At 47.8% G+C, this 69,433-nt stretch overlaps 1 protein-coding gene across 1 annotated transcript; it reads left to right on the top strand.

Moving 5' to 3' along the window:
* Nucleotides 1–27,626: 27,626 nt before the first annotated feature.
* On the top strand, nt 27,627–62,376 carry gabarapl2 (GABA(A) receptor-associated protein like 2). Its single transcript, XM_072517970.1, has 4 exons — nt 27,627–27,797; nt 44,590–44,645; nt 46,099–46,271; nt 61,946–62,376. The coding sequence occupies exons 1-4, from the start codon at nt 27,764–27,766 to the stop codon at nt 62,034–62,036; spliced, it is 354 nt and encodes a 117-aa protein (XP_072374071.1). The 5' UTR covers nt 27,627–27,763; the 3' UTR covers nt 62,037–62,376.
* Nucleotides 62,377–69,433: the final 7,057 nt, after the last annotated feature.

Below are 69,433 nucleotides of genomic sequence, written 5' to 3'. Positions count from 1 at the left end.
AACATATAGGAGCAGGTCGCCTGCGTATAGCGAGACTCTGTGTTCCACTCCCCTGCGGACCAGCCCCTTCCAGCCCCTTGAGGCTCTCAGCGCAATTGCCAGCGGCTCTGTGGCCAGCACAAACAGCACTGGGGAGAGGGGGCATCCCTGTCTCGTCCCCCGGTGCAGCCTGAAATAGTCCGATGTTGACCTGTTCATCCGTACACTCGCAACAGGAGCCTGATACAGCAGCCCGACCCAGTCAATAAGGCCCCGCCCAAATCCAAACTGCACCAGTACCTCCCACAGATATTCCCATTCCACCCGATCAAATGCCTCCTCTGCGTCCATTGCGACCACTACCTGCACGTCCCTACCTTCTGGGGGCATCATCATCACATTTAGAAACCTTCTTACGTTGGCCGCCAACTGCCTACCCTTAACGAATCCAGTCTGGTCCTCCCCAATCACGTCCGGAACGCAGTCTTCAATCCTAGAGGACAAGATTTTGGCCAACCGTTTGGCGTTTACATTTAGTAGGGATATCGGCCTACTGGACCCTCATAGCTCCGGATCCTTATCCCGCTTCAGGATAAATGAGATAGTGGCCTGTGACATCGTCGGGGGAAGCACCCCATGCTCCCTTGCCTCATTGAATGTCCTCATCAACAGCGACCCCAATTTCCCAGAGAACGTTGTATAAAACTGCACTGGGCACCAGTCCGGCCCCGGGGCTTTACCCGACTGCATGGCCTTCAGACCCTCTGCTATTTCCTCCAACCCGATCGGGACCCCCAGCCCTTCTACCAACCCCCCGTCCACCTTCGGGAACTTCAGCCCCCCTAAAAAGTGCCTCATCCCCACCAGCCCAGCTGGGGGTTCCGACTCATACAATCTGCTGTAAAACTCCTTGAACACCTTATTAACCCCTGCTGAATCTCCGACCAGGTTCCCATCCAGTCCTTTACTTTACCTATCTCCCTGGCTCCCTACCTCTTTCTAAGCTGCTGCGCGAGCATTCTGCTGGCCTTCTCTCCATATTCATAAATTGCCACCCTCGCCTTCCTCAGCTGCTCCACCGCCTTCCCTGTAGTTAACAAGCCAAACTCCACCTGCAGCCTCCGTCGCTCCCTTAGAAGCCCTGCCTCTGGGGTCTCCGCATACCTCCTGTATCACCTTTATCAGTCGGTCCGTCTCTGCTCTGTCTGCCTTCTCCCTGTGGGCCCGTATCGAGATCAGCTCCCCTCTCACCACCACCTTCAATGCCTCCCAGACCACCGCCGCCGAAACTTCACCCATGTCGTTAACTTCCAGGTAGTTCTGAATACATTTCCTCAGCCGCCCACACACCTCCTCATCCGCTTAAAGTCCCACGTCCAGCCTCCAGTGCGGGCGCTGGCTATTCTCCTTGCTAACCTGTAGGTCAACCCAGTGCGGGGCATGATCCGAGATTGTGATCGCCGAATACCCCATATCCACTACCCCCGCAAGTAAAGAAGGGGATGCTGGAGCGGAGGGGAGGGCGGGCTGGCGCTGCCGAACTTTAGTAATTATTATTGTGTGGGGAATATAGCCATGGTTAGGAAGTGGGTGGGGGGTGCGGTTGGTGTGGGAGCGAGCAGAGGCAGCATCATGCAAGTGCACTAGTTTGGGGGCATTGGTAATGGGGCCTCTGCCGTTCCCGCCGGCACGCTACTCCATGAGCTCTGTGGTGGTAGTGGCCCTGAGGGTCTGGGAGCAATGGAGGAGACATGTTGGAGCGGAGGGAGCATCGGTCTGGTCTCCAATCTGCAATAATCACCGTTTTGCCCCGGGGAGGCTGAATGGAGGGTTCCAGAGATGGCAGAGAGCAGGGATTGAGAGGATGAGAGATATGTTTATAGAGGGGAGCTTTTCCAGCCTGAGGGAGTTGGAGGAGAAATTTGAATTAACGGGAGGGAATGAGTTTAGGCACCTATAGGTGCGGGACTTCCTACGCAGGCAGGTCTCAACCTTCCCGCTCCTACCAACAAGAGGGGATACAGGACAGGGTAGTTTCTAGAATGTGGGTGGGCGAGAGGAAGGTTTTGGACATTTATAAAGAACTCATGGGGTCAGAGGAAACGCAGGCTGAGGGGCTGAAACACAAATGGGAAGCGGAGTTAGCAGGAGAGATAGAGGATGGTCTCTGGGCGGATGCGTTGAGTAGAGTGAATGCGTCCACAACATGTGCCAGGCTCAGCCTGATACAATTTAACTTCGTTCACCGGGCCCACATGACAGTGGCCCAGATGAGCAGGTTCTTTGGGGTAGAAGATAGGTGCGCAAGGTGTGCGGGAGGGCCAGTGAACCATGTCCATATGTTCTGGGCATGCCCGAAGCTTAGGGGATTTTGGCAGGGGTTTGCGGATGTCATGTCCAAGGTGTTAAAAACAAGGGTCGCACCGAGTTCAGAGGTGGCAATTTTCAGAGTGTCGGAAGACCCGGAATCCAGGAGGAGAAAGATGCAGACGTTCTGGTCTTTGCTTCCCTGGTAGCCCGGAGACGGATATTATTAGCTTGGAGGGACTCAAAGCCCACTAAGTCAGAGACCTGGCTCACTGATATGGCTAGCTTTCTCTGTCTGGAGAAAATCAAGTTCGCCCTGAGAGGGTCAATATTAGGGTTCGTCCGGAGATGGCAGCCGTTCGTCGACTTCTTTGGGGAAAATTAACTGTCAGCAGAAAGGGCGGGGGGGGGGGGGGCTGGGCTTTAGTTTAGTTTAGAGTAGTGTGTTAGAAAAGGTGGGACCCGTGAGGGAGGAAGACGGCTTTTGCACTATGTTTATATTTGTATGTACATCGTTTCTTCTGTTGCTGTTATAAAACCATAAATACCTCAATAAAATGTTTATTAAAAAAAAATTAAGGACCCTGTGGAGTGTGCGTCATTTGATTGTGTGGAGTGGAATTATTTGTTTGACGTGTTGGAGCGGTTTGGGATTGGTCCTAAATTTGTGGCATGGGTCAAATTCTTGTACAAGGAACCAACGGCGAATGTATGTACAAATGAGGTGAACTTGGGAGATTTTCAGCTGCATAGAGGAACGAGGCGGGGGTGTCCCATATCACCCCTTTTGTTTGCATTGGTGATAGAGCCCTTGGCTATTGCGTTGAAATGTAAAATGTAAATGTAAATCGCTTATTGTCACAAATAAGCTTCAAATGAAGTTACTGTGAAAAGCCCCTAGTTGCCGCATTCCAGCGCCTGTTCGGGGAGGCTGGTACGGGAATTGAACTGTGCTGCTGGCTCGCCTTGGTCTGCTTTCAAAGCCAGCGATTTAGCCCTGTGCTAAACCAGCCCCTGTGAGCTATCCAAGCTGAAGAGCTTGGATAAATGGAGGGGGACAGTGAGGGGGGTGGGGGTGAAGCATAGGGTGTCCCTATATGACGACAATCTTTTGCTGTATATTTCCAACCCGGTTCCCATGATGGGGGAAACAATGGGGCTTCTTAAGTGGTTTGGGACTTTTTGGGATATAAATGAAATTTGGAGAAGAGCGAGTGCATTTTGGTCTCCCTGCCGAGGACAAGAGCTGGCTTGGGGGGATTGCCGTTTCATGTGGTGACTACTCATTTCAGGTATGTGGGGGTGCAGGTGGCTCAGGACTGGGCCTGGCTCTGTTAATTGAATTGAATTTTACAAGCCTGGTGGGCATGGTCAAGGCGGATTTGTTGAGATGGGATAACCTCCCCGTATCTTTGGCAGGACAAGTGCAGGCAGTGAAGATGAATGTTTTGCCGTGTTTTTTGTATTAATTGCAGTGTTCACAAGTCTTCTTGCCAAAAGCGTTTTTTATGGGGTGGAACGGTTGATTTTGTTGTTTGTCTGGGCAGGTAAGGTGGCGAGGATTTGGAAAACGGTGCTTCAGAGTGGGTGACATGGTCGGCACGGGCTTGGAGGGCCGAAGGGCCTGTTCCTGTGCTGTACTTTTCTTTGTTCTTTGTTCTTTGACAGTCAGAGGGTTTGGCTCTGCCGAATCTGCTGTATTATTATTGGACAGCGAACATCGAGAAGGTGCGAGGCTAGGGTAGGGAGCCAGAGGCTATGTGGGCGAGGATTGAGGCAGCCTCTAATAGGGGGATTTGGATTGTGGGCGCTGGCAATGGTGCCACTCCCATTTGCCCTCGGGAAATATTCGGGTAGTCCGGTGGTGGTGGCTACGCTGAAGATATTGAGGCAATTTTGGCAACATTTAAGTTGGGGGTGGGGTCAAGGCTGATGCCGATCTTAGACAATCGTGTGTTTGAGCTGTCGAGATTGGATGCTAGGTTTTGGGGTTGGGATGAGCGGGGGAGGTGGTGGAAATGAAGGACTTATTCTTAGAACGGCGGTTTTCGAGTTTCGAAGAGTTGATAGAGAAGTTTAGGATTCAATGGGGGACGCCTTTAGGTACATGCAGCTGCGGGAATTTGCAATGAAGGTTTTCCCAACTTTCCAGTGACACCGCTCTCCTCATTGTTGGAGGGGTTGATGTCGGTGATGGAGATTGGGGGGGGGTACATCTCGGCGATTTATGGGTGGATTCTGCAGGAGGATACGGTGTTGTTGGAGGGGATTAAGGCCAACTGGGAGGAGGAGCTGGGGTGGCACTGGGGAGGGGTTGTGGTGTGAGGTGTTGCAGAAGGTGAATTTTTGTGTGCGAGACTGTGGTTTAAAAGTGCTGCACCAGGGCACACATTTTTAAAATATTTTTTATTCTCCTCCTTTTTCACATTATATCCCAAATTTACACCCAACAATAAATAATAATCAGTAACAAATGTAATGTCAATCCCCATATCAATAACAACGATCCCATCCTCCCACCAAACCCCAGACATTAGCCCGCATGTTAACATAAACAAATGACAAAAAGGAATCAGGAATCACCCATAGTCACCATTAACACACACAGTATCTCTCCCCCCAACCCTCCCAGTCCCACCCCCCCTAGTGTTCGATGTGATCCAATTCTCGAAAGTGCATAATGAATAACGCCCATGAATTGTAGAACCCCTTCATCCTTCCCCTCAGTTCAAATTAGACCTTTTCAAGCGTTAAGAATTCCAGCAGGTCCCCCCGCCATGCCAGGGCACAGGGTGGAGAGATTGATCTCCACCCTAACAGGACCCACCTTCGGGCGATCAACCAGGCGAAGGCTGCAACATCTGCCTCCGCGTCCGTTTCCAACCCCGGCTGGTCCGACACCCCGAATATGGCCTCCCAAGGGCCTGGGTCCAGTTTCACGTGCACCACTTTAGAGATTACCCTAAAAACCTCCTTCCAGTAATCCTCCAGCTTTGGACAGGACCAAAACATATGAACGTCGTTTGCGGAGCCTCCCCCGCAATGTCCACACACATCTTCTACCCCCTCAAAGAGCCAGCTCATCCTCACCCTTGTAAAGTGCACTCTGTTCACCACCTTCAGCTGTATTAGCCCCAACCTCACACACGAGGTGGAGGTGTTCACCCTCCATAGCACCTCACACCAGAATCTCTCCTCCATACCCTCTCCCAACTTTTCCTCCCACTTTGCCTTGATCGCTTCTAGTGGCGCCTTCTCCTCTTCCAAAATAGCCCGATACTACCCACTTCTTCAGTCCCCCTGTCGTCAGCACCTCCTCCAGCAATGTGGAAGCCGGCTCTACTGGGAAGCTCTGTATCTCCTTTCTGGCAAAGTCTCGAACCTGCATGTATCGAAATATTTCCCCCTGTTCCTGCCCATACTTCGCTCCCAGTTCCTTCAATCCTGCAAAACGATCCCCAAGAAATAAATCTTTTAGCGTTCTAATTCCTTTCTCCTCCCATCTCCGAAAATTTCCACCCCACTTCCCTGGCTCAAATCTATGGTTCCCCTGAATCTGCATTTGCACAAGGCACACTTGACGAGGTCAAGGATGAGCTGGTTGTTTGAAGGGGTGGAGGATACTTGCGAGCGGTGTGGGAGGGGCCCGACAACCATGCAGGTTCTGGTCCTGCCCAAAGTTGGAAAAATTTTGGAAGTCATTTTTCAGCACCATGTCAGCGATCTGGCACTTGGATTTGGAGCTCAAACCCTGGGGCCATATTTGGGGTGTCGGGCCTGCCAGAGCTGCAGACGGAGTTAGGGGCAGATGTTTTAACCTTTGCCTCACTGATTGCTCGCAGGCAGGTCCTTTTGGGTGTAGGTCAGCCCCTCCGCCCTGTACCTCAGTGTGGCTGGGGGACCTGATGGAGTTCCTGTATCTTGAGACGGTCGAGTGCACCTTGAGGGGGGCAATTGAAGGGTTTCATAAGAGATGGGGTCTACTTATTCTTCACTTTAAAGAGTTGGTTACTGTAAACTGCTTAAGGGGGGGTTGGGATCGGTGGGGTTATTCTTCGAGTTATATTGGGATTGGTTGGTAGGGAGGGTTTCTTTTGTTATTCTTTTCATTGGGGATTGTTTTGTTTCATGTATAAAATGTTAAAAAACTAATAAAAATATTTTTTAAAACTCATTAAATTCAGGCTAAAACTTACAAGTAAGATAAATGAATGGAATATGAAAGCCGCAGAAAGAAATTTGTAATACATTACTTAATAGAGTCATACCTCACACAAGGAAGGTGGTTGTGGTTATTGACGGCCAATTCTCTAGGACATCACTGCTGGAGTTCCTAGGCCAAACCATCTTCAGCTGCTTCATCAATTACCTTCCCTCCATTGTAAGGTCAGAGGTTGGGATGTTCGCTGATGATTGCAACATTCGTAACTCCTCAGGTACTGAAGCAGTCTGTGTCCATATTCAACAAGACCTGGATAATATTCAGGCTTGGGCTGCTAAGTGACAAGTAGCAATTGTGCTACACAAGTGCCAGGCCATGGCCATCTCCAACAACAGAGAATCCTACCCTCAGCCATGACATTCAATGGCATTACCATCACTGAATTACTTGCCATCAACAGTCTGGGGGTTGGTCAGAAACTGTACTGGAATTGCCATATATATATTGTGGCTCCAAGAACAGGCCTGAAGCTTGGAATTCTGCGGCGAATAACTCACCTCCTAACTGCCCAAAGCCTGTCTGTTGGAGTCTACCGTGCGGTTTATGTGTAGTCTCGTATACACTTTAAACTCAGTAGAATTTAAGTTACACTTCTTGGATGCAAAATAAGAATCTTTTATTGTATCTATTGATTATAATTGAGAGTCTAAGATCTTCTTACGGTTACAAATCAAATGTTCCCAAAACAGCCCTTGCCAGCAATGGACTTTAAGAGAAATAATTGGTTTAGGGTTTACAATAGATTTAACTTTCAAAAATACAGTAACAATTCTTTGCTTAAGCAAAACAGCTTGCGCAGACTTCAAAAGTTTTAGAAGGGAAAATATGAAAATAAGGATAGCGAATAGTCAAGTAAAAGTATAGATTCATCCGGATAGAAAATGGCTGTCCGAACTCTCATGTTTAAGGAAAATGTTATCAGTCTGGGGCCATCTGTCCCTACCTCTATGTCGTCCTGATTGGTTTGGGTGAGTTTCAAATACATTTGATTGGATAGTTAACTGTCAATCCTCAATGTGCAACATAAGTTTTAAATGTTTCATGTTTGAATTTTTGTGTGTGCTATGGAATGTGATTTTGTGCTGTAATTGAGTCTGGTTCTTACTGGTTTTCTGCTGACTCACATTCTATCCATATTCTGAACAATGGTGGATTCATTTTGCTACGGTGCTCATTCCGACCTTGCTCTGATTACTGGTACAGCTCATTTTCAGTATGAAACTAATTTTGAATTCTGTTAATTAGAACAATAGTCCGTTCATATTGTCAGTAGAAATGTTGCATTTATCTCCAGCTAGTTTGTGGATGTGTCAAGTTCTGTACTGTCAAGATATTCAGATAAACATCATGGTGCAAACACACATACACACTGATGGATAGATCAACGGACCAATCAACACACACACAACATCACAGCCAATCACAAGCAAGAGCACACGCACTAGAAAATGGGGAACACCACAGTTCCCGCTCATTCCAGCAGGAGACAGCTCAGGGCACAGAGCTCACAGCAAGCCACTCAGACATACACCATTTTCTGAGTGCCTCTCTAAGATAGTGTTAGGGCTGGGTCCACAGGTTAAAGGGTAAAGAACGAACCACAGTCATAAGTTTACAGATGTTGTTATTGATAGTAATAAAACATAGTTGTACCATCTGCAACCGTGGTTGGTTCGTCTGTATAGCGGAACACCCAACATGACATAGTACCAGGATTGGAACCCAGCAACTGTGAGACCTACCTACACATCTTCAGGAATCCGCCATCCTGCACCATGGACACCATCAGCCTGCCGCAGCCACTCCAAATCGCTGGAAACCTCGGCGTCAACTGGAAGCTGTTTAAACAGCGCTTCCAGTTCTTCCTAGAAGCCACAGAAAGGGAGAATGCTTCCGACACCCAAAAAAAATCGCCCTCCTCCTCTCCACGGCAGGGCAACATGCCATCCACACCTACAACTCCCTGGTGTTTGCGGACGGTGAGGACAAGACGAAGTACAAGACGGTCCTTCTTAAACTCGAGCAGCACTTCAGCGTCGAGGTGAACAAGAGCTTCGAGAGGTACCTCTTCCAGCAGCACCTGCAGGGTAAGGATGAGCCTTTTCAATCTTTCCTGACACACCTCTGTATCCTCGTGCAGTCCTGCAGTTATGAGGCCACCTCCGATTCCATGATTCGGGACCAGATAGTTTTTGGGGTCACTTCGGGCACCCTATGCCAGCAGCTCCTCAAAATTAAGAGCCTCACCTTAGCCATCGCCATCGAAGCCTGCGTCCTCCATGAAAACGCGACCAGCCGGTACTCCCAATTCCAGGCGGCCGAATCGGCACGGCAGGTGTCCTACGAGGCCGACCGGGTCCAGTTGATTGAGTTCCTCCCGGCCCGCGGCCCGGACAAGGGTGGCCATTTTGCGCGCTTTCCGCGGCCTCCCGCACTTGTACGCGCCAAAAGAGACGTCGACGCAGAGGGACGCGACGCGCAGGCGCGCTCTACGCAGGACCGAACTGCGCATTCGCGATGGCGCAACGAACACCATGACGCAACGAACGCCATGGCGTCACGACGTGTGGCAACTGTGGATCCACACATTTAAAGCGGCAATGTCCAGCAAAGAATCGACAATGCCTCCGCTGTGGCAAGATAGGCCACTACGCTGCCTGCTGTCGTGCAGCTCAGCCTGCCAACGCTCCCCAATTCAGCCAGCCTCGCAGGGACGTGTGGGTCATTCAGCGTCCATACACCGAGTCATACCCTGACGATGTACAGACCGCTGATACCGACGACCGGGAAGCCTTCCGCGTCACGGTCATTGACAGGAACCGGATGTCCCCAAGCAGGACCCACCAGCCGATGCCAGTGAACAGCGTTAATCCGAGTGATGAATGGTGTGCCACCCTAACAGTCAACCCGAATTCGTCGCCCACATATCAGCGTCAAGATTGTTATTTCCCAGCCTGTCTTGCCTGACCTACCAACTCAGGCCGCAAAAGATTTGAGTAGTGCAGCTAGTTCCCAGGGCCTCAGGTCATAGGCAGCTCAGTCAAAGGCAAGGAGATCACCCCCCCCCCCTTTTTTTTACTGCACTAGTTTTTTAAAATATAATTTTATTCAAGGCCCTTTCATACATGCAAACAGAATAAGAAGAACAACCAAACAATTCAGTAAACAACCAACAACCAGTCCCCCCCTGCTCCCCTGTCGGCAACTCCTCCTCACAACCTGCCTTCACCATTTTAACCCCCTCCCGCCCTGCTGACTTCACAAACCTCCTGAAAGAAATCAATTAACGGCTTCCACCTCCAAGTGAACCCATCCACCGACCCCTTCAAGGTGAACTTGACCTTCTCCAGCCTCAGGAATTCTGCCAGGTCACTCACCCGCTCCCCCGCTTTCGGGGCTCTGAGTCCCTCCACCCAAGTAAGATCCGTCTCCGGGCTATCAGGGACGCAAAGGACAAAACAACAACCTCTCTTGCCCTCTGGACTCCCGGGTCTTCCAACACTCCAAATATCAGCCCGTCTGGACATGGAACCACCTCCACACGTCCGAGAATCCTGCTAGAACTCCCTCAGTCTTGGACATGCCCTGAACATGTGAAAGTGATTCGCTCGCCCTCCCCGCGCACCGCCCACACCTATCCTCTAACCCCTCCACCCAATGAAACAGCTTTGCCGCATCCATCATCACCACTACCTCCACCTCCTGCCCCTTCAAAGGTATCAGAATTACATTTAGTAGCCTTCTCACATTCACTGACAGCTACATCTCCTTCACAAAACCCATTTGATCTTCGCCTATCATCCCCAGGACACAATTCTCAATTCGCGAAGCCAACACCTTCACCAATAACCTGCCGTCCACATTGAACAAAGAACAAAGAAAAGTACAGCACAGGAACAGGCCCTTCGGCCCTCCAAGCCCGTGCCGACCATGCTGCCCGACTAAACTACAATCTTCTACACTTCCTGGGTCCGTATCCCTCTATTCCCATCCTATTCATGTATTTGTCAAGATGCCCCTTAAATGTCACTATCGTCCCTGCTTCCACCACCTCCTCCGGCAGCGGGTTCCAGGCACCCACTACCCTCTGTGTAAAAAGCTTGCCTCGTACATCTACTCTAAACCTTGCCCCTCGCACCTCGAGGCTGTTTGGCACAGGGCTAAATTGCTGGCTTTGAAAGCAGACCAATGGCAAGCCAGCAGCACGGTTCAATTTCCGTACCAGCCTCCCCGAACAGGCACCGGAATGTGGCGACTAGGGGCTTTTCACAGTAACTTCATTTGAAGCCTACTTGTGACAATAAGCGATTTTCATTTCATTTCATTTCTATGCCCCCGAGTAATTGACCCCTCTACCCTGGGGAAAAGCCTCTGACTATCCACTCTGTCTATGCCCCTCATAATTTTGTAGACCTCTATAAGGTCGCCCCTCAACCTCCGTCGTTCCAGTGAGAACAAACCAAGTTAATTCAACCGCTCCTCATAGCTAATGCCCTCCATAGCAGGCAACATCCTGGTAAATCTCTTCTGCACCCTCTCTAAAGCCTCCACATCCTTCTGGTAGTGTGAAGACCAGAATTGAACACTATACTCCAAGTGTGGCCTAACTAAGATTCTATACAGCTGCAACATGACTTGCCAATTCTTATACTCAATGCCCCGGCCAATGAAGGCAAGCATGCCGTATGCCTTCTTGACTACCTTTTCCACCTGTGTTGCCACTTTCAGTGACCTGTGGACTTGTACACCTTGATCTCTCCGACTTTCAATACTCTTGAGGGTTCTACCATTCACTGTATATTCCCTACCTGCATTGGACCTTCCAAAATGCATTACCTCACATTTGTCCGGATTAAACTCCATCTGCCATCTCGCCGCCCAAGTCTCCAAACGATCTAAATCCTGCTGTATCCTCTGACAGTCCTCATCGCTATCCGCAATTCCACCAACCTTTGTGTCGTCTGCAAACTTACTAATCAGACCAGTTACATTTTCCTCCAAATCATTTATATATACTACAAACAGCAAAGGTCCCAGCACTGATCCCTGTGGAACACCACTAGTCACAGCCCTTAAATCAGAAAAGCACCCTTCCATTGCTACTCTCTGCCTTCTATGACCTAGAATCCACCTTGCCAGCTCACCCCTGATCCCGTGTGACTTCACCTTTTGTACCAGTCTACCATGAGGGACCTTGTCAAAGGCCTTACTGAAGTCCATATAGACAACATCCACTGCCCTACCTGCATCAATCATCTTTGTGACCTCTTCAAAAAACTCTATCAAGTTAGTGAGACACGACCTCCCCTTCACAAAACCATGCTGCCTCTCACTAATATGTCCATTTGCTTCCAAATGGGAGTAGATCCTGTCTCGAAGAATTCTCTCCAGTAATTTCCCTACCACTGACGTAAGGCTCACTGGCCTGTAGTTCCCTGGATTATCCTTGCTACCCTTCTTAAACAAAAGAACAACATTGGCTATTCTCCAGTCCTCCGGGACATTACCTGAAGACAGTGAGAATCCAAAGATTTCTGTCAAGGCCTCAGCAATTTCCTCTCTAGCCTCCTTCAGTATTCTGGGGTAGATCACATCAGGCCCTGGGGACTTATCTGCCTTAATATTTTTCAAGACGCCCAACACCTCGTCTTTTTGGATCTCAATGTGACCCAGGCTATCTACACACCCTTCTCCAGACTCAACATCTTCCAATTCCTTCTCTTTGGTGAATACTGATGCAAAGTATTCATTTAGTACCTCACCCATTTCCTCCGGCTCCACACATAGATTCCCTTGCCTATCCTTCAGTGGGCCAACCCTTTCCCTGGCTACCCTCTTGCTTTTTACGTACGTGTAAAAAGCCTTGGGATTTTCCTTAACCCTATTTGCCAATGACTTTTTGTGACCCCTTCTAGCCCTCCTGACTCCTTGCTTAAGTTCCTTCCTACATTCCTTATATTCCACACATGCTTTGTCTGTTCCCAGCCTTCTAGCCCTGACAAATGCCTCCTTTTTCTTTTTGACGAGGCCTACAATATCTCTCGTTATCCAAGGTTCCTGAATTTGCCGTATTTATCCTTCTTCCTCACAGGAACATGCCGGTCCTGACACTTGAAAGCCTCCCACATGTCAGATGTTGATTTACCCTCAAACATCTGCCCCCAATCTAGGTTCTTCAGTTCCCGCCTAATATTGTTATAATTAGCCTTCCCCCAATTTAGCACATTCACCCTAGGACCACTCTTATCCTTGTCCACCAGCACTTTAAAACTTACTGAATTGTGGTCACTGTTCCCGAAATGCTCCCCTACTGAAACTTCTACCACCTGGCCGGGCTCATTCCCCAATACCAGGTGCAGAACAGCCCCTTCCCTAGTTGGACTGTCTACATATTGTTTAAAGAAGCCCTCCTGGATACTCCTTACAACTCTGCCCCGTCTAAGCCCCGAGCACTAAGTGAGTCCCAGTCAATATTGGGGAAGTTGAAGTGTCCCATCACAACAACCCTGTTGTTTTTACTCTTTTCCAAAATCTGTCTACCTATCTGCTCCTCTATCTCCCGCTGGCTGTTGGGAGGCCTGTAGTATACCCCCAACATTGTGACTGCACCCTTGTTATTCCTGATCTCTACCCATATAGCCTCATTGCCCTCTGAGGTGTCCTCCCGCAGTACAGCTGTGATATTCTCCCTAACCAGTCGCGCAACTCTGCCACCCCTTTTACATCCCCCTCTATCGGGCCTGAAACATCTAAATCCTGGAACGTTTATCTGCCAATCCTGTCCTTCCCTCAACCAGGTCTCTGTAATGGCAACAACATCATAGTTCCAAGTACTAATCCAAGCTCTAAGTTCATCTACCTTATCCATAATACTTCTTGCATTAAAACATATGCACTTCAGGCCACCAGACCAACATCTCCCTGTCTGCTCTTCCTCAGAGCCATACTGGCCCTATTCGCTAGTTCTCCCTCAATGCTTTCACCTTCTGACCTATTGCTCCGGTGCCCACCCCCCTGCCATACTAGTTTAAACCCTCCCGTGTGACACTAGCAAACCTCGCGGCCAGGATATTTATGCCTCTCCAGTTTAGATGCAACCCGTCCTTCTTAAACGGGTCACACCTGCTCTGGAAGAGCTCCCAGTGGTCCAGATAATGGCAACCCTCCCTCCTAACCTGCTGTTTTGCCACGTGTTTAGCTGCTCTATCTTCCTATTTGTAGCCTGACTGGCCGTGGCACAGGGAGTAATCCCGAGATTACAACCCTAGAGGTCCTGTCTTTTAACTTTCTGCCTAGCTCCTTGAACTTCTGCTGCAGGACCTCATGCCCCTTCCTGCCTATGTCATTAGTACCAATATGTACAACGTCCTCTGCCTGTTTGCCCTCTCCCTTCAAGATGCCCGCTACCCGTTCGGAGACATCCTGGACCCTGGCACCAGGGAGGCAACATACCATCCTGGAGTCTCTTTCACGTCCACAGAAGCACTTTTTGAGCCCCTAACTATAGAGTCCCCTATGACTATTGCTCTTCTGCGCTTTGACCCTCCCTTCTGGACATCAGAGCCAGCCGTGGTGCCACTGCTCTGGCTGCTGCTGTTTTCGCCTGATAGGCTATCCCCCCCGACAGTATCCAAAGGGGTATATCTGTTCGGGAGGGGGACAACCACAGGAGTTTCCTGCACTGACTGCCTGCCCTTTCTGGTGGTCACCCATTTCTCTGCCTGCACCTTGGGTGTGACCACATTTATATAACTGCTATCTATGACGCTTTCTGCCACCTGCATGCTCCTAAGTGCATCCAACTGCTGCTCCAACCGAACTATGCGGTCTGTGAGGAGCTCCAGTTGGGTGCACTTTCTGCAGATGAAGCCATCCGGGACGCTGGAAGCCTCCCGTACCTGCCACATCTCACAGTCAGAGCACTGCACCCCTCTAATTGACATTGCGTCAATTAATTAGTAAATTAAATTTAAAAGTTTTTTAAAAAGTTACTGTTAACTATATGTTTCCTAGCACTAGATTTCTACTATAAATGTGAAAGCTAAATACAGTACTCTCCGATCTCTGGCGGCATGGTGGCACAGTGGTTAGCACTGCTGCCTCACAGCTCCGGGGTCCTGGGTTCAAATCCGGGTGACTGTCTGTGTGGAGTTTGCTACAAACATTTTATAAAACTCTACTGGGAATCCATATGGCCCCGGGGCCTTCCCTGCCTGCATTGTCCCCATACTATCCATCACCTCCCTCAGCCCAATTGGAGCCCCCAGTTCCTGAACCATCCTCTCCGCATCCCCTCCTCCTCGACTGAGGTCTCCGACTTGTAGAGCCTCCTACATAATGCCTCAAACACACCATTCACCCCCTCCGGGTCCATCACCACCTTGCCCTTATCACCCCTAACTCTGCCGCTCTCCCTCGCCGCCTCTTGCTTTCTCAACTGGTGTGCAAAATGCTGCTCACCTTCTCCCCTCTGGCGCTCCACAGCTACTCCACCGCCTTCCCTGTAGAAACTAGCCCAAACTCCATCTGGAGCCTCTGCTTCTCCTTCAACAACCCTGCCTACGGCGCCTCTGAATATCTCCTGTCCACCCTCAAAATCTTGTCCACCAATCTAGTCCTCTCCTCCTGCTCCGTTTTCTCCCTTTGCACCTGAATTGATACAAACTCCCCCCTGACTACCGCCTTGAGTGCCTCCCACAGCGTGTTGGGCTGTGACATTCCCATGTCGTTTAGCTCATGTAGCCTTGAATGGCTGCCCTCACCCGCATCCACCAGCAACCCCACATCCAGCAACCCCACCCCCCACCCCCTCTACCATCAACCTTGACGACTTAGAACTCGACCGGTCCAAGTTCAGACCTATGACCATATTAAAATAACCCCTCCCCCGAAGAATCAACCGATATGAGTCCAAATCCGGAATCTTCCCAACACCTGTTCATAAAGACCACATCATCCCAATTCAGCAGAACCACTGGCATCCCCTCCAGATTCCCACTAACCGTCACAAATCTCCCCCACCCCCCGAATGGCCACAATACTCCCTACCTTGAACACTACCCACTTATTGACCAACACCGCCACCCCCCTTAGGTTTCAGAGAGAGACTCTAATACACTTTCTGGTTGTGACTGCAGCAATGCAGCTCTGAAAACAAAACTAAAACACACCCTGCAGCAAACAGCCTAAAACAAAAGTAAAAAGCTGACAGACAGCCCAGATCCACCCACTCTCTGACATCACCGCAGTAGTAAATACCCATTTCTTAAAGGTACTCTCACTACAGATATTTATATACATACCCATTTATAAATACCTATTTCTCAAAGGTACTCTCACATGATTCCTCCCCCCACGAAAAAATAAATAAACCATCGACTTCAAGATGGTTTCATTTTTAACCTTTTCACCATCCTTTAAGAAATGCACACAGTAAATATACGTTATAGTTTCAAAAAACAACACACACAAACAGTTATAATAATATAGTCCATTTTTCTTTCTTCCTCCAACTGAAATCCTTCTTGATTGACAGTCTCTTTGAACAAGAAGGTCCTTGCACGATCCATCCATTTCTCTACGCCTCAGCATTTCTCTTTAAAGTCAGATACTTTAGTTCAATCTGATCACCGAGTCTCTTGTAATTCTCCAACACAGGAGCATTGGTTATCACAGCTTTCAGGCAGTCAAATGCCTGTTGAAAGTCCGCTGTCCACTGAAATTTTCGACGTGTCTTCAGCAAGTCCATCAGTGGAGCAACCACGCTACAAAACCTTTTCACAAAGGAACGATCAAATCCACTCATGCCAAGAAATCGCCTTATTTCCCTTTGTCTTGAGGGTATCGGAAACTCCTCAAGGAAAGTGACTTGGGCTTTTCCAAATTCAATTTTGGTGAGGCTTATCGCCAAACCCACCTCCTGAAGTCGATAAAATAACTCCATCAGATGTTTTAAATGTTCTTTCCATGTCTGGCTGAAAATTACCAGATCGTCGATGTATACCGCACAATTAGGTAATTCTGAAACGATTTTGTTATTTAACCGTTGAAATGTAGCTGGGGTGTTTTTCATGCCAAATGGCAGAACTTTGAATTGGTATATACCATCTGGAGTCACAAAAGCTGAAATCTCCTTCGCCCTTTCGGATAAAGGTACCTGCCAGTGACCTTTAAGTAAATCCAGTTTGGAAATAAAAGCTGATTGTCCCACTTTCTCAATGCAATCCTGCAAACTTGGGGTAGGATAAGAGTCCATTCTTGTAACTGCATTAACCTTTCTATAGTCCCACACAACCGTTGGATACCGTCTGGTTTTGGTACCATCACTATGGGTGAGCTCCAGTGGCTGCAACCCACTTCAATTATGCCATTTTTTAGCATACTCTCAATCTCTTTGTTAACCTCTGCCAATTTTAAAGGGTTAAGTCTGTATGGATGTTGTTTGATTGGAACAGCATTTCCCACATCTACATCATGTATAGCCATTTTAGTATTTCCCAATTTATCTCTACAAACTTGCTCATGTGATATCAGTAACTCTTTCAGGTCAGTCCGTTTTTCCTCTGGAAGGTAACTCAACAATTTATCCCAATTTTTAAGAACATCCTCGTTTTCCAATTTAATTTGAGGTATGTCAAATTCACAGTCATTTGGATTTGGTCCGTCACTTTGAGTTAGAATCATTAAAACCTCCTCCTTTTCCTCTCCTTCCCTTTCAAAGTATCTTTTAAACAAATTCACATGTCACACTCGGTGAGTTTTCCTTCTATCTGGTGTTTTTACCACATAATTTACCTCACTTAATTTCCTTTCAATCTGATAAGGTCCATAAAACCTAGCTTTTAAAGGCTCACCTACCACTGTTAACACACTAAAACATTATCTCCACTGGCAAAACTACGAACTTTGGATTTCTTGTCCGCTACCCGTTTCATCACATTTTGTGCAACTTTTAAATGTTGTCTAGCCAATTCACCTGCTTTATTTAATCGTTCCCTGAAATTTGACACGTAATTTCCGATATTTCACCAATTTTTCCTTAATCAATTTAAGTGGTCCTCTTACCTCATGACCAAAAATTAGTTCAAAACGACTAAATTTGGTTGACTCATTAGGTGCATCCCTAATTGCAAACAGTACGAATGGAATTCCTTTATCCCAATCCTCTTGATAATCTTGACAATAAGCCCTCAACATTGTCTTTAATGTCTGATGCCACCTTTCTAACGCTCCCTGCGATCCTGGATGGTACGCAGTTGATTTAAATTGTTTTATTCCTAAACTATCCACAACTTCTTTGAATAACCTTGAGGTAAAATTCGATCTTTGATCCGATTGTATTTCTGTGGGTAGACCATATCTAGTAAAGAGTTTAAGTAACTCCTCCACAATCTTTTTAGCTGTAATATTACGTACTGGAATGGCTTCTGTAAACCTAGTAGACACATCCATTATCGTCAAAAGATACTGATTCCCACTTTTTGGTTTAGGAAGCGGTCCTACGCAATCAATTAGAACCCGTGTAAAAGGTTCCTCAAATGCTGGAATGGGTATTAAGGGCGCTGGATTTATCACTGCTTGAGGTTTCCCTGATGTGGAGATGCCAGTGTTGGACTGGGGTGAGCACAGTACGAAGTCTTACAACACCAGGTTAAAGTCCAACAGGTTTGTTTCGATGCTAGTGACATCGAAACAAACCTGTTGGACTTTAACCTGGTGTTGTAAGACTACGTACTGAGGTTTCCCTATCACTTGACATGTGTGACCTGATTGACAAAATTTAACTACATCTTTATGTAGTCCAGGCCAATAAAATTATTTTTGGATTTTAACTTTAGTTTTCCTTATTCCCAAATGACCTCCCACTGGTACCTCATGTGCAACTCGCAACACCTCCTTTCTGTACCCTACCGGCAATACTACTTGATGAACTTCTGCCCACTTTTCATCTGCCTGCATATGTACAGGTCTCCATTTTCTCATCACGACATCACTTTTATGGTAATAACACTCTTCCGTGTATGCTTTCTGATACATCTGTTTTATTTCTACATCTTTTGGTTCCAACTACGCCAATTTTCCTGAACTAAAAATATCCGCCTCATCCTCCACCTGTTCTTGGTCTTTTGCAACCATCTGATCAAAAGTCGTTTCTGATAACTGCACTTCAACTTCATCTTCACTTTGATTTCTCCTCGTCTTAACCTGTGACTTTGCGACCTTGTTACTATACAATCCGGAAAAATCCCAGGATATTCGTCCTTCAGCACTTCAGTTGTCTGATTTTCCACTGGCTTATCAACCACAGTAGGCATCACTCCCACCTGCGATCCAGCTATATCATTACCTAAGATAAACTGTATTCCTGGACAAGATAGTTTCTCTATTACTCCTACTACCACTTCACCACTCTTCACTGGACTTTCTAACCTTACCTTACATAATTGAACACTACACCTCTCACCCTGAATTCCACATATTACCACCTTTTCTGACAATATTCTTCCCAAACTACATAACTCCTCATCTCTTACCATTAAAGATTGACTAGCTCCCGTATCTCTTAAAATTGTGACTTCTTTACCTGCTCCTCCTGATACACATGAGTAAACTTTACCCACACAAGTAAATTATTTAAAGAGATTTGGCACCTTCTTATCAATCACCTCTTGATCAGGCTGTACAATCTTTTGCACCTCCTTCGCTTCACTTGGGCTTTCCTTTACCACTTTAATAAACCCCACTGTTTTATCCTGTTTTACCACATCTGCCTTCCCAGTGCTTTTCTTCAACCACCAACACTGTGACTTTACATGGCCTAGTTTATTACAGTGAAAATATTTCTTTTCCACCCTCCTGGATTTCTTTTTCAATCTGAGGTACACTCTCCTTATTATCTCCCATCAGATCACCTTTACCACTTGAATATTTCTCATGTCCCCAGTTTCTATCCCTCACAGGCTGAAACTGATGTCGGAAACCAAGCTTTGATTTATGAACTAATTCATAATCATCTGCCATTTGTGCTGCTCATCTCGCAGTTTTAACCCGCTGCTCTTCCACATGATTTCTCACTACATTAGGAATTGAATTTTTAACTCCTCCAAAAGCCTAATTTCTCTGAGGGCTTCATACGTTTCGTCTATTTTCAAAGCCCTTACCTACCTATCAAAATTACTCTGATCCTTTCAAACTCCATGTATGTTTGACCAAATTCTTTCCTTAAATTTCTAAACCTTTAGAGGTCTGTAAGCTTCAGGCACTAGTTCATATGCACCGAAGATGGATCTTTTCACCTCCTCATACGTCCCAGATACCTCCTCCGGTAGTGATGCAAACACTTCACTAGCCCTACCTACCAGCTTTGTTTGAATCAGTAATACCCACACCCACATGTCCTGTGGCCATTTCATTTATTTTGCCACCTTCTCAAATGAACTGAAAAAGCCTTCCACCTCCTTCTCGTCAAACCTTGGCAATGCTTGGACATATTTAAATAGATCCCCACCATGCCTTCGACTATGACGCTCTGTCTCACTATCCTCATCACTATCAACCAACTGTACGTTTCCCTTTACGTCTCCCAATTTTAACTGACTGTCATGTTTCATGGCCATTTTCTGACGTTCAAACTCTCTCTCTATCTTTTTCCCTGATCTGTATCTCCCTTTCTCTTTCTTTTTGTTCTGCTAGGGCTATTCTTTCTGTTTTCCTTTCTTCTCTCTCTTTTTCCTCTCTCTCTCTTTCTCTTTCTTTTTCCTCTCTCTTTCGTATTCAAGCTGCTTTAATTCTTTCTCATGTTCCATTTGTTTAGGTTGTAACTGAATTTTTGCCATTTCCAACGAGTCAAACTGTATCTCAGGCAAATTTAAATACTTAGCCACCGCCATAATGACCTCAACTTTTCGCATTTTGTCAGGTAATGTTAACTGCAATGTTTTTGCCAAATCTAACAGTCTGCTTTTAGTCTCTGTCCGTAAGGTACTGCGTGTGACTGTCTCCACCATCAAAAACTTCAGAGCCTCTGAAAGAGCCATTGTCCACAACACACTCCCTACTTAAACTAAATTACCACACCTGAAAACCACAATATGCTCACCCCTCACTATCTTTATGTTCACAAACCAATCCAATAGATAGACTTTTATCCCGGACGAGGTCCCAATTTGTTATGGGCCAAGGTTTTGAGAACCCCAAAGTGTATCATAGAGTTCACCTGACCCACAACTTTTAATAGATTGTGGTATGGGGAGCACACGACCCACTCTACAGGTGTGGTACAGCAGAAATGGAAAAGTATTTTTTTGAGCAAAACAATATTTATTCTATGAATTCAAGTTAACCTTTTTAAAACAAACAGTGAACATATTAGCAACCATTAATTCAAATACAACCCCCAAAGAATACAACACTAAGTAATCCATAAGCTGTCCTTTTAACATCCAGAAGACATTAAAAAAGAACTTTAAACAGAAGCACATCAGGTTAAAGTCACTACTGTTATTAGTTTTAAATCACCAGGATCGATTTACAGTCTTTAGGTTACAGAGAGAGACTCTAATACACCTTCTGGCTGTGACTGCAGCAATCCAGCTCTGAAAACGAAACTAAAACACACCCTGCAGCAAACAGCCTAAAATAAAAGTAAAAAGCTGACAGACAGCCCAGCTCCACCCACTCTTTGACATCACTGCAGTAATAAACACCCATTTCTTAAAGGTACTCTCACTACAGATATTTATATACATACCCATATATAAACACCCATTTCTCAAACGTACTCTCACATGACACATGTCAGCACACCTCCCCACCACCGTCAAACAAAAAAACAATCCCATCCCCACCCCCACGTCTTCCTCTTGGCAACCCCCCACTTCACTCCCGTTAACTAGCCCGCCCAGCTAAGGTGATGGCCGCCACACAAGGCCTCCAACCACCCTTCCTCCCTCCAGTTCCCCTCAACCCAGCCATCAATCTCTAAAGAGTAATAAAGAGCACACTCACACTCTTTGCTCTCCAGTGAGAACCTGCCCCAAAAGACCACCACCAAACACCTTAAAAAGCACAGAAAACTCCACAGTTCAATGTCCTCACACTCCTCCCAGTCCATTGTCCCTCATCAAAGTGGCACAGTGGTTACCACTGCTGCCTCACAGCCCCAGGGACCTGGGTTCAATTCCATCTTCGGCTGACTGTGGAGTTTCAACTTTCTCCCCGTGTTTGCATGGGTGTCCTCTGGGTGCTCCGAATTTCTCTGGAGATGTGCAGGTAGGTGGATTGGCCGTGCTAAATGGTGCCTTAATGTCCAAAAAGATTAGGTGGATTCCGGGATAGGGTCGGGGCATGGGCCTAGGTAGGGTACTCTTTCCAAGGGTCTGTGCAGACTCGATGGGCAGAATGGCCTCCTTCTGCGTTGTAGAGATTCTGTTCTATTCTTCCATAAATCCCATCGCCTCCTCTGGCATGTTGAGATAAAGCTCTCGCTTCTGGAAAGTCACCCAAAGGCGGGTCGGGTACAGTACCCCAAACGTCACCCCCATTTAAAAAAAATAAATTTAGAGTGCCCAATTCATTTTTTCCAATTAAGGGACAATTAGCGTGGCCAATCCACCTACCCTGCACATCTTTGGGTTGTGGGGGCAAAACCCACACAAACATAGGGAGAATGTGTAAACTCCACACGGACAGTGACCCAGAGCCGGGATCGAACCTGGGACCTTGGCGCCGTGAGGCAACAATGCTAACCACTGCGCCACTATGCTCCCCTCATCCCCATTTCAAAGAGGGCAGCATTAATCAGGTTAAACCCAGCCCTCCTCTTCGCCAGCTCCACCCCCAGATCCTGATACACCTGCAGCTTGCTCCCTTCCTAGGTACATTTCCTGATCTGCCTCGCACATCGAAGAATCTTCTCCTTGTCCAGAAAGTGCTGCAACCGCATCACCATTGTCCTCGACAGCTGACCCGCCTGCGACCTCCTCCTCAGCGCCCTGTGCGCTTGGTCCACGTCCAGGGGCCGATCAAAGGCCACCTGGCCCCATCAATTTCTCCCGCATCCTTGCCACATATACTACAGCCTCCATCTTCAATGCCTTCAGGCATCCCGACAATCCTTAAGTTTTGCCTTCTGGAGCGATTCTCCAAATACTCCACCTTCTCCCTCAGCCTCTTCTGGCTCTCCCACATCACTCACACCTCTGCCGCCAACAAGGCCAACTACTCCTCATGCTCTCCCACCGCCTCCTCCACTTTCTGGATCATCATGCCCTGAGACTCCAGCCTCTGCTCAACTCGCTCGATCCCAGATCTCTGTGGTTCCACCACCTTGGCTAGGTTTTACAGGTCCTCGTTCCCCTGTTGCTGAAACTTATTATTCAAGAATGCCACCAGCTGCTCCGTCGACCACTGGACGGGCAGCCCAGTCCTCCACCATCTTTATCTGTGGCGCACCATGAAAGCTCTCCTGCCCCAGCAGATCTTTCCATCTTGCCCCACTCCTTGTCCGTGGATCCATCATCCAGCCATACCAGAGGAGTATTACCATGCCCAGATACCCCTGTACCTTTTGTCCTCAAATATTTTGCCCTCCAGGTGGGGAAAAGACTGAGAAAATGCGCTTTGGGTGGGAGCGACCACTCATGCCATGGCTGCCGACGGAAGTCCTTTTACTGCACTAGTTAAAGGTCCATTGAAGTTTAAATATCCTTGACAGGCCAGGGAGGCAAGTGTACAAGGTAAGTGGGTAGCACTTTTGGGGGGTTGGGGGGCGGCAAAGCGGTCGCAGTTGTTGGTGGGGGAGGTCGTGGTGCTAGGGGAGTCGGAGGATTTAGGTAGGAGGTCAGATAGGTTGAATGAGGTGGTCAGGGTGGAGAGTGGGGGATGTCGCAGGTAATAATGGAGGTGGGGAGGTAAGGGGCTGGGTGGGGGGAGGTCAGGGGCTGGGTGGGGGGGTGTCAGGCCTCGGGAAGGGGTGGGCGGGTATCTGATCTTGGAAGGGTGGGAACATTGGGCTTGTGGGGGCGAGGGCTGGGCCTGGAGGGGAAAGTGGTAGAGTCACTGTGGGGCTGGGGGAATCCCCTGGTTTGGGAAGGTCTTGTTGAGGATGTAGTCCATTGGGGATGGGGGTAGTCATGTGGAGGGAGAGACAGGGGGTAGGGAGACTCCTGTGGGGATCATGCAATGGGATAATCCTGTGGAGGGAGTAGCTGTGTGGGGACAGGAGACCAGTGGAGGAACAAGGGGCATGGAGGAGTCCTGTGTGGAAGAGTAGTCAGGAGTGAGAAGTTGCCCTGTGGGGTCTGTACAATCATTACCAAAAGTTAGAAGAGGTTTTAATTCTTCAAACTTTTTCTGGTTACTATTGATGTAATCCTGTCAAAACCATCCAAAATTTGTACTTTTGGAAAATTGCCATGTAAACTTTACCTATGAACTGCCGAAGGGGATTCCCCAACACATCTATTGGGTACCCCTCTCATACAATGCCCTGAAGCCCAGAGGTTACGGCCCAATGGGCCCATTTACATGACCTACCTATTAGGATGTGGATTGAGATTCTCAGATTCATTTTAATCAGGACGTTTTTAGAGAGACTTCTGTCTGGATGTATTCTAATTCCGGAAGTGTAAATAAAGTCTTGTAGCACTCTATCGTGTTTATTTTTATTTTAAAATTCTATTTTCACATTGAATGCAAAGCTTTATTTTTGTATCGACGTAGTCAGAACAGTTTTCCCTTTCCATGCAGACTGTGACTTGTCATGTCAGCTGATTTCACAAGTGAACACTGAGCCAAGAAAATAATTCTCACATGTGCATGAAAGCACGGTGCAAAAGGACAGGCTAAATTGAGCATAACATTATGGGAAATAAATTGAGAAAAAAAGTTTCTCTGCTTACAAGAAATGACATGACTGCAATAGATTTTCAGCGCTGAAAAGATCTCCAACTCCTAAGATTTAGATGAAAAACTACTGATCTGGTCTTGCAAAGTTTGTTACGGTCTCTGTAGAAATCTATAATAATAATAATCTTTATTGTCACAAGCATGCTTACATTAACACTGCAATGATGTTACTGTGAAAAGCCCCTAGTTGCCACACTCCGGCGCTTGTTCGGGTACACAGAGGGAGAATTCAGAATGTCCAAATTACCTAACAGCACATCTTCCGGGACTTGTGGGAGGGAACTGGAGCGCCCGGAGGAGCCCCACATAGACACAGGGAGAACGTGACCCAAGCCGGGAATCGAACCTGGGACCCCGGCGCTGTGAAACAACAGTGCTAATCACTGTGCTACCACTTTTAAAATGAAATTCTAGTTTTTAGCTGAAGTAATGACCCAACAAGAATTCACATTTTAAAACCTTTTATTGCATCAAATGACTGAACAAACATTATTGATTAAACACATTTTCTCTGGGCGGCAACTGATACTTTAAACTATAGAAACAAATGGTTCTTTGTCACTTACCCCTCTCTCCAAGTAGATACAGTTTATAATTGCTCCCGGCTTCCAATGGGCTACTCCCTTTTTACTTTCCCAAACAGGCAATGCCTAATCCCAGAACTGCTTTTCACTGTGAGGTTTATGCTGTAAATACCTTCCTCTAACTCCGAGCAAGGTGAATCTTCCAGCCTACTTTAACTGCTCAAGAGCTCAGTGTCCAACATGAGCACAAGCTCCCATCCACTTCTGTGCAGTGAACGATAGAGTGAGCATTTTCTTTGCTTAAGGTGCAGGTCTGGCTTATTTTATTTCTTGTTCTCCACATATCAGTTGGCTGCAGACCACACGGGACAAAACTGCAACTGTGAGATATCAGGGTTTATCGGGAGCATGTAACCTGATCTCAAAATAGCTTCCTCTACCCTCTTCCTCCTGACAACGGGAAACACATTAGTTTTGTATTGAAGCAGAAATGCTAATCAGTTATCTTTGATCCTAACTCTTTTATTAATATTGGAGTGGTGCACTGACTGTTATAGTTACTCCTCATCTTGTCCCATATCCTTACCCTCTGAAACCTTGACCTCAAGGAGCACTTTTTCCCCATCATTTTCTCAAAATCCACGTTGTCTTCAGCCCTCATAAATATTCCATCAATTTATTAGCTGACATTACCTTTCAGTTCTCCTATCTTCATTTTACCTCTACACCAAATAATGTTCATACTTTTGATTTCAAAATAAGTTCAACTCCTTCCCTTTCTTCTGACTTTTCTTCTGCTTTGTCGTCACTCACACATTTGTCACACTCTCCACATCCATGGACATAATGTTATGGACAGAATATGTGTTCATTTTTATTTCTCATGATCAATATGTTTGTATATAAAATCTGTGTATTTTCTCACCCGCAGAGTGGTTGCACCAATTTAAGTAATCCCAACAGCATAGAATCATAGAATCTACAGTGCAGAAGGAGGCCATTCGGCCCACCAAGTCTGCACCGGCTCTTTGAAAGAGCACCTTACTTAAGCTCACGCTTCCACCCTATTCCTGTAACCCAGTAACCCCACCTAACCTTTTTGGACACGAAGGGCAATTTATCATGGCCAATCCACCTAACCTGCACATCTTTGGACTGTGGGAGGAAACCGGAGCACCCGGAGGAAACCCATGCAGACACGGGGAGAATGTGCAGACTCCGCACAGACAGTGACTCAGCGGGGAATCGAACCTGGGACCCTGGCGCTGTGAAGCCACAGTGCTAGCCACTGTGCTACCGTGCTGCCCTTACGTGAGCAAGCTTTGTGTGAGTTTCATAAAATGTTATTTATTATTGCACACTTCCTTCAGAGGTTTAAAGTATGACGTCTCACTCACACCAAAGATTAAATACAGATGAATGTAAAACAATAATTATAATTTATGATTGTCTGAGTTTCTTTTGTGGTAGACTAGTAATTTCATAGATGAGCTGAGACTTCAGTTCAAATTAAGGTCTTATAAAGCAACGGATTCTCAGTAAGCTGTGAGGCTTCTTGAAGTTAAATTTCAAGGAAGCTGGTTCTCAGTAGGAACGGGTTGGGGAAGGTGGTGGCTGGAATTCTTTTCCTACTTCCAAGGTATTGCTGTTTATTTTTCCCTTGGTTGCTTGTAATAACTTGCAGCTGACTCAATGGCTTTCCGATGGAACTACTTGCAGAACAGCTTCTTGCTATTTTTAAAAGCAAACAGAGAGTATGGCTGTCAAATCTTGTGATCTTTTCCAAGTTCAAAGTCCTTTTCCAAATAAATTGGGAGGTTAGGTCAATTATACATCCTGTATTATGACTTTCACTCCTTGAAAGTTTGAGACAACCGGAATCTTTTAATCTGAATGACCCATTCAATTTAAAATTACCCTTATGAATTAGTTAAAGGAAAAGGCATTGGGTCAAAATCAGTCTTCTTGAGACAGGGGGCCTAAACTTTGAAATTTCCTGCCTCCTCAAAGCTACCTCGCCAACATAGCTTTCTAGTTATCCTTCCTAATATCTCCTTTTGTATGTTAAAGGCACCATACATTTTTAAAATAACTTTGGATGTAGTTTACCTGTATGAGGGACATTCCTTACTGAAGTGGCATGAACTAGGTGGGTTTTTAAATGACAATCAATATTGGGGCGTTTCATGGGCAGCATTGGATTTTTAAATCACATTTTACCACCTGCTGTGGTGGGATTCAAACCCAGTCCCCCCCCCCAGAATATTACTCTGGGTCTCTGGATTATTACTCCAGTGGCAACACCACTGTGCCGCCTCCACCTCCACCCCCGGGGATAGGTAGTAAATGTTAGCTCCAGCACTGTAGTCAAGGGGCAGATGTTAATGTGCACCCTTCCAGCTGTGCTGCTTGCACTTTCACTCAATCTGGAATAATGTGTCAACATATTGCCCCTTTAAAGTCATAAGTGATGCAATTTGACGGCCGCAACTAATCCTTCGGAACAAACCATGGCTGTGTGAGGGATATTTCAAAGTTCTGCAATTATTCTTAGAAGACAAAAATGGATCACTCGGAACGGTTATTGAAAAATACAAACTAGAAATCAACGATAGAAAATAAGATGTACTGTGGCTGTCAGAAACCTCTTGGCCTTCTCTCCTGAAGCATTGTTCCTCCTCACGTCCACCCCCCTCTTTCAATGGGGAATAGTTGAGTCGGACAGGACAGTCCCTGCGCTTGATACAGCAGCAGTGCTCAGAGTTACGTTGTAGCGGCGTTTTGTTTCTTTTTAGTAAATAGATACTTTTATACAGCGGGCAACATGAAATGGATGTTTAAAGAAGACCATTCATTAGGTGAGATCAGTTTGGCGCCTTGGTTACGTGTAGCAGTGGCAATGAACCCATTCTGCTGGGCTGCTGTACATGTCTCAGGGCCTAGTCCTGACCTGCGCAGTTTGTCTCTCTGGCCTCCTGTTTGTTTTCCTTTAGCTTGTGTAAATTGTTGCGTCTATTTGTTTTTATTTCAGAATTCGAGTAATGATTTACCTAATGTTCGAATATCGCATTCCATGTACCAATTTAACCAGTAAAGCAGTCGCACATTTAATCCTGTTTGCACTGTAATTTCTACATTTGGATATCACAATACGGTACGGTATTTAGAGATGTTAATCGGGGCCAGCTTGCCCTAACCCTTCCCTTTTAATGTCGACACCAATTCTCATTGATTTCCTCACACTTATAAGGAGCATACAGCTCTGAGAAACAGGGTACACATCACATCAACTTCAAACTGCACCCAATAATAATTTAAAGAGCGACTTCCAGTACCTGAGAATCTTGCAAAAAGCTTATGAAATATTTTTGAAGTGTTGTCATGTAGAGAACAGATTTGCAAACAGCAGTTGGGACCCGCAAAGTCATAAATAACAAATTAATTGGGTTTTGTAAGTATTGGCATTTACACGGGGTAATTTTCTTCCTCCTGTTACTGGGATTACCTTGGCTTTAAACTCAATCCAAACTTGGGGTTCTTTAGGACCTTGATATTCCGAATCTTAAAATCCAAATCCTATCCATTGCCAAGATTACAACAGCAATGTATATACCATATTTAACACAAGAATTATTGTAAAACAAAATATGGCACTGAGGTATTTAAGGAGATATTAGGGCGGGTGAATAAAAGCTTGGTCAATGAGGCAGGCTTTAAGGAGTGTTCTAGAGGAAAGCAAAGTTGTGAGGTGTAGAAAGGGTATTTGAGAGCTTGGGACCGAAACAGCTGATGGTACAGCCACCAATGGTGGAGCAATTAAGACAGGGATACACATTAAACCTGAATTAGATGAGTACGGATACCTCAGAGGATTTTAGGGCCAAAGGCAATTACAGATATAGGGAGTGTCCAGGCCATGGAAGAATTTGAAAGCAAGGATGATAACTTTAAAATCTAGATGTTGCATGACTTGAGTGCCAATGTAAATCAATGAGACAGGAGTAATAGGGGAACAGGACTTGGTGCGAATTAAGACATGGGCAGCAGGGTTTAGATTTTCGGAAGACCTTTGATAAGGTGCCATATAGGAGGCTGTTAAATAAGATGCTGGCATAGATAGAGGATTGGCTGATTGGCAGAAGGCAGAGAGTGACGATAAAGGGGTCTTTTTCAGGATGGCAGCTGGAGACTAGTGGTGTGCCTCAGGGATGGTATTGGGACCACAACTTTTCACAACGTACATTAATGATCTGGAAGAAGGAACTGAAGGCACTGTTGCTAATTTTGCACATGATACAAAAATATGCAGAGGGACAGGTTGAGGAAGCAAGGGGGCTAGAGTGGGAATACCTCTGGGAGGTGCTGCGTAGGTTTGGGTTCGGGGGAGGGTTTATCAGCTGGGTTAAGCTCCTTTACAGAGCCCCGGTGGCGAGTGTAGTGACGAACCGGCGGAGGTCAGAGTACTTTCAGCTGTACCGAGGAACGAGGCAGGGGTGCCCCCTGTCCCCCCTGTTGTTTGCATTGGCTATCAAACCCTTGGCCATGTCACTGAGGGAGTCTAATAAATGGAGGGGGGGGGGTGGTCCGAGGGGGAGAAGAACATCGGGTGTCGCTATACGCGGGTGACCTGTTGCTGTACGTGGCAGACCCAATGGAGGGGAAGGTGGAGGTCATGCAGACTCTAAGTGAGTTTGGGGAGTTTTCGGGCTATAAGCTCAATGTAGGGAAGAGTGAGCTCTTTGTATTACATGCAGGGGACCAAGAAAGGGGGATAGGGGACCTACCGCTGAGGAGGGCGGCGGGGAGTTTTCGGTATCTGGGGATCCAGAGAGCCAGGAGTTGGGGGGCCCTACATAAACTGAATCTGACGAGGTTGGTGGACCAAATGGAGGAGGACTTCAAAAGATGGGACATGTTACCGCTCTCGCTGGTGGGTAGAGTGCAGTCGGTCAAAATGGTGGTCCTTCCGAGGTTTCTGTTTGCGTTTCAGTGCCTTCCCATCGTGATCACCAAGGGCTTTTTTAAGAGAGTAGGTAGGAGTATTATGGGGTTTGTGTGGGCGAATAAGACCCCGAGGGTAAGGAGAAGGTTCCTGGAATGCAGTAGGGACCGAGGAGGGTTGGCGCTGCCAAATCTAGAGAGCTACTACTGGGCAGCAAATGTGGCGATGATCCGCAAGTGGGTCATGGAGGGAGAGGGGGCGGCATGGAAGAGGATGGACATGGCGTCCTGTAAAGGAACGAGCTTGGGGGCGTTGGTGACGGCACCACTGCCGTTCTTGCCGTCAAAGTATACCATGAGCCCGGTGGTGGCGGCAACATTAAGGATCTGGGGCCAGTGGAGACGGCACAGGGTTGCAGTGGGAGCCTCGGTGTGGTCCCCGATCAGGGGTAACCACCGGTTTGTCCCGGGGAAGATGGACGGAGGGGGGTTCCAGGGCTGGCATCGGGCAGGGATTAGAAGAATGGGGACCTGTTTATTGACGGGACATTTGCGAGCCTAGGGGCACTGGAGGAGAAGTTTGAGGTACCCCCGTGAAATGCTTTTAGATATATGCAGGTGAGGGCTTTTGTGAGGCGACAGGTCAGGGAATTCCCGTTGCTCCCTGCACAAGAAATTCAAGACCGGGTGATCTCGGGTGTATGGGTCGGGGAGGGCAAGGTGTCGGCAATACACCAAGAGATGAAAGAAGAGGGGGAAGCGCTAGTAGAAGAGTTGAAGGGTAAATGGGAGGAGGAGCTGGGGGAGGAGATCGAGGAAGGTCTGTGGGCTGATGCCCTGGGTAGGGTTAATTCTTCCTCCTCATGTGCCAGGCTCAGCCTGATACAATTTCAGGTGGTTCACAGAGCGCACTTGACGGGGACGAGGTTGAGTAGGTTCTTTGGGGTAGAGGACAGATGTGGAAGGTGCTCAGGGAGTCCGGCGAACCATGTCCATATGTTTTGGTCATGCCCGGCACTGGAGGGGTTCTGGAGAGGAGTGGCGGGAACAATATCTCAGGTGGTGAAAGTCCAGGTCAAGCCAAGCTGGGGGCTGGCACTATTTGGAGTAGTGGACGAGCCGAGAGTGCAGGAGGCGAAAGAGGCCGGCATTCTGGCCTTTGCGTCCCTAGTAGCCCGGCGAAGGATCTTGCTAATGTGGAAGGAGGCGAAGTCCCCCAGCCTGGAGGCCTGGATAAACGCCATGGCTGGGTTCATAAAGCTGGAGAGGATTAAGTTTGCCTTGAGAGGGTCTGCGCAGGGGTTCTACAGGCGGTGGCAACCGTTCCTAGACTATCTTGCGGAGCGTTAGAGGAAGATCGGCCAGCAGCAACCCTGCGGGGGGGAGGGGGGGAATGGGGGATTGCTTGGGGGGATGGATGAGCAGGAGATAACATGAAGGGTGGGGGAAACTGGCACGTACGGGTGAGGGCCAGTGTATAAAGCTATGTAAATATACCATTTTGCCATGTATATATCTTGCTCAGTGCAACTTTGTGTTATTTTGTTACGGGGGGGGGGTTATTGTTTGTCAGGGGAAAAAATTGTGTTGTTGAAAAACTTTAATAAATATAGTTTTTTAAAAAAGAGGAAGCAAGGGGGCTGCAGAAGGACTTGGACAGGCTAGGAGAGTGGGCAAAGAAGTAGCAAATGGAGTACAATGTGGAAAAGTGTGAAGTTATGCACGTTGGTAGGAAAAATGGAGGTATGAACTATTTTCTCAATGGGAAAAGGCTTAGGAAATCAGAAGCACAAAGGGACTTGGGAGTCCTAGTTCAAGATTCACAAGGTTAATGTGAAGATTTTGCAGGCAGTTAGGAAGACAAGTGCAATGTTAGCATTCATGTCGAGAGGGCTAGAACACAAGAGCAGGGATGTACTCCCGAGGCTGCATAAGGCTCTGATCAGACCACATTTGGAGTATGGGGAGAAGTTTTGGGCCCCGTATCTAAGGAAGGATGTGCTGGCCTTGGAAAGGGTCCAGAGGAGGTTGACAAGAATGATCCCTGGAATGAAGAGCTTGTCATATGAAGAGCGGTTGAGGACTCTGGGTCTGTACTCGTTGGAGTTTAGAGGGATGAGGGGGATCTTATTGAAAATTACAGGATACTGAGAGGCCTAGTTAGAGTGGACATGGAGAGGCTGTTTCCACTAGTAGGAAAAACTATAATCCGAGGCCACAGCCTCAGACTGAAGGAACAATCCTTCCAAACTTAGATGAAGAGGAATGTCTTCAGCCAGAGGGTGGTGAATCTGTGGAACTCTTTGCCACAAAAGGCTGTGGGGGGCCAAATAATTGACTGTCTTCAATACAGAGATAGATAGGTTCTTGATTAGTGAGGGGATCAGGGGTTATGGGGAGAAGGCAGGAGAATGGGGATGAGAAACATATCAGCCATGATTTAATGGCGGAGCAGACACATGGCCTAATTCTGCTATATGTCTTATGGCCTTACGGAGTGTCGAATGTGAGAGATCAGCCAGGAATAGTCAAGACTAGATTATAAATGCTGCTAACAGTAATTTTCAGTCGTTTGTATCATAGTAAGTTGTTGACTATAGTTAATATTTCCACTTCTGTAATACTTTTCACCTCTACTTCCACTGCCAATGAAATTCCCATTCATGTCTTTGTCAGCACCAGATTTTATTTCTCTAATATGTCTCTTGTTGACTCCTAACTCTACTGCACTACCTGAGTTATATGCATGTTTTGTCCTGCTGAGAAGTCCTTGACCTGAAATATTAACTTTGTTTCTCTCTCCACAGATGCTGCCTGTATACTGAATATTTAAAGCATTTTCTGTTTTTATTTCAGATTTCCAACATCGATAGTATTTTGCTTTTGTCAAATCCATATTAATTTGTGCGGTCATGTCTTCACCTTCCATTGTCTCCCCATTCCCCAACACATTGAATTCAAACTTCTGCCATTTGTTTACAATATTCCCAGCAGTCAATGTAACACTATTATTCATGAAGCAAGGGTGAGAGAAAACAGGGAACTGCAGGCCAGTCAGCCTGATCATCATCGGAAAAATGGTGTAATCTACAAGAAAATCTTAACAATGCATGCAGAAAATCATTGTACGATCAGACAAAGCCAAAGTGGCTTTATGAAAGGGAAATAGTGTATGATGAATTTATTAGATTTTTGAGAATGTAACTGGTAGGGTGGATAAAGGGGAGCCAGTAGATGTAGTCTACTTGGATTTCTGAAAGGCATACAACAAGGTGCCACACAAAGTTAATATAAGATAAGTCCTCACGGAGTTGGTGATATATTGGCATGGATGGAGGATTGGTTAATGGAAAGGAAGCCAAATGATAATTGGGGCATTTTTGAGGTTTTTTTTTTATTCATTCAAGGGATGTGGGTTTTGCTGGCTGGACTAGCATTTATTGCCCACCGACAATTGCCCTTAAGAAGGTGGTGGAGAACTGTTGTCTTGAACCGCTGCAGTCCATGTGGTGTAGGTACACCCACAGTACTGTTGGGGGTTCCATGAATTTGATCCAGTGGCAGTGAAATATATTTCCAAGTCAGGTTGGTGAGTGGCTTGGAGGGGAACTCTGCTGCCCTTGTCCTTCTAAATGGTAGTGGTCATGGGTTTATCTAAGATGCCTTGATGAGTTTCTGTTGTGCATGTTGTTAATGGTACACATTGCTGCGACTATGCGTAGTTGGTGGATGGAGTGAATGTTAGTGGAAGGGATGCCAATCAAATAGGCTGTTTTGTTTTGGGTGGTGTCAAGCTTCTTGAGTGTTACTGGAACTTCACTTATCCATGCAAATGGAGAGTGTTCCATCACACTCCTGACTTGTGCCTTGTAGATGGTGGGCAGGTTTTGTGGGGTCAGGAGGTGAGTTACTCACTACAGGATTCCTAGTCTCTGACCTGCTCTGGTAGCCACAGTATTTGTATGACTCATTTAGTTCAGTTTTTTGTCAATGTTTACCTCCAGGAAGTTGATAGTGGGGGATTCAACAACGGTAATGCCATTGAATATCAATGGGCGATGGTGAGATTCTCTCTTGTTGGAGATAGTCATTGCCTAGCACTTGTGTGGTGTGAAAGTTACTAGTCACTTGTCAGCCCAAGTGCTTGCTGCATTTGGACATGAACTACTTCAGTAACAGAAGAGCCGTGAATGGTGTTGAACATTTCAATCATCAGTAAATATCGTCACTTCTGAATTGGAAGGTTGTAAATAGTGGAATGCTTTAAGGATCAATGCTGGGGCCTGAACTATTTGCAATCTATTAATTACTTAGACAAAGAGACTAAGAGTAATGTATCCAACTTTGCTAACAATACTGAGCTAGGTGGGAATGCAAACTGTTTGAGGAGGACACAAAGAATTTGCAAAGAGATATAGACAAGTTGAGTGAGTGGACAATAAGGCTGCATTTGGAATATAATATAGAGAATTGTGAGGTTATTCAGAAAAGCAGAATATATTTTAAAACTAGTGAAACTTCTAAATGTTGCTGCTCAGTGAGACATGTACAAAGAACATAACGTTGGCATGGAGGTACAGCAAGCAGTTAGGAAGGCATAAGGCATGTTGGCCTTTATTGGAAGCGACTGGAGTACACAAATAAATAAGTCTTGCTACAATTTTGCAAGGCTTTGGTGAGACCACACCTGGAGTACTGTGTGCAATTTTAGTCACTATATTTAGGGATGGATATACATGTCTTGGAGGCCACAAACAAGGTTCACCATGCCAGTTCCCGGGATGGGAGGCTGAATAAATCAGACCTTTTCTCTTTGGAGTTTAGGAAGTAAAACACCATTGAAACATACAGGATTGTGAAGGAGCTTGACAGGGTTGACACTGAGGTTATTTCCCCTGACTGGGGAATCTACTTGTGGACATGGTTTCAGGATAAGGGGTTGATCATTTAGGACTGAGATGAGTAGAGATTTCTTCATTTGGAGTGTTGTTAATCTTTGGAATTATCTTTCCCAGAGAGTTATGGATGATCCATTGTTGAGTCTAATTAAAGCTGAGATTGATAGACTTTTAGATCCTTTGGGGTAGGGGGAGTAAAGCAGAAGATCAGTCATGATCATATTGAATGGAGTCGGCTCAAGGGGCCATGTGGCCCACTTCTGCTCCTATTTCTAATGTTATTTTCTTACCCTTTCTTACCATTACAGTAATCTGCACCACTGGTTTCCCTTACATGCCCACTTCCCCCACTCCATCTTTGATGGCAAATTTTCAAAGTCCTGACCCTGGACTCACATGGGCAAGGAGCCCCGAGGCCCGATCCCTGGCACGGGCAAAATTCCAGCCTGCCACCTTGGCAGTGGCCCCTGCCAGCCTGGCAATGCCAAGGTGCCAGGGTAGCACCAGCAGTGCCAGGGTGCCACCCTGCTCGGAGGCCGACCCCCCATAAGTGTCGTTCTGCTTGCTCCCCGTTTGTGGGGACCAGTGCTAAACGGCACCTGGCTGGGGCCTCCTCGGTGAGGCCGATAGATGTCGGGTGGCCGTTTGATCTGGCGTCAGCAGATTTAAGTGGGTTTCTCAACTCACTTAACCCTACGAGATCAGTTAGATCTCATGAAGCGTAAAGACCGTCAGGAATCCTGGGAGAGGCCTCTCCTGGGATCTACGGGTCGCATCGTGCCCCAATTCTGGCGGGTGCGGCCAGTAAATTGCACCCTCCGCCTTTGATCATGTCTCCTAACCCTTCAACTATAACTTGATGTCCATTTTCCTTCCTTCTGTTAAAAACCATGGATTAAGTGCTACATTTGAGCTTCAGTGTAAACACAAAGTTGTTATATCTTCCTGTATTACTTTATTGAGCCTTGGAATTACTTGTGACAGTATCAGCATAAGAACAACTAACTGTTATGATTAACTCTAGCTGTTTATTTTAACATGGGTATTAAGGTTTTTAATTTTAGAGAGAGTGCTGTTGTTGATATAGCAGAGAGAGGAATGTCATGATAATGTGTTAAATTCTCATCTGCTAATAGTGCCAGGGTAATTTCCAGCTGGACAACATGAAAGTGCAAAACACAAAAATAGCTCTCCATTCCGTTTACTGCCTCAAAGCCTTATGGGTTTCATAGGACGATAGCTGCCTGCGCTGCACTCCGCTTTTGACATTCACTGTCTTGTGCTTTTCGACATCATAACTGACGTATTCCATTGAAGCTTGCAACGAGAGATTTACAGTGTTTGAGAACTGGGAGTACTGTTTGATTTGTCATTTCTCTTTTTCCTTTGTTATTCCATAATTATTCAACTTCATCATTAACACGTAGATCAAAGCAGCAATCTTAATGTGAGAACATCTGAATTTAGACTTCGCCTTTCATTGAGCTCTGAACCCAAATCAGATGACGGGTTTAGGCAATAGATGGAAAACCAATTTATGGGCCCAAATCTTTCATAGTTATCTATAATTAATAATGGTTGGTGCTTTCTCATAAGCCCATATTAATAATTAGTTACATTTCTGAAGGAACATGAATTTGACATGAAAATTAGTGATATGAGGATTAAGATAGAATGTAATTTTCTTTCATTTGCTCATGAGGTGTCATAGAAGAATCATAGGGTGCGATTCTCCGAAAAAATTTCTAAGTACATTTGTGGCGGATTTTTCAGGGAGTTTCCCGCCGACTCTGCCGGCAAGTTCCCCACCGCTATTCAATGACACTTAGTCACTGGGGAGTTTTGCATTGGTTTAGTCCACACTTAGGGCTGGATTCTTCCGCCCCGCCTACCGCAAGAATGCCATGGGCGAGAGGCGGACAACGGAGAATTCCATTAACCTCAGGCGGGATTCTCCAGTCACCAGGCGAACGCAGCCGGAGAAACCCGCCCTTAGAATTCTTTTACCCAGGGGATCTGAACTCCGAGATTGGGCTGCCATTTTGAAAGGGTGCCTGAACTCTGTGAGCTGTGGGTCCCCCACAACCCCCACCCATGGACACTGTCATCCCCATACACATTCGCACTACTCCCACCCCCCAAGTGAGGAGCCCTGCTATGGGGTCTCTGGGTCCCCCCCCCTCTTCAGGCTCTCCAAGTCCCCTTACAGCACCAGTATCCCTCCCTTCCAGGATGCCCACTTGTCACCCCCCAAACTCCCTGAGGCCCCTACTTACCTGCTCTGTACTCCCACACACTTCAAATCTCCCTCCACCTTCCTTTCATGGGCATGCCCCTCCTCGACTTCTGACCCTTGGCAGTGCAACCCTGGCATTCGGGCACTCTTGCACTGGCACCCAGCAGTGCTCCAGCCAGCTTGGTTGGCAGTGCCAAGGTGCCAGCTGGGCAGTGTCAAGGCGCATTCCAGGGGTGGGCCAAGGGGCCACCCTTAACTGATCCCGACCACCCAGGGGTCTCCAATGGTCCGTTTGTGTGGCCCAGTGCTGAACGGCGCCCATCTGCGGTCTCGCTGGAGAGGCCAGTGGATCCCGAGATGCTGTTGGATACTTGGTAATTTCACCAAAGCCGGTTTAAAACCAGCTTTGCCGTGCACCACTTGGACCCGCCCCTTGTGGACATGTTTCTGACTCTGACATGGGTGAATCCCGTGAGCCGTGAAAACGTCCGGGAAGCCCACGAGAGGGCTCTCCCGGCATTCACAGGCAGCACCAGATTCCAGTGAGAGCGCAATGCGGCCGGTGGACTGCGCCCATAGAATCCCTAGAGTGCAAAAGGAGGCCATTCGGCCAATCGAGTCTGCACCAACCCTCTGCAAGAGCACCTTACCTAGAGCCCACTCACCCGCCCGATCAACGTAACCCCATAGCCCCACAACCCCACCGACCCTGCACATCTTGAGACACAAAGGGGCAATTGTTGGCATGGCCCTTGAAAAAGAGATGGTGAGCTTCCTGAACCCCTGCTGTCCATGTGGTGTGGTACCCAACAGTGCCATTTGGGAATTAGTTCCAGGATTTTGTCCCAGCGACATTAAAGGAACAGTGATAGAGTTCCAAGTCAGGGAATGCATATGAATGTCAATTCCATACAGTGTAAACTATAATAAGGGTAATATTTGAGGAATTAAAAGAGTCTATGAGTACATTGTTTAATTTTCATTTCATATTTCTGCCTCCAAAATTGAAAAATGTGTATATTTAGAAACCCTTTTCGCACCAAGCTGCCAGAAAGTGAGCCTGTTACCCTCTTTTTAAAAAAAGCTGGGTATGTTCCCCTCATATTATCCCCCGAGAGAAAATAAATAGCTGCTCAGGATTGTAACTGCAGCATAATTACGCCTGGTAATGTATTTATAATATATGGAAAGCCTTGTTATTGTAATTTATTTATTTAATTCATATATCCAATGATGTCACCATTCTTTGTTGCACTCCCTTGCTGTTAAGTGAATTTTAATCGATCTGATTTGTCGAGTTGCTCTGTATTATTCATGGTCTGCTGAATCACTTTGTTTTGACAAAGAGAAAGTACATTTTTGTGCATTACTTCTCCATGGTCTGGCCACTCCTTATCTCTGTTATTTGCGGCAACCTTCTGAAAACTCTGCGCTCTCTCCCAAATCTGGGCCGGGATTCTCCGATCCCATGGCCAAGTTCTGATGGCGTCAAAAGCGGCGCGAGCGACTCTGGTGTCAATGGGCTTCCAGGCCCAGGCATTCACCCCTTCCTAGGGGCTAGTACGGCGCTGGAGTGCTGTCCGCTGCTCCGGCGCTTGAAAGCTGGCACGCCACGGTCCGCGCACGCGCGTGGGTTGCTGCCTCCGCGCTGGCCCCCGGGCAATATGGTGGAGCCCTACAGGGGCCCGGTGCAGAGGAATATAGGCCCCCCCTGGAATTAGCCCGCCTGCCGATCGGTAGGCCCCGATCGCGGGCCTGGCCACTGTGGAGTCTTCCCCCGGATTCGGGTGACCCCCCCCTCCCCCACCAGGACGGCCCCCGCAGCCAGAACTGCGAGGTCCCACCAGGTAGGACTATACGTAACCCACGCCGGTGGAACTCGGCGGGCACTCAGCTCGTCAAGGTACCGAGAATCGCTGGGGGGCACTTTCAACGGCCCCCGACCGGCGTGGCGGCGACCCCACGGGTGCGATTGCTGCAAATTCTCCGGTCGCTGGGGAATCGGTGACCCGGAGCAGCATGGCGAGATTCTAGCCCCCCCCCCCCCCCCCCCCCCCCCCCCCCGGCCGATTCTCCGACCCGGCGTGGGATCGGAGAATCCCGGCCAAGGTCTCTTACACATCTAATAGCTCCACCATTGGGGCTTGTTCCTTCAGCTGCTAAGACCTTAAGCTCAAGAATTCTTTGCCTATACTTCTCTATCTCTCTTGTCTCCTATAAGATAAACTTATCTCCTTCACCAAGTTTATGGCCAATGTTCCCTTATGTAGCTCGATGTCAAATCTTATTTGATTATGCTCCCTTGAAGTGCCTTGGGACATTGCATTGCATCAAAGGTACTATATAAATGTGGGAAGTTGTTGTTTACGGACCAGTTAGCTCAGTCAGCTAGGTGGCCAGTGTGGTGGATTAGGAAAACGGCAACATTGCGGTTTTGATTCCTGTTCTGGCTGAGCTAAACTGGGGACCTGCTACCTTTGCTCCGTCCCTGACAGCGGGAAGGGCAATGGCAAACTTACCAGTGCCAAGGAAATGGTTCAGGATGAAGCATCAGCAGATAAGCATTATTAGAATTTCTCTAGATAGTTTCCAAATACAAATAGAGTTTTGTTAACGGTGAGACTATAGGAATAATTGAACAGCTTCCTTATTATTTTGTCTCCTTTCCTGCTCACACACCCACCATTATTTATTTCAGATCATTCCACAAGTCGTACACTAATATTGCCAGGCGTGCATGAAGCTGTGTGACATAGCCATACAGGTCCACAGCACAGAAAAGGCCCATCGTGCCTGGGCGCCAGTCAAAAACAACTACCTAAGTATCCTAATCCCTTTTCCAGCACTTGGCCCGTAGCCTTGTATGCCTTGGCATTACAAGTGCACATCTAAATACTTTTTAAAATAAATTTAGAGTGCCCAATTATTTTTTCCAATTAAGGGGCAATTAGCGTGGCCAATCCACCTAACCTGCACATCTTTGGGTTGTGGGGGTGAAACCCACGCAGACAGATGGAGAATGTGCTAACTCCACACAGACAGTGACCTGGGGCTGCGATCGAACCCGGGACCTCAGCGCCGTAGGCAGCAGTGCTAACCACTAAATACTTCTTAAATGTGATGAGGGTCTCTGCCTCCACCACTTTTTCAGGAAGTGAGTTCCAGACTCCCACCACCCTCTGGGTGTTAAAGGTTTTCCTTACATCCCCTCTAAACCTCCTGCCCCTTACCTTAAATCTATGCCCCCTGGTCATTGATCCCTCCACCAAGGGGAAATGTTTCTTCCTATCTATCTATGCCCCTCATAATTTTATACATCTCAAACATGTCCCACTTCAGTCTCCTCTGCTCCAAGAAACATCTTGCCATCCAGGACTATCCAATCTCTCTTCATAACTAAAACTCTCCAGCCCAAGCAACCTCCTAGTAAATCTCATCTGCACCCTTTCAAGTATTATCACATCACTCCTATAATGTGGATTCCACAACTGAACACAATACTCTTATCTGTGACCTAACCAACGTTTTATACAATTCCAGCATAACCTCCCTGCTCTTAAACTCTAGACAATGGCTAATAAAGGCAAGTGTACCATATGCCTTCTTAACCACTGTATCCACCTGCCCTGCTACTTAAGGGACTGGTGTATACTCGCACCAAGGCCCCCCTGATCTCTGGTACTTCCCAGATTCCTGTCATTCATCATGTATTCTCTTGCCTTGTTTGTCCTGCCCAACTCACACTTATCTGGATTGAATTCCATTTGCCACTGACCAGCCCATCTGACCAGCCCGTCTATATCCTATTGTAATCCAAGGCCATCCTCCTCACTATTTACCACTTCACTAATTTTCATGTCATCCATGAACTTACTGATCAACCTTCCTATATTCATGTCTAAATTCATTCAAATAAACCACAAACAGCAAACTTCAGACCTCTTCCAAATCCATCCTTTATCAGTTCAGGGGATGGAGGGGTTTTATGGACTAGCTTGCTTAATACATTTTCTTTGTGACTTTCAACCCATTTACAATAGTTTCTTGATAGAATAATCCATATTTTGTATCATTAATAGTAGTGAGATTAACAACACCTTGCCATTATAATTGAGTAAATTGAGCAGCAACTTCTGGCACATGTACAGTCAAATGCAGAAATTGGAATTTGCTGTCCGAGATACCTGCTCCTCCACAATGTGCTCTGCAACAGTTCATGCTGATAAATTCAGCACTGAAATCAATGCAATAGCACCAACTTGGGATACTTGTCTACCAGTTCCCCACTAAAGATATCAGAATAAGTTAATGCTAGTGCATTCAGGATTAAGGGTGCGATTCCCCCCAAAAATGTTTAAGTTAATTTGTGGTGGATTTTTTAGGGAGTTCCCCACCGCTACTCAATGACACTTAGCCACTTTTTTGGGCCCTGGCAAGTTTCTCACTGGGTTAGCCCACACTGGTTTAGCACACTGGGCTATATCGCTGACTTTTAAAGCAGACCAAGCAGGCCAGCAGCACGGTTCAATTCCCGTACCAGCCTCCCCGAACAGGCGCCGGAATGTGGCGACTAGGGACTTTTCACAGTAACTCCATTGAAGCCTACCTGTGACAGACAATAAGCGATTTTCATTCATTTCATTTCATTCATTTCACATAGAATTGTTTTAGCACCGGGGAGTAGAGATCGGGCAGTCATTTTGAAAAGGTGACCCGATCTCTTAGTGAGCTTGTGGTTCCTCCACACACCCCCACCCATGGGCATTGTCTACCCCACACCCCCCAAGCGAGGACACCCCGCTATGGGGTCCCCCCTCTTCAGGCCCCCCAAGTCCCTTACAGCATCCCTTCCCTTCCAGGACCCCCACCCATCACCCTCCCCAACCTCCCAGAGGCCCCTACCTGCCAGCTGGGCAGTGCCAAGGTGCCAGCTGGGCAGTGCCAAGGTGCCCACATTCTGGGGGAGGGCCCGGGGGCCACCCTGCAGTTACCATGACCACCCAGGGGCCTCTGATGGTCTGGGAGACCCTGCAGGTGCTGTTCCGCCTGATCCACGTTTGTGTGGAACAGCAGTGATCGAACACGTTCCACGTTTGTGTGGAACAGCAGTGACGAAATGCCGCTGCCGGATGTAGATCGTAAACCTATTTATGACCTACCTGCCTGGGATCCAACAGCCAGTTGCAGCCTCCCTGGGGAGGCCGGAGAATCAACAGCGGCTGTTGGATCCCAGGCAGGTAGGTCGTAAATAGGTTTACGATCTACATCCGGGAGTGGCATTTCGTCACGCCCATTTGGCCCTCATAATTTTATACATCTCAAACATGTCCCCCTTCAGTCTCCTCTGCTCCAAGAAACAACCCCCCCCCCCCCCCCCCCAGTCTATCCAATCTCTCTTCATAACATAGGCAACATCCTAGTTCTGACACCGAGGTCTCGTGTGATTCCGGTGGATCTTGCGAGGCTTGGAGCCTGTCGTGAGGCTCGCTGGAGGCATCTCCCGAGATTCTCCGGCAGCGTTGTGCTCTCACTTGAGTGCAAAGCGGCAGGAGAATTGCATCCTAAGTTAATTTGTCACAATGTGATGCATGAAGGTTACTCCCAAATATATCTCTGGCTCTGAAAATATATTTCCTGACGTATGGAGTCTCATTCCTTCGGAGGTTAGTATTGGATAGAGGATATAAAGTACACTGAATACAATGCTTGGTTAGAGAAAGCCTCCACTCAAAAACCCAAGAAAACCTTTGAGACCGAGGTGAAAGGCAATTGCTGTTCCTCCACCACTGAACTTAAAATTTGGACCAATGTTTCAACAGCACGGGCAGCAGGGTAGCCTAGTGATTAGCACAGTTGCTTCACAGCTCCAGGGTCCCAGGTTCGATTCCCGATTTTACAGATTATTGGTTTCAATGAAAACTTGAGTTATTAGTCTCTGAGTAAATTGCTGTTCAAATTCAGTCTATTTTGTCTTGAGTTTAAAAGAATAAGAAGCGTACTCATTGAAATGTGCAAGATTCTGAAGGGGCTGAATCTGGTGGATGCTGAGAGATTCCTTCTGCTGGTTGTGTATCTAAAATGTGGGGACACAGTCTCAGGATAAGGGGCCAATCATTTCGGACTGCAATGAAGGTGAATTACTTCACTCAAAGTATTGTGAATCATGGAATTCTCTACGCTATGGATGCTCCATCATTGAATACATTTAAGGCTGGGATAGACGAGCTTTTGGACCTTTTGGAATTGAGAGATATGGGAAACGGCAGGGAAGTGGTATTGAACCTAAAGATCAACCATGATCGTATTGAATGGCAGAGCAGCCTTGATAGGGCATTTAGTCTATTTCTGCTCCTATTTCTTCTTTTCTTGTGTTCCCTTTCTACTGATTTGGAGTTTATACGGAGTGCAAGGACGTTATCACTAATTAGTCGTTATCCAAAATATAACAGGCGGCACAATGGCATCGTGGTTATCACTGCTGCCTTACAGCACCAGGGTCCTGAGTTCAATTCTGGCCTTGGATAACTGTCTGTGTGGCATTTGCACTTTCTCCCTGTGTCTGTAAGGCTTTCCTCCGGGAGCTCCGGTTTCCTCCCACAGTCGAAAGACGTGCAGCTTAGGTGGGTTGACGATGCTAAATTGCCCCTTAGTGTCCAAAGGTTTGCAGGTTAGTTGGGGTTGCGGGGCTAGGTTGGGGTGGAACTAGGTCGGGTGCTCCTTCAGAGGGTCGGTGCAGACTCGATGGACCAAATGGCCTCCTTCTGCACTGTAGGATTTCTATATTCGTATTTATCTGTCTTCACAATGAGCTTCTGAAGAGAGAAATTATGTAAACTTTTTTGTATGTATAGTTTGATCAAATAGGCCTCCAGTGGTTTCTAGGGTAAACACAGTATATTTATCGCACACAAACAGGAAAGTACCAGGTTTAAAGGTTGACTTAGCTGCTGCTATTTCGGGAGGCAGTAAAAATGATTATGAATTTCTTTCTTTTATTGTTTGGTTGTCTTGGAAGACATTAGATGTCTTTCCCTAGTAAGAGATCTGATTGGAAGCAAAGATCTTTCCTTAAAAATACTTTTATTTACATAACTAACTATTTGCAAGATTACCATCAGAACATCTTTTATTCATCTCTTTCTGAGTGACATCATTAAGACATACTTCTTTATGCACAAGCTCAGTAGTTATTATAGTGTTAGATTTAACCCGTTACATCTCCCCCCAGTCTTTATCCCTATATTATGATATAGACATCTTCCTACACTCTCGGATTAGGGAAAGGAATGTTGGTCGAGCTTCCCAAATATTAAGCAACTCCTGCTGAATGGTTACAGCGGTGCCAGGCGAGGACAAGACCTGGTTTAGATGTGACTGACGGAAAGGTAGCCTGTTGAAGGTCACACATGAATAATTGTCACTTGAGCAAGGAACTGGAGATCAACTGCTGTATGTGGAACCTTAACCTATGCAAGGGAGTCAGAAGTATTAGGCAGGGTGTGAGAAAAAATGTACACTAATGGGTAAATGTGTATGTGAAATTTCTTACTATTCATACTGACCTTTACTTTACAGAACACAGGTGTGTCGAATCTGCCAAAATCAGAGCTAAATATCCAGACAGAGTACCAGTGAGTATCACTTCAGTAAAATGGTATAAAAGGGTTTTGATAAGAATTATTTTTGCATTATGTTTTGACAAAAAAAATTATTTAAACTTCTTACAAGAACTTTTTGGGATTTCCCACTGAAGCCACGCCACGCCGCTGCTAACGGGGGTGCGCTAGTGGCGGGAACGGAGAATGCCAATGATTGGAGAATTCCAGCCCTCCTGTGTTTTGTCCACTTGATAAGACCATGGTCAACTTTTCAAACAATTACAAAATAGTGACAAGAATGCTTAATAGCTTCTAAAAGGAAAGTGGATAAATAGTTGAAAAGAGAGCAATTAAAAGGTTAGGTTACTTGGAAAGAACAGCAGAATGGTATAGTTATGGTGAGCTGAATGGCCTACTTCGGTTAAATCTGTATAAAATGATTGAGTTTTACAGAAGTCACTTATTTGAAGCTTTTATTTACACTGACATTTCTTTAGCTTGAACTTCAAAAAAAAAAATCACAACCTATTATAGTAAAGATTTAAATTGGTAGAATTTAAACAAAGAACAGCGGGTTGGGTTTACAACAGGCAAACTATTACAGTGTATGTACTTGGATCCAGGCTAAGGATGTGTCAGGTGTGGATTAAGTTAGCCCCTAAAGAGCAATGTTATAAATGGTTACACCAGAAAGAAATAATTGCCGTGATCTTTATAGATCTGGGTTACTAGGAAAATTAATTATGAAGCAAAAGACTTTTAGTTTAACCTATATATTTTGTGATATTATCTGATTTATTACGCACTAACTAACAAGCAGGGCATTTACATGCAAGCATATGCAGAACATCCATTAGGACCTTTGTTATTGATAGAAATAGGAATATACACACCCGTTGGCAGAACTATTATATTACTTATAATGTTTTAAGCAAACTTACTCAAGTTTGCCTTTTTAATATTTTATGATAATTTTTAGAATGCATACTTGATTCAGTTTACTATAAAGACATTTCTCTAGATTTTATTAAAGCAGTGGGAATGTCTCAGAGTATATTTTGTGATTGTTAAGTACCTGACCAACATTTGCCCCAAGTAAAAATAGAAAATGCTGGAAACACTCAACAGATGAGGCAACATCTGTAAAGAGAGGAAGGAAGGGTTAACAATCCAAGTAAAAGACCCCTCATTAGTTGTGTTACGTGCTTTAAATGAGCTAGTTGCAGCAATATTTATGGGCTATTCTCCAAGTGCCTGTAATCACCTATTTTGTAAGATTCAAAACACTGAAAAGTAAGGTAAGTGCAGTTTCTTGTACTGTGTCTGCCACACAACATGACAGTCCATGTTAGTGATGTGTTTTTTGCCTATTTAATACATTTACAAATTGTAAGTATCTGTAAAATATTTATAAGTTTTATTCAAAATCTATTTACAATGTCAAAATATTTTAAATTTACTTGTGATTGTTTTGTGGTTCCAAAAGGTGATAGTGGAGAAGGTATCTGGCTCACAGATAGTGGATATAGACAAAAGAAAGTACCTGGTGCCCTCTGATATCACAGTGGCACAGTTCATGTGGATTATTAGGAAACGGATCCAGCTGCCATCTGAGAAAGCCATCTTTCTTTTTGTAGATAAAACAGTCCCTCAATCCAGGTCAGTGGTTTCACATCTTGCAATTGGCTTATTTAGCCAAGTTTTTGAGAGATAACTCTGCACTAATGCTGGAAATGAAAATCTTTATATGCAGTTAAGTAAATATTAAAATAGCTTATTAATTGAAGTGAAAAATTGAATGTTTAGAATGGGATTATTCTTGATATAAAGCAGATGTCTTCAATTTTTATTTACCTTTTGATTCATGGAACTATAATTGATCTACCTGACTCTTGAATATGATTTTATCTGTATCTGAAGAATCATTCTGACATTTGAACACTGTAGTGAGGTTTATGAGCACAATTAATGGAATAAAAAGGTAATTTAACAACAGTAGGAAGTCCCAATTACCTTCACAATTTATTTGGGATTTGTCACCCAAGACATTCAAAATAATGAGTATTCTACTTTTACCCATGACATATCCTTTACATTTGGTGATGTAGGGCCCGATTTTCCCAAAATATTTCTATGTTCATTTTTGGCTGGATTTTCAGGGGTTTCCCCCGGCTCTGCCGGCTATTCAATGACACTTAGTCATTATTTTGGGCCCTGGGGAGTTTCCCACCGGGTTAGCCCACACTTCAAATTTTATTTAGCACTGGGCAGCTGAACTCCGAGATTGGGCCGCCATTTTGAAAGGTTCCCCAATCTCTTAAGTGGGCTTGTGGTTTACCCACATTCCCCATCCATGGACATTGTCGCCCCCCACACACATAGACACTACCCCAAACCCCTCAAGTGAGGACACCCCGCTATGGGGTCCCTGAGGGTGCTTCCTCTTCAGGACCCCCTCAAGTCCCTTACAGCATCCCCTCCCTTTCAGGACCCTACCCCTCACCCCTCCCCAACCTCCCAGAGTACTTAGTACTTAGCTGCACAGCACAGCCCCACTCTTCAAACACTCCCTCCACCCTCCTTTCATGGGCATGGCTCCCCTCGCCCCCGGCCCTTGGCAGTGCCCCACCTGGCACATCGGCACCCTTGCACTGCGACCTTGGCAGCTGGGCAGTGTTCCTGCCAGCTTGGCAGTGTCACATGGGCATGTTGGCAGTGCCAGGGTGGCAGTGTCAAGTTGCCAGCTGGACAGTGTCAAGGTATCCCCGTTCCAGTGGGAGGGCCGGGGGCCACCCTGCACTGACCCTGACCACCCAGGGGTCTCCAATGGTCCGGGAGACCTCCCCGGGTACCGTTCCGCCTGGTCCACGTTTGTGTGGATCAGTACTGAACGGCGCCCGGCTGTGGCCTTCCTGGCGAAGCTGGTGGATCCCACGATGCTGGTGGATGCTGGGTAAGTTCGCCAAAGTCGATTTAAAATAGGCTTCAGCACGCGGCATTTGGTCTCGCCCCTTGTGGGGCCTCGTGGAACTTGGGTGAATCCCGCGAGTCGTGAAGACTGCCGGGAAGCCCTTCACATTAGGAATTTCGAAGTTCAATGTATCTTTTTATTTAGTGAGCGTGCCATCTGTATTTTCGCTACAAATGTACAATGGATTTGTTTAGGAAATCTCTGCGAGAGTGTAATATATTTTCTGGACTGAGTAGGTTCCTGTCTTGCTTGGGCACTAATCTACTACTCTACAGCCCAGTGATCATTACTGAGAAAAGAGACACGTTGCCAAAGCTTTTTGTCTTGCACTTGTCAGGACAAATGCAAGAATGCCAAATTTCAAATGATCACAACAATTTATACTACAGGAGGAAAGGGTGCTGATTGGTTGGCAAGTCTACACTGATTGGCTAAGGCATTGACATGGAGAAGGCAACAGGGAACTATAGGCTCCCCAAGTACCTGGGTCATTCAAAAAAGGTGCAAGGCTTAAACATATTCCTTTTGTTTGCAAAAAATGAGTCCCCGCTTATCAGTGTATGTAACTTCTAACAAATTGAGCCAGGTTATGAGCTCGACTGATCACCTTCAATAGGTTGTTAATGTAGCTAATAGGGTTGTTCAGCAAGTGCTGCTCAATTGCAGAATCAAATCTGTTGTCTATTACAAACAACCAAAGGAACATGCTGTTTGATTCAATGAGCCAGTCACTAGGGTGGACAGTCTATGTACCTGGCATCACACTGGCACGGAAATTCAAACAAGGTTTCATACACACCTACCCAAACCCCCACCCACCAATCCCCATACCCCTGTTCTCACTGACCTGCAATGCTTTCCTATTCCCTGATCTAGTATTTCTGCATCCCATACAGACAACTTCCTCCAGCTCTACGTTCCCCTCCCAAGTATTCCTTTCCTCTTATTTTGAAATGCTGGGCAGCCCTACCTCCCTTTGCCCACAATTGATGGCAGAACTTTGCATATCCCTCTCTCTCTTCAAATGAAAATCTCACAACTATCACTAAGTCCCTCCTAACATCTCCCACCTTTATTTGAAGTATGTTTTACTTATGCCTATCGATGAAGCACCTTGGGAATCTTTCTTTGCATTAACGGAACTAAACGTTTAATTCAGGCTTGTCCAACACGTGGCCCCCTCGGCCACTACCTGGCCCACCAGACCTCTACCTGGCCCACCAGGCCTCTACCTGGCCCACCAGATCACTACCTGGCCCACCAGATCACTACCTGACCCACCGGGCCACTACCTGACCCACCGGGCCACTACCTGACCCACCGGGCCACTACCTGACCCACTAGATCACTACCTGACCCACCTGGCCACTACCTGACCCACCGGGCCACTACCTGGCCCACCAGATCACTACCTGGCCCACCGGGCCACTACCTGGCCCACCGGGCCACTACCTGGCCCACCGGGCCACTACCTGTATCACCAGGCCACTACCTGACCCACCAGATCACTACCTGACCCACCGGATCACTACCTGACCCACCGGATCACTACCTGACCCACCGGATCACTACCTGACCCACGGATCACTACCTGACCCACCGGGCCACTACCTGACCCACCAGATCACTACCTGACCAACCGGGCCACTACCTGACCCACCGGGTGAGGGAGCGAGAGTGCGTGTGAGGGAGAGAGAGTGCGTGTGAGGGAGAGAGAGTGCGTGTGAGGGAGAGAGAGTGCGTGTGAGGGAGAGAGAGTGCGTGTGAGGGAGAGAGAGTGCGTGTGAGGGAGAGAGAGTGCGTGTGAGGGAGAGAGAGTGCGTGTGAGGGAGAGAGAGTGCGTGTGAGGGCAAGAGGGAGTGCGTATGAGGGAGAGAAAGTATGTGTGAGGGAGAGAAAGTGTGTGTGAGGGAGAGAAAGTGTGTGTGAGGGAGAGAAAGTGTGTGTGAGGGAGAGAAAGTGTGTGTGAGGGAGAGGGAGTGCGTGTGAGGGAGAGGGAGTGCGTGTGAGGGAGAGGGAGTGCGTGTGAGGGAGAGGGAGTGCGTGTGAGGGAGAGGGAGTGCGTGTGAGGGAGAGGGAGTGCGTGTGAGGGAGAGGGAGTGCGTGTGAGGGAGAGGGAGTGCGTGTGAGGGAGAGGGAGTGCGTGTGAGGGAGAGGGAGTGCGTGTGAGGGAGAGGGAGTGCGTGTGAGGGAGAGGGAGTGCGTGTGAGGGAGAGGGAGTGCGTGTGAGGGAGAGGGAGTGCGTGTGAGGGAGAGGGAGTGCGTGTGAGGGAGAGGGAGTGCGTGTGAGGGAGAGGGAGTGCGTGTGAGGGAGAGGGAGTGCGTGTGAGGGAGAGGGAGTGCGGGAGAGGGAGAGGGAGTGCGGGAGAGGGAGTGCGTGTGAGGGAGAGGGAGTGCGTGTGAGGGAGAGGGAGTGCGTGTGAGGGAGAGGGAGTGCGTGTGAGGGAGAGGGAGTGCGTGTGAGGGAGAGGGAGTGCGTGTGAGGGAGAGGGAGTGCGTGTGAGGGAGAGGGAGTGCGGGAGAGGGAGTGCGTGTGAGGGAGTGCGTGTGAGGGAGAGGGAGTGCGTGTGAGGGAGAGGGAGTGCGTGTGAGGGAGTGCGTGTGAGGGAGAGGGAGTGCGTGTGAGGGAGAGGGAGTGCGTGTGAGGGAGAGGGAGTGCGTGTGAGGGAGAGGGAGTGCGTGTGAGGGAGAGGGAGTGCGTGTGAGGGAGAGGGAGTGCGTGTGAGGGAGAGGGAGTGCGTGTGAGGGAGAGGGAGTGCGTGTGAGGGAGAGGGAGTGCGTGTGAGGGAGAGGGAGTGCGTGTGAGGGAGAGGGAGTGCGTGTGAGGGAGAGGGAGTGCGGGAGAGGGAGAGGGAGTGCGGGAGAGGGAGTGCGTGTGAGGGAGAGGGAGTGCGTGTGAGGGAGAGGGAGTGCGTGTGAGGGAGAGGGAGTGCGTGTGAGGGAGAGGGAGTGCGTGTGAGGGAGAGGGAGTGCGTGTGAGGGAGAGGGAGTGCGGGAGAGGGAGTGCGTGTGAGGGAGTGCGTGTGAGGGAGAGGGAGTGCGTGTGAGGGAGAGGGAGTGCGTGTGAGGGAGTGCGTGTGAGGGAGAGGGAGTGCGTGTGAGGCAGAGGGAGTGCGTGTGAGGGAGAGAGGGAGTGCGTGTGAGGGAGAGAGGGAGTGCGGTGAGGAAAGAGGGAGTGCGTGTGAGGGAGAGAGGGAGTGCGTGTGAGGGAGAGAGAGAGTGCGTGTGAGGGAGAGAGAGAGTGCGTGTGAGGGAGAGAGGGAGTGCGTGTGAGGGAGAGAGAGAGTGCGTGTGAGGGAGAGAGAGAGTGCGTGTGAGGGAGAGAGAGAGTGCGTGTGAGGGAGAGAGAGAGTGCGTGTGAGGGAGAGAGAGTGTGCGTGTGAGGGAGAGAGAGTGCGTGTGAGGGAGAGAGAGTGCGTGTGAGGGAGAGAGAGAGTGCGTGTGAGGGAGAGAGAGAGTGCGTGTGAGGGAGAGAGAGAGTGCGTGTGAGGGGGAGAGAGAGTGCGTGTGAGGGAGAGAGAGTGCGTGTGAGGGAGAGAGAGAGTGCGTGTGAGGGAGAGAGGGAGTGCGTGTGAGGGAGAGGGAGTGCGTGAGGAAGAGCGAGTGCGTGTGGAAGAGAGAGTGCGTGGGAGGGAGAGAGAGAGTTAGTGGGAGGGAGAGAGTGTGTGAGGGAGAGAGAGAGTGCGTGGGAGGGAGAGAGTGCGTGTGAGGGAGAGAGAGTGCGTGGGAGTGAGCGAGTGTGTGGGAGGGAGTGAGCGAGTGTGTGGGAGGGAGTGAGCGAGTGCGTGGGAGGGAGTGAGCGAGTGCGTGGGAGGGAGAGAGTGCGTGTGAGGGAGAGAGAGAGTGCGTGGGAGGGAGTGAGCGAGTGCATGGGAGGGAGAGCGTGGGAGGGAGAGTGCGTGCGTGCGTGCGAGAGTGCGTGCGTGCGAGAGTGCGAGCGTACGTGCGTGCGAGAGTGCGTGCGAGCGTGCGTGCGAGAGTGCGAGCGTGCGTGCGAGAGTGAGAGAGAGCGAGTGCACGAGTGAGAGAGTGCGAGTGCACGAGTGAGAGAGAGCGAGTGCACGAGTGAGAGAGAGCGAGTGCACGAGTGAGAGAGAGCGAGTGCACGAGTGAGAGAGAGCGAGTGCACGAGTGAGAGAGAGCGAGTGCACGAGTGAGAGAGAGCGAGTGCACGAGTGAGAGAGAGCGCGTGCACGTGTGAGAGTGTGAGTGCACGTGTGAGAGTGTGAGCGCGTGTGAGAGCGAGCGCATGACAGAGAGTGAGCGCGTGTGTGAAAAAGAGAGTGAGCGTGTGTGTGAGACAGTGAGTGCATGAGAGAGTGAGTGAGTGCGTGCGTGCGTGCGTGAGAGTGCCTGCGTGCGTGAGAGTGCCTGCGTGCGTGAGAGTGCGTGCATGCGTGAGAGAGTGCGTGCGTGCGTGAGAGAGTGAGTGCGTGTGAGCGCACGTGTGAGAGTGTGAGCGTGTGTGAGAGAGTGAGCGCATGACAGAGAGAGTGAGCGCATGTGTGAAAAAGAGAGTGAGCACGTGTGTGAAAGAGAGAAGGTACGTGTGTGTCTGAGAAAGAAAGAATGTACGTGTACGTGTGTATGTGTGTGAGAGAGTGTACGTGTGTGAGACATAGTGCATGTGTGTGAGAGAGTGCATGTGTATTTTTTTTTATTCATTTACGGGATGTGGCCAGAATTTATTGCCCATCCCGAGTTGCCCTTCAGAAGGTGGTGCTGAGTTCCTTTCCTGAACTGCTGCAGTCCGTCAGGTGTAGGTACACCCACTGTGCTGTTAGACAGGGAGTTCCAGGATTTTGTCCCAATGACAGCGAAGGAACGGTGATGTATTTCCAAGTCAGGGTGGTGAGTGACTTGGATCGGAACCTCCAGATGGTGGGGTTCCTAGGTATCTGCTGCTCTTGTCCTTCTAGATGGTAGTGGTCGTGGGCTTGGAATGGGCTGCCTGAGGAACCTTGGTGAGTTACTGCAGTGCATCTTATAGATGGTACTCATGGCTGCCACTGTTAGTCGGTGGTGGAGGGTTTGAATGTTTGTGGAAGGAGGAGAATTCAAGCGGGCCTTCTTGGAGGTGAGTAGTGTATTTAAAAACCTTACCTTTACAGGAGCAGCCCTTTGGATTTCGGCGGCAGCGGTGCGCAGGGGCCTTCTGGGAGGTGAGTAGTGTATTTAAAAACCCTTGCCTGGTCCCGTGTCTGTTCTTCTTTTCTGTTTTATTTGTTTTTATATAAGGCGGGAACCGGAAGTTCGACCTTTGGCAAGTCCCCCCCCCCCCCCCCCCCCAACCAATAAATTCTGGTGGAGAGGAAACCCGAGACACTACACGTGTTGTGTCTCCCACCCGCCCTCCTCCTCTAACCTAATAATAAGACCCATTGGTGTAAGGTAAGTGCCATATTATATTATTATATTATTAGCATTGTGCAGGTCAAGGATCGGAGGTGGAGGAGCAGTCTCTGTCAGCGAGAGAACCTGAGAACATCTCAGACACTCAGAAGGTAAGTAAGTGATTTTTACTTTTATACCTTTTTTCAAATTGTGTGTCGGGGGGAAATTGAAGTGACATCACAGAAAAGCTGTGACCTGAGTGGCTGGTTGGGATTCTAACCTAAATTTAAAAAATAAAAAAAATAAAAATTTGAGTATTTGGGAACTAATTAAACATAATAACTTAATTATAATTTAGAGGATATCTAAGCCAGAGATCGGAGAGTATTATAGTTAGCTATCGCATTTCTATTAGAAATCTAGTGCTAGGAAACAGATAGTTGACAGTAACTTTGCAATTTAAAAAAAAAAGTATTTAAAAAAAAAAGACAAATTTTAATTAATTGACGCAATGTCAGTTAGAGGGGTGCTGTGCTCTGACTGTGAGATGTGGCAGGTCCGGGAGGCTTCCAGCGTCCCGGATGGCTTCATCTGCAGAAAGTGTACCCAACTGCAGCTCCTCACAGACCGCATGGTTCGGTTGGAGCAGCAATTGGATGCACTTAGGAGCATGCAGGTGGCGGAAAGCGTCATAGATCGCAGTTATGTAAATGTGGTCACACCCAAGGTGCAGGCAGAGAAATGGGTGACCACCAGAAAGGGCAGGCAGTCAGTGCAGGAATCCTCTGTGGTTGTCCCCCTCTCGAACAGATATACCCCTTTGGATACTGTCGGGGGGGATAGCCTATCAGGGGAAAACAGCAGCAGCCAGAGCAGTGGCACCACGGCTGGCTCTGATGTTCAGAAGGGAGGGTCAAAGCGCAGAAGAGTAATAGTAATAGGGGACTCTATAGTCAGGGGCACAGATAGGCGCTTCTGTGGACGTGAAAGAGACTCCAGGATGGTATGTTGCCTCCCTGGTGCCAGGGTCCAGGATGTCTCCGAACGGGTAGAGGGAATCCTGAAAGGGGAGGGCAAACAGGCAGAGGTCGTTGTACATATTGGTACTAACGACATAGGCAGGAAGGGGCATGAGGTCCTGCAGCAGGAGTTCAGGGAGCTAGGCAGAAAGTTAAAAGACAGGACCTCGAGGGTTGTAATCTCGGGATTACTCCCTGTGCCACGTGCCAGTGAGGCTAGAAATAGGAAGATAGAGCAGACAAACACGTGGCTAAACAGCTGGTGTAGGAGGGAGGGTTTCCGTTATCTGGACCACTGGGAGCTCTTCCGGGGCAGGTGTGACCTGTATAAGATGGACGGGTTGCATCTAAACCGGAGAGGCATAAATATCCTGGCCGCGAGGTTTGCTAGTGTCACACGGGAGGGTTTAAACTAGTATGGCAGGGGGGTGGGCACGGGAGCAATAGGTCAGAAGGTGAGAGCATTGAGGGAGAACTAGGGAATAGGGACAGTGTGGCTCTGAGGCAGAGCAGACGGGGAGAAGTTGCTGAACACAGCTGGTCTGGTGGCCTGAAGTGCATATGTTTTAATGCAAGGAGCATTACGGGTAAGGCAGATGAACTTAGAGCTTGGATTACTACTTGGAACTATGATGTTGTTGCCATTACAGAGACCTGGTTGAGGGAAGGGCAGGATTGGCAGCTAAACGTTCCAGGATTTAGATGTTTCAGGCGGGATAGAGGGGGATGTAAAAGGGGAGGCGGAGTTGCGCTACTTGTTCGGGAGAATATCACAGCTATACTGCGAGAGGACACCTCAGAGGGCAGTGAGGCTATATGGGTAGAGATCAGGAATAAGAAGGGTGCAGTCACAATGTTGGGGGTATACTACAGGCCTCCCAACAGCCAGCGGAAGATAGAGAAGCAGATAGGTAGACAGATTTTGGAAAAGAGTAAAAACAACAGGGTTGTGGTGATGGGAGACTTCAACTTCCCCAATATTGACTGGGACTCACTTAGTGCCAGGGGCTTAGACGGGGCGGAGTTTGTAAGGAGCATCCAGGAGGGCTTCTTAAAACAATATGTAAACAGTCCAACTAGGGAAAGGGCGGTACTGGACCTGGTATTGGGGAATGAGCCCGGCCAGGTGGTAGATGTTTCAGTAGGGGAGCATTTTGGTAACAGTGACCACAATTCAGTAAGTTTTAAAGTACTGGTGGACAAGGATAAGAGTGGTCCGAGGATGAATGTGCTAAATTGGGGGAAGGCTAATTATAACAATATTAGGCGAGAACTGAAGAACATAGATTGGGGGCGGATGTTTGAGGGCAAATCAACATCTGACATGTGGGAGGCTTTCAAGTGTCAGTTGAAAGGAATACAGGACAGGCATGTTCCTGTGAGGAAGAAAGATAAATACGGCAATTTTCGGGAACCTTGGATGACGAGTGATATTGTAGGCCTCGTCAAAAAGAAAAAGGAGGCATTTGTCAGGGCTAAAAGGCTGGGAACAGACGAAGCCTGTGTGGCATATAAGGAAAGTAGGAAGGAACTTAAGCAAGGAGTCAGGAGGGCTAGAAGGGGTCATGAAAAGTCATTGGCAAATAGGGTTAAGGAAAATCCCAAGGCTTTTTACACGTACATAAAAAGCAAGAGGGTAGCCAGGGAAAGGGTTGGCCCACTGAAGGATAGGCAAGGGAATCTATGTGCGGAGCCAGAGGAAATGGGCGAGGTACTAAATGAATACTTTGCATCAGTATTCACCAAAGAGAAGGAATTGGTAGATGTTGAGTCTGGAGAAGGGGGTGTAGATAGCCTGGGTCACATTGTGATCCAAAAAGACGAGGTGTTGGGTGTCTTAAAAAATATTACGGTAGATAAGTCCCCAGGGCCTGATGGGATCTACCCCAGAATACTGAAGGAGGCTGGAGAGGAAATTGCTGTGGCCTTGACAGAAATCTTTGGATCCTCGCTGTCTTCAGGGGATGTCCCGGAGGACTGGAGAATAGCCAATGTTGTTCCTCTGTTTAAGAAGAGTAGCAAGGATAATCCCGGGAACTACAGGCCGGTGAGCCTTACTTCAGTGGTAGGGAAATTACTGGAGAGAATTCTTCGAGACAGGATCTACTCCCATTTGGAAGCAAATGGACGTATTAGTGAGAGGCAGCACGGTTTTGTGAAGGGGAGGTCGTGTCTCACTAACTTGATAGAGTTTTTCGAGGAGGTCACTAAGATGATTGATGCAGGTAGGGCAGTAGATGTTGTCTATATGGACTTCAGTAAGGCCTTTGACAAGGTCCCTCATGGTAGACTAGTACAAAAGGTGAAGTCACACGGGATCAGGGGTGAACTGGCAAGGTGGATACAGAACTGGCTAGGCCATAGAAGGCAGAGGGTAGCAATGGAGGGATGCTTTTCTAATTGGAGGGCTGTGACCAGTGGTGTTCCACAGGGATCAGTGTTGGGACCTTTGCTGTTTGTAGTATATATAAATGATTTGGAGGAAAATGTAACTGGTCTGATTAGTAAGTTTGCAGACGACACAAAGGTTGGTGGAATTGCGGATAGCGATGAGGACTGTCTGAGGATACAGCAGGATTTAGATTGTCTGGAGACTTGGGCGGAGAGATGGCAGATGGAGTTTAATCCGGACAAATGTGAGGTAATGCATTTTGGAAGGTCTAATGCAGTTAGGGAATATACAGTGAATGGTAGAACCCTCAAGAGTATTGAAAGTCAAAGAGATCTAGGAGTACAGGTCCACAGGTCATTGAAAGGGGCAACACAGGTGGAGAAGGTAGTCAAGAAGGCATACGGCATGCTTGCCTTCATTGGCCGGGTCATTGAGTATAAGAATTGGCAAGTCATGTTGCAGCTGTATAGAACCTTAGTTAGGCCACACTTGGAGTATAGTGTTCAATTCTGGTCGCCACACTACCAGAAGGATGTGGAGGCTTTAGAGAGGGTGCAGAAGAGATTTACCAGAATGTTGCCTGGTATGGAGGGCATAAGCTATGAGGAGCGATTGAATAAACTCGGTTTGTTCTCACTGGAACGAAGGAGGTTGAGGGGCGACCTGATAGAGGTATACAAAATTATGAGGGGCATAGACAGAGTGGATAGTCAGAGGCTTTTCCCCAGGGTAGAGGGGTCAATTACTAGGGGGCATAGGTTTAAGGTAAGAGGGGCAAGGTTTAGAGTAGATGTACGAGGCAAGTTTTTTACGCAGAGGGTAGTGGGTGCCTGGAACTCGCTACCGGAGGAGGTAGTGGAAGCAGGGACGATAGGGACATTTAAGGGGCATCTTGACAAATATATGAATAGGATGGGAATAGAAGGATACGGACCCAGGAAGTGTAGAAGATTGTAGTTTAGTCAGGCAGTATGGTCGGCACGGGCTTGGAGGGCCGAAGGGCCTGTTCCTGTGCTGTACATTTCTTTGTTCTTTGTTCTTTGTTTGTTCTTTGTCCTGGACGGTGTCGAGCTTCTTGAGTGTTGTTGAAGCTGCACTCATCCAAGCAAGTGGAGAGTGTTCCATTACACTCCTGACTTGTGCTTTGTAGATGGTGGACAGGCTTTGGGGGGGGTCAGGAGTACTCGCCATAGGATTCCTAGCCTTTGATCTGGACTGGTAGCCACAGTATTAATGTGGCTAGTCCAGTTCAGTTTCTGATCAATGATAACCCCCCAGGATGTTGATGTTGATTCCATACAATCAACGAGAGCCACCCCATATCCAACGGCCTCCCGTCATTCAGTGGCCTCCCCAGCTAGTAGTCACGCTGGCACCATCAGTACTCCTTTTGAAAAACGTGAACCTGGCAAAAGACCTTCTGTGGGGAGCCGAGGGGGTGAGTAGCCATCTTTGCTCACAGGCAAAGAGCCAGGGGGTCGCTGCCAATGGGGGAGGTGGGGGGGATGCCTGGAGAGGTGGACAAAGTCCGGGTGCGGACCGTATTGCGAAAGGAAGTGACAAAGGCATCATAATGGTTTTGCAAAAAGGTGTTTAATGTGTTGTACAAACACCCGATGTTGCCACCTACCCCCAGACCTACTCCCCCCTCTCCCGGTGCCTTCAGTGTTCCTCAATGTGCCTGGCCTTCCTAGCTGTACCACTACTACATCTCGGTGTCTCCCCAGGATGCACATCAGAGATGGAGGCAGCCAGCTGCTTACCCTGTCCCATGGCCTTCGATGCCCCTGGCAGACATCCTCTGGGGGCTCACCTGTCTGCAGCACATGCACAGCCGTGCCGCCCTGTCCCGTGTGCTGACTGCAAGATGCAACCTCATCAGAGGGGTGGAACTTGGGGAAGTTGGTGGCCACCATCCCCAGTCCATGGGACGGGTTCGGCTTGGCACCCGGCAACCCTCCTCCCGATTGGTGCCGTTAGGGCCCTGGGGTCCACCCAGGGATGGAGGGGCAGATGGTTCGAGCCCTGGCTGCCCCTGCATCATCTGGCTCTGCCAGCCCTGGCGGTTTCCCATGGTCTGCACCATAGTGCCGATGCCCTCGGTGATGCTCCTCAGTGACTGGGCCGTGCTCTGCTGCGCCTCGGCAATGCCCACCTGGGACAAGCTCCGCAGCACCTAGACCATTTCTGTCTGAGAGCGGGACATGTCCCGCAGAACCTCATCAAGGTTGGCCTGGTACTGGGTGACATCCCCCAGCGAGTCGGACATTCTGCCGAGACCCTTATGGCCGTCACCGACTGTGAGACGCCTTGGACACCTTCACTTGTGGTGACGACATCGTGCACCAAGCTCTTCCTGCGGTTACCACCCTGACAGTGTTGGCCTCGGTGCCACTCGTAGCTGGTGCCACCTCCCGCGCCCCCACCATCTGGAACTCCTCCAATCAGCTGTGGATCAGCTGGAGTGATGCTGACATCTCCCTCTGAACGCCCAGGTGGTCCCTATTATCTCCATCAGCTCCGGGTAGCTCTGTATCACAAGCTCAGCATCAGGCTGGGACCGAGCTCAGATTTCCATCTGCTGTCTCGCCTGGTGGTTTCTGCCTCCACCTGCTGTACACCAGCAGCAGTGTGGTGCTCACCAGATTGTGCCCCAGAAGCCTGACCACTAACATGCCACACCGAGGTGTATGTATCTGCGCTGGCGGAGGGTGGGGATGATAGCTGTCCCGTAACTACGGTTGCTTCCTCGGAGCTCTCCTCCAAGGTGTTGGGGGGCCACCCAGGATTGGCCGGCGCCATTGGCTGGAGGACCTGCGGGAGAATGGGCATGTGGTCAGTGGGAGGGATGGGTCAGTCAGTAAGGCAATAACAACTCACGTTTCACAGGTCCCCCAGGTGGTGCCCGGTGGTTCCTCAACTCTGCGGCGTCCACCAGCCTTCGTGTGGCTGATCGATCTGTCCTCGGCCAGCCCACTCAAGTCCAGGGATGGCTGCTTGAAGGAGGTGAGGATTCTTAAGTCCGACACCCCTCCGCCAGCCTGGGCCCTCTCCCGCCGATTATGGGATATCTTTCCTGAGGGTATCATTAGCCACATGTGTGGTTCACAGTGTTGGGAGAGGGGGTGTGAGGGAGGAATTGAGTGGGGTTGAGGGGGAATGGGTGGTGGAGAAAGGGCTGGGGGGCTGCATGCGCAAGGGGAGTTGGGGGGTGGATGCTCCCTTGTGTTGAGGGGTGGGGGGGTGGATGCTCCCTTGTGTTGAGGGGTGGGGGGGTGGGTGCGTTGGTGTCCCGTGCTGCCCGGTGTAGGTTGTTGACCTTTTTATGGCACTGAAGGCCAGTCCTCCTGGTCACACTCCCTGAGCTGACAGCTGCCACCACCTCATCCCAGGCAGCACTGGCTACCTTGTGGCCGACTCTACAGAGCCCTTGGGGGAACAGGACATCCCTCCTGGCCTCCACTGCATCTAGGTGCCTCCCCAGGTCAGCATCTCTGAATCTTGTGGCTGGTCTCCTGGGCGACATTGTTGCGAGCTGGCTGGGGTTGGCTGAGCAAGTGCAGCTCAAGTGCTGTTCGACCTAATCAGTGGGGGTTGCGAGCGTGGTCCTGTCGAATCAACTGCCAAGCTTTCATTTGCAACAAGAAGCCTGTGAGTCCTCATTAAGTAGATCAATTAACATTGAATTACGTTACTGGCCTCGGTGGGCTGAGCACCGGGAAGCTTGCGGCAATTCCCGCTTGCTTCCACACTTGGAATTTTTTGGGAGAATTGTGCCATAAGAATTTTCTTTAGCACTGGGGAAATGAACTCAAGAGATCGGGCCACCATTTTGAAAGGGTGCCCCAATCTCTAAGTGAGCTTGTATCCCACCCATGGACAATGTCATCCCCCCCCCCCCCCAACTCACATGGGCATTACCCCAGACCCTCCATTAGGGGCTGTTTAACACAGGGCTAAATCGCTGGCTTTGAAAGCAGACCAAGGCAGGCCAGCAGCACGGTTCAATTCACGTAACAGCCTCCCCGAACAGGGGCCGGAATGTGGCGACTAGGGGCTTTTCACAGTAACGTCATTTGAAGCCTACTTATGACAATAAGCGATTTTCATTTTTCATTTCATGTGAGGTCACGCCGCTATGGGGTCCCTGGGGACCCTGCCTCTTCAGGCCCTTCAAGCCCCCTTACAACACCCCCTCCCTTCCAGAACCCGCACCCGTCAGGCCCCACTCAACTTCCCGGAGGCCCCTACGTACTTGCCCTGAACACCCCCACCCTTCAAACCCCCCCCACTCTCCTTCCATGGGCATGACCCCCTTGACCCCTGACCCTTGGCAGTGCCAAAGTGGCAGCTGGGCAGTGCCAAGGTGCCCGTGTTCCAGAGGGAGGGCCAGCGGCCAACCCTGCACTGACCCTGATCACCTACGGATCTCTGATGGCCCGGAGACACCCTTGGTGCCGTTCCGCCTGGTCCACATTCTTGTGGACCAGCACTGATTGGCGCCCGCCTGGAGCCTCCTTGGTAAAGCCGGAGAATTGAGGGAGGTGGGTGGATCCCAGGTAAGTAGGCCTTTAAGTAGATGTAAGACCTACTTCCGCGAGCGCCGTTTGGCCCCGTTCCTTTTAGACGGAGTTCCAAATCTGATGCCTCGTGGGACTTGGGTGAATCCTGTGAGGTGCGGAGGCTTCCAGGAGGCCTGCGCGAGGACTCTCCCGGGATACTCTGCCCGTGTTGTGCTCCCGTTCGAGGATCACGCCCAGTGTCTTCCACCGAGACGACTGCCGCAAAGTATTTGTTTAACTCCTCTGCCATTTCCTGGTTCACCATTATTATTTCCCCAGTCTCATTCTCGAAGGGGCCTATGTTCACTTTGGCCTCTCTCTTCCTTTTTATACATTTAAAGAAGCTCTTACTGTCCCATTTTTATATTGCTAGTTTATCCTCATAGTTTATTTTCTCTCTTTTTTTCATCGTCCTTTTGTTGATTTATGAAACTTTCCAATACTCCGACTTACTACGAAGTTTTGCCACATTGTATGTTTTCTCTTTCAGTTTAATACTATCCTAACTCCTTGGTTAACAATGGTTGATTTATCCTCTTCCTAGAGTGTGTGTGAGAGTCACTGAGTGTGTTTGTGAGCGAGAGAGTGTTTGTGTATGAGCAAGAGTGTGAGAGAGTCTGACTCACCTCCAGTCTTCGGGTTCACACTCGCTCTCACTCCCACACAGCTACACACTCACCAACTCGGACAACTCGGACAGTGGGTGAATTGGAAAAAGACAAGTTGGCCCCCTCTCAATCTTTATAAAGACTCAATATTTTAAATGATCAGTTTATTGCTTTGACATTTCTTTATTTTTCCTCAGCAAGTTGCTTCCTCATACCTCAGCATTTTATTGAAATCCATGTTTGATGTTTTGCCAAACTTTAGCTTTTCGAAATTTGCTCACTGGCCCTGGAGTAAAAAGAAAATTGTAATGTGGCCCCTGGCACAAAAATGTTGGACAAGCTTGTTTAATTCATTGACCACAATATAGATCAGCAACTCTATCACTGTCCAAACTGTTAAAAACACGTTGCTTTATTGTGATGCTCATTGTTTGTTTCTCATTATAGTTTGACCATGGGCCAACTGTATGAGAAGGAAAAAGATGAAGATGGATTTTTGTATGTGGCTTATAGTGGAGAAAACACATTTGGCTTCTAAATGCCTGTGCTTTAGCTGACAGCCACAGTTAATGCTCATCAGTGGAAAGCCTACTTGTACTGTAGATACACTCTCTTTTTGGAATATGATCTTGTGCTGAACATTAATCATTATGAATGCATTTATGACTTGTTTCACACTATATTCAGTTTATTGTGTTTAAATTAATATACTATATAAACATTAGTTTTCTTTGTTGCGGCTAAGTATTGTGACATGCCTGCTGTTTTAGATTTTTAATTATTTAGACCCCTATTTAAGAAAAGTTGTGTAAATATTGAATGATAAGGTGGCTGGAACAACCTAAACAACAATAAAAGACATCAGAATTTAGAAATCAGTGATTTTTGTTCAGTTGTGGTCTTAATAATAGACGTTTCTTTATTTTTACATTAAAGTAAAATGATAAACATCTAAAGTATCTTCTGTTTAATAAAAAAGGAAAGAGGAGACCTATGTTGTACCTTAAATACACAGTATGATTATTCAATAATGCTATGACAGATTACAAGAGTAAGAGTGCTTGGTGATAGAAGGGAGATTGGATTCCACAGGATGAGCACATTGCCCCTGCATTCAGGTTCATATGTAGTTCAGATTCATTAGATAGAAGTCTCTTATCTTCGTTGACTCTGTTGCAGGTTTTTTTATATAGAGAGTATTTTAATTTAACTAAATACTTAATTACGCAATTATCTGAGTTCAAATTCACCCAATAAAATCCAATAAATGTTTTGGTTCAAACAAGACATAACCACTAGGCAAGATGGTCTCTCAAATTGCAACATTTAGCGTGGCCAATCCACCTACCTTGCACATCTTTGGGTTGTGGGGGCGAAACCCACACAAACACGGGGAGAATGTGCAAACTCCACACGGACAGTGACCCAGAGCCGGATCGAACCTGGGACTTCAGCGCCGTGAGGCCGCAGTGCTAATCCACTGCGCCACCGTGCTGCCACTAGCTAGCAAAGATGGCATTCAGAGTCTTTACTTTTATCCCCATAATTATCAAAAACTTATCTCTGACCATGTCTGTGTAATTTCATAATCAGTAATTTAATTATTGGTTTGTTTTAATTGGAGTTTCACCACCACATACATTGGGCTGGACTCTCCGATTTTGGGGCTATGTGTGGAGGATCCGTGGCATTTTACATGGGAAGAATCAGCGATTTCCCCAGCACTGATCCTCCGACTGGTGAGGGGCTAGCAGCTGTGCCACGTAAAACGCACGGCCTTCCCGATATAAACACTTGGAGAATTGCTGGGTCCATGGCCGCGCCGTACAACATGGCGCCGGCCGTGCGCGGACCCGACCTGCCAGATGGTGTCCCCCCTGGACCCCCCCCCACCAGTCCCCCAAGCTCTCCCCGAAGCCCCACAGCCAGCAGCACGGCTCCCGCCCGACTGTTGGCGGCACAGTTCGCAGCCGCCACGCCGGGTTCCCGACTGCTGAGAACACACGCCAACCGCGCGGTCGGGAACTCGGGGGAGGAGCAACAGGGGACGGTCTTCAGGTAACGTCCTGAGCTCATCCCAATGGCTTGCAGTGTGCTCCTCCATGATGTAATTTTGGAGGGGATGGAGCATCCGAAAACAGGCGCCGCCCCGATTCCATCGTAAAAGGATTTTCCGCCCGATCGCCGCTTCCGAAATCAGCGTTGGGGAACGGAGAATCCCGTCCATTGTCTTCAAAGGGTCAAGGTTTCTTTCACATTGTTCCTTATCTGACTTTTTACAATTCTCTCTTGTCCATTTTGTTGAAGGTTTATGCTGAACTTAGCACCAAATATTTGATTTGAAGCAGAATCTTTTTAATACTGTTTGAACTTATAGATTTTAAATCCACAGGGACAAGGTTGGGAGGGTGGACGGCCTGCAGCTGGACCGACAGTACCCGACGGCCCTGACAATGGAGCTGTTAGCAGAAAGAAAGAGGTTACAAATGGAATTTGAATTGGTATCGACTGGGAAGGTGGTGAACCAATTTTGTTGCTCACAAGGGGCATTTTATGAGTACAGTGAGAATGCCAGCTGCCTGTTGGCTCACCAGATGAGGCGGCAGACAGCCACACAGGAGATAACCCAGTTTAAGGACGGGGGGGGGGGGGGGGCGGGGGCGGGGGGGTGGCTGGTTACAGCTCTGGACAGGATTAAAGTTGCCTCTGAGGCTTTCTACTGGGGCTGCATAGGTCATAGCCCCCGGAGGAGAGCTCTGGGATGGAACAGATTTTGGACGGATTGGCAGCATTTTAGATTGGGTGGCATGTCATTTTTGTCGCCAATTTGCGGGAACCATAGGTTTGCACCATCGGGGGAAGCACAGTGGCTCAGTGGTTAGCATTGCTACCTCACGGCGCCGAGGTCCCAGGTTCAACCCCGGCTCTGGGTCACTGTCCGTGTGGAGTTTGCACATTCTCCCCGTGTTTACGTGGGTTTCGCCCCCACAACCCAAAGATGTGCAGGGTAGGTGAATTGGCCACGCTAAATTGCCCCTTAATGGAAAAAAGTGAATTGGGTACTCTAAATTTTAAAAAGAAGGTTTGCACCATCAGGGATGGATACAATGTTCAACATTTGGAAGAGGGAGGGGGTCGAGAAGTTCAGGGATCTGTTTGTGGAAGGTAGGTTCGCGAGAGTGGAGGAGATGATGGAAACATGTCAGGCGCGATCCTACGGCCACGCCGTAAAGACCTCAAAGTCTTGGAAGTCTCAATGCTTAATGGGCGGCACAGTAACACAGTGGTTAGCACTGTTGTTTCACAGCTCCAGGGTCCCAGATTCGATTCCCAGTTTGGGTCACTGCCTGTGCGGAGTCTGCACATTCTCCCCGTGTCTGCGTGGGTTTCCTCCCACAGTCTAAGGATGTGCAGGTTAGGTGGATTGGCCTTGCAAAATTGCCCTTAGTGTCCAAAAAAGGTTAGGTGGGGTTACGGGGATAGGGTGGAGATGTGGGCTTAAGTAGGGTGCTCTTCCAAGGGCCGGTGCCAACTCGATGGGCCGAGTGGCCTCCTTCTGTACTGTAAATTCTATGATTCGATACAGAGCAACAATCAGTAAAGCCAAAAGATTTTGTCGTCTTTATTCTCCCATGGGCTGTGGGAGTTCTGGGAATGTGCATTTGTTGCCCATCTCTAACTTCCCTCGAACTGAGTGGCTTGCTGAGGGAAGTTCAGAGTCAGTCACATTGTCGTAGGCCTGGAATCACATGAAGGCCAGCCCAAGTAAAGGTGGCAGATTTCCTTCCCTCAAGCACATTGATGAACTCGATGCCAATCAACAATAGCTGTCATGGTCACAATTACTCAGACTAGCTCTAAATTTCATATTTAGCAATTGAATTTAAATTCCACCAGCTGTCGTGGTGAGATTTGAACCCATGTCCCCAAAGCATTAGCATTAATTTGGGCCTCTGGATCACTAATCCAATTATATTATCACCATGCCACCATCTCCCCCATAATTTAGCAGCATAATCAACAGTGGAAAATGTTGAAAAGTGCTGTGATTAAACAAGTTTTGTGGAGTTCTGACTTTGGTTCTCAACATCAAGACCTAAGGCAAGGCAAGTATTTAGAGGTTGTGCAAAGCTGATGACCCCTAGATTGTACATAGTATTGAAAAGATAAACCTTGAAAATTGCTTTAAATTAAAATGCAATAGGATGAAGGGCCTCAGTTTCAAGCCAGGACAAGAGTGAACAGCGTTCACACTCACAGAATAAGCAACTGGGAGTACCTCAGAACCAGTTTGGATTCTGCAATGACCATTCTGGATGAATTGGAGTGGACTGAAAGACCTTTCTGACCAGTAATTATCTGCCAAGTTCCTTTTAACTAGCTGCATGATGCTATTTCAAGAAATTCTTCCTTCGTGTTCTTGTGAAATATCAACATAAACATGCTGGTCCCCAAAGATAAAGGTACCAGTATTGCTGTGGGCTAATTACACAGAGAACAATGTCACACATTTGTGTGACATAAGCACTTAAATGAGATAAACTGCAATGTAAGCATGTTTGTTCAGGGCAGAGTACAAAGTACAGATTGTAACAGATTTAACAGATCTCATTTCAACAATTCAGCTTCTGAATTCTTTTTTGTATAACTAGACCAAATGCCAGAGAAAGTTTGGTAAGTCTAGCTGTATTCCTTTCAGCACCTTGTACTTGTCCATCCAAATATTCTAACAGACTGAAATGTGATACTAAAGTAGAATCACAGAATCCTGGCAGTGAGAAGGAGGCCACTTGGCCCATCAAGTGTGCACTGACCCTCCGAAAGAGCACCAAAAGTTCTGAGAAAGTCAACTTTTAGTGAGGAGCTGAAGGACATTAGTATTAGTAGAGAAATGGTTTTGGGAAAATTAATGGAATTGAAAGCGGATAAATATCCAGGGCCTAATAATCTTCATCCCAGAGTAATTAAGGAAGTGGCCCTAGAAATAGTTGATCCATTGGTGGTCATTTTCCAAACTTGTTTGGACTCTGGAATAGTTCCTATAGATTGGAGGGTAGCTAATATCAACCCGACATTGAATGACGGTCCTCCTGGTCATGCTGCCTGAACTGACAGCCTCTGCCACTTCCTCCCAAGTGGTTTTGGTGATCCCGGTGCTGGTCGTCCACTATTCAAAAAAGGAGGTAGAGAGAATACAGAGATCTATAGACCAATGAGCCTAATGTCGGTAGTAGGGAAGTTGCTGGAGTCCATTATCAAGGATTTCGTAGCACAGCATTTGGAAAGCAGTGGTATAATCAGATAAAGTCAGTATATATTTACAATAGGGAAATTATGCTTGACAAATCTACTAGAATTATTTGAAGATGTAGCTAGTAGAGTTGACCAGGGAGAACCGGTGGATGTGGTTTATTTAGACTTCCAGAAGGCTTTTGACAAAGTCTCACATAGCAGATTATTATGCAAAGTTAAAGCGCATGGGATTGTGGGTAGTGTCTTGAGCTGGATAGAAAGCTGGTTAGCAGGCAGGAAGCAAAGTGTTGTAATAAATGGGTCTTTTTCCGATTGGCAGGCAGTGACCGCAGGGATCTGTGCTAGGACCCCAACTGTTCACATTATAAATTAATGATTTGGACAAAGGAACTAAATATATTATCTCCAAATTTGCAGGTGATACAAAGTTGGGTGGGAGGGTGAGCTGTGAGAAGGATGCAGAGATGCTTCAGCGGGCATATGCATAGCAGATGCAGTATAATGTGGATAAATGTGAAGTTATCCACTTTGGGAGCAAAAATAAGAAGCAGACTATTATTTGAATGGATGTGAATTGGGAGAGGTGGATACTCAGTGAGACCTTGATGTCCTCGTGCAGCAGTCACTGAAAGTAAGTGTGCAGGTATAGCAGGCAGTAAAGAAGGCAAATTGTATGTTGGCCTTCATAGCGAGAGGATTTGAGTATAGAAATAGGGATGTTTTACCACAATTGTATAGGGCATTGGTGAGGCCACACCTGGAATATTGTGTGCAGTTTTGGTGAAGGATGCTCTTGCTATGGATGGAGTGCAGCGAAAGTTTACCAGGCTGATTCCTGGTGGGACTGTCATATGAGGAGAGATTAAGTCATTTAGGATGATATTCATTGGAGTTTAGAAGAGTGAAAGGGGATCTCATAAAAACTTATAACATTCTAACAGATCAGATGTGGGGAGGGTGCGAAGTGTCAGCCAGTGGTTGGGGGGCGGGGGGGGGGGGGTTGGGAATTTGAGGGGTGGCAGGTGGAATTGATGCCAGGAGAGAGATGGTAACAACTTAGTAGCTCGGTGGATGTCATTGGTCTTCTCCCAACATTGAATGATGGTCCTCCTGGTCATGCTACCTGAACTGACAGCCTCTGCCACTGTCTCCAAGGTGGTTTTGGTGATCCCGGTGCTGGTCCTCCAATCCCGTCAGGGAATCAGGATGTCTCGTCTCACATCGACGACATTGAGATACTTAGGTCAACACCTCCATAGCGAGGAGCAAGTCTGCGCACTGTCATGCTTGTGTGTTGACTGGGAGTGCGTGTTGAGGGAGTGTTTAAAAGTAGCTCCACCTTGCTAATGGCGAGACGCTGAGTTGGGTGGTTGGTGAATCAGATGCCAGGATGCGAGACAGCCAGGAATGGCGTGAAAACATTCCTGCCCAAAATTACACTTGGACATGTTTCCGTTAAGTAACACCCATAATCTAAAAAAGGCAAAAAAGAATGTGTTTGGATCCGACAAAATAAGCTCTCCTTAACTTCAAAGAAAAGCTTCTTGAAATCAATTAACTAATCATAAATACACTGCTTTTGCTGTTAAATCATTTCTGATTTGTGTTCCAGGATATTTAAAGGAAATTTAAGGATATAAAGGATTTAATGGAAACGAAACGGGGTCTGTGTCAGGTCCGCTTAGCCGGGTGCTTCCCAGTGCTGGAAGTGCCGAGGATGACTCTGCTATTAAATGGGACACTGCTCCATGTCTGGGCCTCGATGAGGAAATTAGCTCCACTCATAAATGCAGGAAGAGATCAGGGCGCCATTTTTAAATGGCATCCTGATCTTTAGACCTCATACCGTGGCCTCCGAAGCCCCCCCCCCCCCCAATACCCCAACTTACCAATTAAAGTGTCCTCGAGCCTCCCGCACTCCATCTCATAAAAGCAGAGCACCCCATGGCCCGATTCCTGGCATGTGCAAGATGCTACCTGAGCACTGCCACCTAGCACCTTGGCAGTGCCCCTGCCAGCCAGGCAGTGCCACCTAGGCAACCTGGCACTACCAGGGTGCCAGGCTGACAATGCCATGGTGCCCAGGCAGCATCAGGGGTGCCAGGGTACCATTCTGCCCAGAGCCCAACCACCCAGGGGCCCCCGTTGGGTGACCCCGCTGGTGCCAATACGCCTGGTCCAAGTTCATGGAAACTAGTGCTAAACGGCGCCCGCTCTGGATTTCATCTCTGAGATGAGACCAATAATTCCTGGCTGCTGGGTAGATCCAGCATAGACATTTTCAAGTGAGACTAAGTGCTCACTTGAATATGAAAATCTGGATCCCACCCTCCATGGATGGGAAACATACTTCCCAATGATCAACTATATAGTCTGTACAGATTTTCCCCCTTTTCCATCCCCCCCCCTCGCCCCACCCCCTGCGACGAACAGCTCCTCAAACATGGTCACAAACATCCCCCATCTTTTCTCAACCCCCCCTGCTGTGCCCCTTAACTCAAACTTTATCTTCTCTAATCTCAGGAAGTCGTACAGGTCACCCAACCGAGCCGCTACCCCCGGTGGCGATGTTGACCGCCACTCCAGCAAAATTCGCCGCTGTGCAATCAGAGAGGCGAAGGCCGGAACATCAGCCTTCCTCCCCTCCATGAGCTCCGGCTTCCCCGAAACCCCAAATATCGC

Source organism: Scyliorhinus torazame, chromosome 10 (genome assembly GCF_047496885.1).
Source record: "Scyliorhinus torazame isolate Kashiwa2021f chromosome 10, sScyTor2.1, whole genome shotgun sequence".
NCBI classification, from domain to species: Eukaryota; Metazoa; Chordata; class Chondrichthyes; order Carcharhiniformes; family Scyliorhinidae; genus Scyliorhinus; species Scyliorhinus torazame.
The sequence above is the reverse complement of the archived record's forward strand: the minus strand, read 5'-3'. Positions and strand labels throughout refer to the sequence as shown.

What these genes read in the sequence shown, in the direction of transcription:
- gabarapl2 (XM_072517970.1), top strand. Translation starts at nt 27,764, where the DNA reads ATGAAATGGATGTTTAAAGAAGACCATTCATTAG. An exon ending in TAAAGAAGACCATTCATTAG is followed by an intron (nt 27,798 to 44,589) that starts GTGAGATCAGTT and finishes TTTACTTTACAG; the next exon opens with AACACAGGTGTGTCGAATCT. An exon ending in AATATCCAGACAGAGTACCA is followed by an intron (nt 44,646 to 46,098) that starts GTGAGTATCACT and finishes TGGTTCCAAAAG; the next exon opens with GTGATAGTGGAGAAGGTATC.